Source organism: Trematomus bernacchii, unplaced genomic scaffold, assembly GCF_902827165.1.
Source record: "Trematomus bernacchii unplaced genomic scaffold, fTreBer1.1, whole genome shotgun sequence".
NCBI classification, from domain to species: Eukaryota; Metazoa; Chordata; class Actinopteri; order Perciformes; family Nototheniidae; genus Trematomus; species Trematomus bernacchii.
This window is the reverse complement of record NW_022987477.1, coordinates 2,281,170-2,348,607: the sequence shown is the minus strand read 5'-3', so window position 1 is coordinate 2,348,607 and position 67,438 is coordinate 2,281,170. Positions and strand designations below refer to the sequence as shown.

General features: G+C 41.4%; 6 protein-coding genes across 14 annotated transcripts in view; 3 read left to right on the top strand and 3 right to left on the bottom strand.

The window, feature by feature from the left end:
• vipr1b (vasoactive intestinal peptide receptor 1b) overlaps window positions 1-5,548 on the top strand; it is a 37,463-nt gene extending 31,915 nt beyond the window's left edge. Inside the window, 4 exon segments of the mRNA XM_034148232.1 lie at window positions 628-719; window positions 1,257-1,386; window positions 2,595-2,636; window positions 5,159-5,548. Of these exon segments, the coding sequence (XP_034004123.1) occupies window positions 628-719; window positions 1,257-1,386; window positions 2,595-2,636; window positions 5,159-5,350 (456 nt within the window). The 3' untranslated portion in view covers window positions 5,351-5,548.
• A 9,912-nt stretch (window positions 5,549-15,460) lies between these two features.
• sec22c (SEC22 homolog C, vesicle trafficking protein) lies at window positions 15,461-21,470 on the bottom strand. Its single transcript, XM_034149956.1, has 7 exons — window positions 21,238-21,470; window positions 20,416-20,627; window positions 19,645-19,808; window positions 18,988-19,167; window positions 18,779-18,897; window positions 18,255-18,320; window positions 15,461-17,747 (listed from the first exon to the last, which is right to left on the bottom strand). Exons 2-7 carry the CDS (start codon window positions 20,595-20,597, stop codon window positions 17,547-17,549), a joined length of 912 nt encoding a protein of 303 aa, XP_034005847.1. The 5' UTR covers window positions 20,598-20,627; window positions 21,238-21,470; the 3' UTR covers window positions 15,461-17,546.
• Window positions 21,471-21,684: 214 nt separating this feature from the next.
• nktr (natural killer cell triggering receptor) lies at window positions 21,685-35,867 on the top strand. 8 transcript variants are annotated; one of them, XM_034146522.1, is made up of 17 exons: window positions 21,685-21,787; window positions 23,244-23,316; window positions 23,812-23,886; window positions 25,915-26,022; window positions 26,287-26,331; window positions 27,693-27,780; window positions 28,402-28,431; window positions 29,432-29,577; window positions 30,077-30,290; window positions 30,392-30,562; window positions 30,658-30,745; window positions 31,150-31,298; window positions 31,379-33,688; window positions 34,342-34,419; window positions 34,515-34,574; window positions 35,048-35,149; window positions 35,258-35,867. In XM_034146522.1, the coding sequence occupies exons 2-17, from the start codon at window positions 23,259-23,261 to the stop codon at window positions 35,304-35,306; spliced, it is 3,771 nt and encodes a 1,256-aa protein (XP_034002413.1). In that variant the 5' UTR covers window positions 21,685-21,787; window positions 23,244-23,258; the 3' UTR covers window positions 35,307-35,867. The 8 variants fall into 8 exon arrangements, with proteins under 8 accessions (XP_034002413.1, XP_034002427.1, XP_034002405.1 ...); XM_034146536.1 differs by having other exon boundaries at window positions 21,708-21,787; window positions 23,119-23,316; window positions 31,403-33,688; XM_034146514.1 differs by having other exon boundaries at window positions 21,709-21,787; window positions 23,119-23,316.
• Window positions 35,868-52,448: 16,581 nt separating this feature from the next.
• zbtb47b (zinc finger and BTB domain containing 47b) lies at window positions 52,449-61,136 on the top strand. The gene is given in 9 exon segments (XM_034148852.1): window positions 52,449-52,590; window positions 52,592-52,621; window positions 52,623-52,835; window positions 52,838-53,710; window positions 54,590-54,737; window positions 55,594-55,709; window positions 56,021-56,165; window positions 56,580-56,759; window positions 56,762-61,136. Coding segments are annotated over 9 exon segments (1,989 nt in total). The 5' UTR covers window positions 52,449-52,524; the 3' UTR covers window positions 56,980-61,136.
• A 262-nt stretch (window positions 61,137-61,398) lies between these two features.
• On the bottom strand, window positions 61,399-65,481 carry klhl40b (kelch-like family member 40b). The gene is made up of 6 exons (XM_034148863.1): window positions 64,248-65,481; window positions 63,367-63,527; window positions 63,182-63,289; window positions 62,914-63,099; window positions 62,445-62,594; window positions 61,399-62,259 (listed from the first exon to the last, which is right to left on the bottom strand). The coding sequence occupies exons 1-6, from the start codon at window positions 65,364-65,366 to the stop codon at window positions 62,148-62,150; spliced, it is 1,836 nt and encodes a 611-aa protein (XP_034004754.1). The 5' UTR covers window positions 65,367-65,481; the 3' UTR covers window positions 61,399-62,147.
• A 981-nt stretch (window positions 65,482-66,462) lies between these two features.
• Window positions 66,463-67,438, bottom strand: part of hhatlb (hedgehog acyltransferase like, b) — an 8,520-nt gene continuing 7,544 nt past the window's right edge. For both annotated transcript variants that reach the window (XM_034148723.1, XM_034148732.1), the window contains exons 11-12: window positions 67,188-67,329; window positions 66,463-66,934 (exon numbers count right to left, since the gene is read on the bottom strand). In XM_034148723.1, coding sequence (XP_034004614.1) covers window positions 66,705-66,934; window positions 67,188-67,329 — 372 coding nt within the window. In that variant the 3' untranslated portion in view covers window positions 66,463-66,704. The remainder of the gene's footprint in view (window positions 66,935-67,187; window positions 67,330-67,438) is intronic.

Sequence of the window (67,438 nt, the reverse complement as noted above, 5' to 3'; positions counted from 1 at the left end):
TCTGACTTTTCTACATCCAACTCACAGGTTTATCATTACTTTGAGAACAAAGATTATTAATGTACCCCTTTTTAGAAGTGAAGATATGGTCATTTATTCTGGGCATGTCATTTTCGAGCCTGAGGCCTGAAAAACAGGCTCAGGGCTTAAAGGTGGGGTAGGTAAGTTTGAGAAACCGGCTCGAGATACACTTTTTGTTATATTCCATGGAATGCTCTTAACATCCCGATAGCAATGAATATCTTAAGTGCTTTGACAAAAAATCCATAAAAAAACGTCGTCTGTGGAAGCCGTAGTACTGTAAAAAGCACGGCCCGGCTAAAATGATTGGATGGCCTACCTGCCTGTCAGCCTTCCATCTGTGCACAAACTTATCTCGTGCCCTCATTGGTCATGTGCGCGTTCGTGTGTGTTGGAGGAGGGGCTCTGTAAGGAAGTGGCAGATTTTTTCCGGCTGTGTATTTTCAAATTCTAGCGCACTCGAGCTGGTTTCTCCGAAATTACCTACCCTACCTTTAACTGGTTAATTTGACCATGAGTAAATGTTCTCATTATCTCATATTGATGATTGATATTTTCAGCACTAAACACATTGTAAAATACTCCCTTGTCCTAATATCTCCACAGATGAACTTTATTCTATTCATCTGCATCATACGAATACTTCGCCAGAAAATCAACTGTCCTGATATTGGAAGAAACGAGTCCAACCAGTACTCGTGAGTATCATTTATCATCTTTTTAAATGCTGGTAATGTGTATTATTCATTAGCTCGGATAAAAGGAAATTTTCCTAACCCCTAGGAGAGTTTTGTGGAAAATCTACCCACAGGTTTCAGAGGTCAGTTTGGAAAGTTAGCAGCATTTAATCCTTTAATAAAAAAACTTGTTTACGCCCAGAGCAATGCAGGGATGACCAATCCTTTTTGACATCAGAAAGGAAATTCACCGCCAGCCTTAGCATGCGGTATTCAGCATGATATCCCCCCCCCCCCCTGCAGCTGCTTTGCACAGAGATATAGAGCCGTGTGTTTAAATGTTTTATCCTGTGATGGAGAGCATGTCAAAAGCCGGCCATAATGCATGAGCTATTTTCCCACTGAGACTTTTAATGGTGTTTTTCCCCAGCTCAGGTCCTCAGAGCTGAATGTACAATGAAAAGTACTCGGGAGTTGAATTTCATTATTGGCATATTGGGATTGGAAATTGGCTCCACCAGAGGGAGAAATGTATAATTTGTTGCTTTGTCATTTCAGGAGGCTGGCGAAATCTACGCTGCTCCTGATTCCTCTGTTTGGGATCAACTTCATCGTGTTTGCATTCATCCCTGAGCAAGTGAAGACCGAGTTGAGGCTGGTTTTCGACTTGATTCTGGGGTCATTTCAGGTATATCGACTATTTTAGGAAGAATAAATGATAAAAAAAAATCTCATTATATATTGAGACATTTGTATTTGAAGCTTTCTTGAAGGTCATCCAACAGTGAAACACATTTGTCTTGAATTTCTAAAAGTAAAGTAATGAATTGGCTCGCTGGCAACCGAGACCTGCAAATGTTTTGATTAAAAAAAAAAACAAAAAAAAAACGTGGCAGGTCTCCAGGCTTCAGTGGCTGCGTTACCGTATTACACCCCCGATGTTATTTCAGTTCATCACTTAATGAGGAATGATGGAGAAGCAGCCAGACAGCTCCGAAACCAAGGACACATTTCCAGAACTTCCTCCCATCCCTCTAACTCATTAAACAAACCACTCTTCAATATGCATTTGTGTCTATTTATAGGACTAATACAGGCTGCAAGTAGGAAATAGATAGATAGATAGATAGATAGATAGATAGATAGATAGATAGATAGATAGATAGATAGATATATAGGTAGATAGATAGATAGATAGGTAGATAGATAGATAGATAGGTAGGTAGGTAGGTAGGTAGGTAGATAGATAGATAGGTAGATAGATAGGTAGGTAGGTAGATAGATAGATAGATAGATAGATAGATAGATAGATAGATAGATAGGTAGATAGGTAGATAGACGGATAGATAGGTAGATAGATAGATAGATAGATAGATAGATAGATAGATAGATAGGTAGATAGGTAGATAGACGGATAGATAGGTAGATAGATAGATAGATAGATAGATAGATAGATAGATAGATAGGTAGATAGGTAGATAGACGGATAGATAGGTAGATAGATAGATAGATAGATAGATAGATAGATAGATAGATAGGTAGATAGATAGATAGATAGATAGGTAGGTAGATAGATAGATAGGTAGATAGATAGGTAGGTAGATAGATAGATAGATAGATAGGTAGATAGGTAGATAGACGGATAGATAGATAGATAGATAGATAGATAGATAGATAGATAGATAGATAGATAGGTAGATAGATAGATAGATAGATAGATAGACGGATAGACAGGTAGATAGACATACAGACAGACAGACAGACAGACAGACAGATACCGCATTGCCAAAGCTTTGTACAATTACGACATCTATACATAAACATGCAAGCAAGTATACCATGTTTTTCTGCACAAGGAAAAGGCACTCTCTTATCTGTGTGTTTCTGTCCATCTAGGGCTTTGTGGTGGCTGTTCTTTACTGCTTCCTGAACGGAGAGGTCAGTACCCCCCCCCCCCTTGAAGCGATGTAAACACTGTTTTTATAAACACACTTCCATGCAGAGATAGCCCACAGTGTTGATTCTCAGAAAAGGTAGTTCATCTTTGGCTCTATCTGCAGCTCAGCATTCACACACAGCCTGAGAGAGTCTGAGTCACCGGACCGCTCGCAGCATATTTTCTGCACTCTGCAGGGTAGAAGGCACAGCGTTTTTGTTGGCAGGGAGCGACTCTGCGATGTCCTCTGAGTTAGTTATGTCCCCACGGCGGGGCCAGATTGGAAGGCTTGACTCTATGCCGTCTGAATTTTAATTTTTCAATTCACAGGTGTCCTTTGTTAACTGTGAAGCCTTGGCGATGTGCAAATTACTGCAGCATTCTGCGTTGTATACAGTTGTGGTGTTATTGCTCCTTAGTTGTACCGTATTGAGTCACAACAAGAAATGTGCGTTCGATAAAGACGGAAATTACAGTCGTTTTTTCTAGCAAGAACATTAAAATAAGACTGTGGAAAAATCACATAAAGCCCAAGAAGCGTATATATTCGTCAAAGGTACACTCAGTTTCTCTTCTATTAGGTACACCTGACCCCATTGCCCCCCGTGTGTTTGTGAGAGATATCTTGAAAGCGCAGTAATTGTCATTTAGACCCAAAGTTTCTGTCCTTACTAGCAAATAAAGGGAAGACGTTTTGGGACATATACCCTGACATGAGCACGGATCTTGTGAATGCTATTTCGTTATTACCTGAAAACTGCCAAGTCATGGACAACTACTTCGCTGGTTATCAGGTGTGAGCAGGCAGCAGTTACCTAAAGAGTCTCTGAACATCTTGAAGGGCCGGCTGCAGAAAGCGTCCGGTGCTTAAGAGTCTGTAATCCATTTTACACCGCTGCCAATTTAAATCCCTGGAGACTGGGAGCAAAGACCGCAAGCTCCATATGGGAAGTGAGCAAACTGCCGACTGTCCGCACTAAGGCTAGACAAGCTGTTGAGTGCAGATCAACTTAAAGGAGGAATAGAAGTGGTTGACGTAAACTGCACGCTTATGAATTTGCTTCATCTTCATGAGAGTAGGATGCAAACTCAAGCCACAAAAGACAGGTTTTCCCTCAGCGATGGTTAAGAGCAGTCGGCTTCAGCTGCATGTCTGCCACTTTAGAGAATACTCCTGCAAAATGACAGCCTTAGAAAAGCTTCCATGTCCTTTGAGCTTGAAGCTTGAGTTTTGATGCGAGTAGCAGAGACCGATTGTTCTTGTGTGTGTTGATCGCAAAGACATCTACAGTATATCAAAAAGACTATTCCAATCCTGCAAAACACTAAGGCCAAAGAGGATGTCAACAGGGCAGAATAGAAAAGATTAAAAAAAACTTGACTCAACGTACGTGCCGCAAAATGGAATGAGAAATGTATTTAGTTTTAGCATCCTTAGCCAGGGCTTCCTCTACAAAGGGCAATGGGATTTCCCTGTTGGATTTATGTAAATTGCAGGACATAAGCTTTGTTGAGCCGGCCAGCTAACCAATCAGAGCAGACTGGGCTCTGGTTTCAGTCAGAGGGTGAAAAGAGGTGCTGCAGTACAGGCAGTTTGAGAAAAATAAAAAGCTTTTTGAACATTAAAGCATGGAGACATGTCCCAGTAGAGACACTACATACTGATATACACCTGAACATCAGCAGGAGAGGACTCTTTAAAGTAGAGACACTACATACTGATATACACCTGAACATCAGCAGGAGAGGACTCTTTAAAGTAGAGACACTACATACTGATATACACCTGAACATCAGCAGGAGAGGACTCTTTAAAGTAGAGACACTACATACTGATATACACTTGAACATCAGCAGGAGAGGACTCTTTAAAGTAGAGACACTACATACTGATATACACCTGAACATCAGCAGGAGAGGACTCTTTAAAGTAGAGACACTACATACTGATATACACCTGAACATCAGCAGGAGAGGACTCTTTAAAGTAGAGACACTACATACTGATATACACCTGAACATCAGCAGGAGGACTCTTTAAAGTAGAGACACTACATACTGATATACACCTGAACATCAGCAGGAGAGGACTCTTTAAAGTAGAGACACTACATACTGATATACACCTGAACATCAGCAGGAGAGGACTCTTTAAAGTAGAGACACTACATACTGATATACACCTGAACATCAGCAGGAGAGGACTCTTTAAAGTAGAGACACTACATACTGATATACACCTGAACATCAGCAGGAGAGGACTCTTTAAAGTAGAGACACTACATACTGATATACACCTGAACATCAGCAGGAGAGGACTCTTTAAAGTAGAGACACTACATACTGATATACACCTGAACATGAGCAGGAGAGGACTCTTTAAAGTAGAGACACTACATACTGATATACACCTGAACATCAGCAGGAGAGGACTCTTTAAAGTAGAGACACTACATACTGATATCAACCTGACAATGAGCAGAATATGTCCCCTTTAAAGTAATATTGTTCATATCCACTGTAGGTGCAAGCTGAGATCAAGAGGAAGTGGCGGAGGTGGCACCTGCAGAGATACATGGGCTCCGACACCAAATACCAACATCCGTCCATCGGCAGCAGCAACAACTTCAGCACCCAGATCACCATGATGACCCGCTGCAGCCCCAAAACACGGAGGACTTCTTCCTCCTGCAACGACGACCTGTCTTGCATATGACTCGCACAAAAAGTGAGAGAGACATTCATGCTGTACAACAAACTCTCGTGCCAAATATAGGACAGAAAAGGACGCAACCAAACACCCTAGTTAGCACATCTGCTAACGTGTTGCTTGAGTGTGACTTGGACAAAGTAAAGTGATAAGAAAACAGTGAGACAGCTTTTAATCTCCATGCTTCTTAAAAAAAAAGTGACACTTGGATGAGAACCATTCACGATTCATTGCACATGTACTGTACAGGGGAGTTAGTGAGTCATATCATTATGGATCATGGGTCAATCATTATCAAGTTCCCTGTGTGATGTGTCACATTTTAACGGGGTTAGGTTAGGGAATCCTAATGTGAACTGCACCAGCAGCCCTGCAATCTGATGTAATTAACACTGATTAAAAATCACTTAGCGGATTCCTGCGGCTCCAAATGAACAAGGCTGGAGCGAAGACACAGACGTTCAAAGAAAAGGAGCGAAGGTATTTCTTTCAACAGCAAATCTAATTATTTCTATTGTGGAGTGACATCAAAGGCAAAGAATAGCACCAGAAATGCATTATGAAGATGTGTTTGAATGTGAAAGGACTTGGATAAATAAATGCTGAACTGACTTCAGACCAGTGTGCTGCTGATTCCCAGCGATGGGTCTGGAGTATAAATGCCCTTCTCTGCACTATCACTCTCATGAGAGACTGATTTCCTTTCCATCAGTACAGCCCACCCTCTTATTTTGTGTGATTCTGATTCTGCCGATCGCTGACGAGTGCCTGGTTTCATTGTTTCTGAAGTGACACTTTCAATCCAATCTTCACCGGCTGTGAGCTGCTCCTGAGAGGAAACGCCTTGAAGCAAATAATCCTTTCAATGTTTACAGTTATAAATAGCATTGTACACACACATCTACAGTGTAAAGAATAACTCCACATCGTCGTGCCACACCGTTTGCATTGTTGCTACAATAAGTTGTTGTTTGATAAAGTCCACAGGAATTATCTTGCTTGTGTATGCAGCAGTCTGTGGCTAAATGCTTAGTATAACAGCTAAATAATTGCACCGCATTACACTTAAAAACAGACTTGTACAGAGAAGTGTCTGAGCAGTGCTTCGGTGATTTTGAATTCTCTTTTGACCCGTCTGGTTCTCCGAGGAGGAGTGTGTCCGACATGTCAGCAGAGTTTTGTTCAAAGCAAAGCAAGGTGACAGGGATGACTGGTGCTGTCACCTCGAGGCCATCATTGTGCTTTTCAGACCACAAGATCAGACGTGATGTGTTGTTTGCTGGTTACAAAAGATAAGAGTAATACTGCATGTTTGGAAATCTTCATAGTCCTCTGAGAGAGTGATATTTACCAAAATGGTTTAGTGCTTGTTGTCAGTCAATGTAATTGTGTGCCGACGTACCTCTCATATGGTGAATGTAGATATATGTACAAACAAAAGAAACAAGCCAAGTGATTTTAAATCAGTCAGGTGTTGCTAGATATTATCTTTTTAGTGTTTGGGTGACTTTGCATGGTTGTTTTGTATCAGTGAGATAATAATACAAAGTGGTTTTGAAATAACAACCATTTAAATGTTCACTTAAAGTAATAATGCAGTGTTGAATTATGTGTTACATAGACGTGTTAATATGCAAGGTTGGATAATGTGTATATTTAGTATTTGATTGGTTATGTGTTGCGTGTAACGGTGGTGCAATGCATACCAATGTGAAGAATGTGAACTCTTTCTTAGTTAAAAATAATTGTTTAAATATTATTAATTGTTTTTGTTGTACAGTGTATGTCAAGATTGCTGTCTTGGCAGAAAAATAAACTTGCCATAAAATATTGACATTGTTCCACTCAAACTGTGTGAAATAATTACTTTTTTATTGAGATCATTTCAAATTCCACGCTGTATTTTACTGTCAAAATGAAATCCCATCTAGTCAATTCTTTCTGCTGCATGAACATCCGTAATGTCCTTATTGACTGCTACATGTGACATATTGTTGCTTAAATGAAGTGTGCTACTTGACAAGGGCATCATTTAAAGTTTTATCTACAGAGATGCTTACTTAAAGAGACCCTATTATGTTTCGTAATTGCATTTTGAGCCTCTACTATGACATGTCTCCATGCTTTAAAGGGCCCATGTCATGCTTTTCTGGTTATTACCATTCCCCTTGTGTGTGATGAAGCTTTTTCTGCATGTAAACGGTCTGCAGAGTCACAAACCCTCAAAGTACACCCTGTAGCGAGTAAAACTCTAACACAGAAAAGACCTGTCTATGCTGCCCCAGAACGCCTCGTTGGGGATTTCTCTTTTTCCATTGTTTGCTTCTTGGGTATAGTGACGTATTTCGGGTATAGTGACGTAACGTAATGGCTCCAAATGGACCAATCTGCGGAGCCGTTACGTTACGTCCGCGGAGCCGTTACGTTTGGACCAATCCGCGGACTTCCTCACACACACACACTCGGCGGGACGTTGCGAGGCTCGCTGCTGCGAGGAGCGGGACACTGTGAGCCGGCTCACTGGTGTGGGGTCGGCGAGACAGCGAGACACCGCGGAACTCAGCCTGGGCACACACACAAACTCCCAGCCAGGCTGCGGGTGTGTGTGTGTGTGTATCGGGCTGGGTTTCGCTGTGTCTCGCTGTCTCGCAGACTGCCACTGGGCTCACAGGGAGAGGGGGGGGCAGGAGCTCCAACAAGCCGTTTAGGACAGAGAGTGAATACACATACTATACAGAGATGCTGTTTGAGAAACCAATGTGAGTTTGGAAAATTGCACAATATACATTTATTTTAGTAGACCTCAACAATGGAATAATGATCAGTAGAAATGGCCATGACATGGGACCTTTAATGTTCTAAAAAGGTCTTTGTTTTCTCATCCTGCCTGTGCTGTAGCACATCTTTACAGGCACAAAAACCTATATAGCACACTACATGAAAGGGATAACCCAAAAAAAGCATAATAGTGCCTCTTTAAGCTTCAGACATAACACCTGTAATTGAAAAAAATATCTTCCCGGTCTTTTACATTAGCAATATTCACATTTTACAGCTTGAATATAATCAGGTAGCAACACATGTCATTAATTAGGAAGAAAATGTGTTATTAAGAGAAGGTATGAAACACTATCTCCAGCTTGTAGAGAGAGGAACAGGTAACAGTGCCTTTAAAACAAAATAATTACAAAAGCCACCTCTAAATGTACAAACCAGGCATTACTCCAGTCCTTTCAATCAAATCTCAGTATTTCTTCCAATGGGATCTGAAGTCAGAAATCAAAACACCTCTCACTCCAGTTCTCGCCATTGTTAGTTCAGTTACAATATTTGACGGGTATAACTGGCCCCGCTGAGTTTGCTTTGGCGTAATGAAACCGCAGCTATGTGAGTTAATCCGTGTGTTGTCCCTCAGGTTTATTGGTTCTCTCGATGCCTGTGAGGCCTCTCGCTGTGCTCAGCAGCTCGGCGAAGAAGAGCGAATTCAACCAAGGAAAAAGGCTGTGTGCCGTAAAAAGATTAACAAACACACCGAGCCATGCCTGCTTTAACACATCAGCCGCTCTCGGGCCTGATGTTTCATTAGCTCTGACCATGAAGTGGAAATGAGCATGCATATAATACGATTAACTATTAATAGGAACTGTAATTGTTGTGAATAGAGGGGTTATTAGGGTTGTTGCATTGAAAACATCAACCCTGAGGCCCCTGGGTGTCATATGCTCGTCACATAGATGTGCTTATTTTTGTTAACGCTTAATATATACGTGTTATAGTGTCTTGCTCTCATTAAACAGGCAGTGGGCTGCAGACGAAAGAGAAGATGGATGATGTTATTTTCAGATTCCCAGTGACACTTAAAATGTGCGACAGGTGTCCTTGCCTTTAAGCGTCTTTTAATATTCATGACACCGGTTAAATATTCATGTTGCAAATAAAGCAAAGTTTGGAGAGGCGAGTGTCCAAACGGCTAAGAGGCTGCTTTCCGTGACTCTGATTTAAAGGGAAGCCGTCTGATCCGATCAGAAGCCAGGAGTCATGCTATTGAACATCAGAGGAAAAGCTGGAGGATAAGCCTCGCTGTTTATCAATGATTTCATGAAAGAATGAGTGCAAAGGCTCTTCTCTTCCATGCTAAAGCTTGAAGAGAGATGCAGCTTTGTTGGATAATAGCAGAATTGAAAGTTTAGGAAAATATCCCGCTTTAGCAACGAATGCCAGCTGGTATGAGACCCAGAAAGAAAAAGGTTTCAAATTTCCTTTTTTTTTTTTGATCACACAAGTCTTTAGGGTGGTATAAACATAATGACTAACACTAATATATTTGTATTTTTGTTTTATGTGTGTCCTTTGTAGAGGACATCGGGTGTTAGTTATGCGAAGCACAGTATACAAACAACATTAACATACAAGCACATTTAGACAACATTAGAGCACAACAACTCAATGCAACAAATACTGAGCCCTCTTTGGTAGTACTCCATCCTTTTTTGAAATGCAGAGATACATCTGACACTTGATGTGTGTTTTCCCACTGCATCCGTCTGCCATGAACCCTACAGAAACCTACGTGTTAGTTTTGGCCCATAGTGGACTCCATTTGTGTCGTGTAAAAAGGGGGAAATAAAAAGTTAGCAAATCCCCATGTCCTCCTCAGAGGACATTCACAAAAACATTTAGTTTTAGGTCAAATAAGTATTACACTGCTCTGAAAACTCACTGCACTAACTCCTAAGATGTTCCCTTACTATAATTAATTAAAATATTGAACTCACAACACTGGTAATTACAAAATTACAAACTTACCATTTCTCTTTCTATAAATAGTGCTTGTGTTGATGGACGCCATTTTGAAATACAATGAAATTATCTTTTTCAAAGCCACACCCCCACATATGTCACATGTTTGAAAAGCCCAGGATGTCCTCTGTGGAGTACAATTGGACTTAATGCTGTGGCATGTATAACCTCAAAGTAGGACCAAAACCCAATGTGCTCCACAGAGGACAAAGATGAATGGGTGGGTCACAATATGGACAGCTCTAGATCTAATGGTGCCTCATTGAATACGGCACAATGTGGTAAAACTGCAAACTGGTTATAGTTAAAGTTTTCAGTTTAACCATCTCTTCTGAACCACAAAAACTCAACAAGTCGGGGATGGTTAAAATGCTTTAGTATAAGAAAAATAAAGCACTGTTTGAACACTAAATCATGGAATCATATCACAGTAGAGGCACGAAATACAAATATGCAAGATATGTCTTCTTTAAGTAGTTATACCACCAAAAACATAGCTAAAAGAGTGCAAATATTGGACGTATATTCATCAGGAGGACACTAACACAACTCAGAGTGAAAGCTAACGCTGCTAATAAGCCACTGTTTGCAAACACTTTCAACATAACAAATCTATAAAGTCGTGTTTTCCATTTGTTGTCGCTTGATCTGCTGCCGCCATCTGAACAAAGAACACAAACTAATCATTAATGAATACAACAGAAGTTATTTTCCCCTTCACTTCTGTCACTGCCAACACAATGTAGTAGAAACCTTTTAGAAATGGGCTCCTTGATTCATGTTTATCCGAGGTGTCAAGAAGCTTGGGAAGTTGTTTCACACATTTAAACAATGACAGGATGCTTCATATCACTTTTGACATAATTAATGTAGTATTTAAAGCATGCCGTCATTTCTGGGTGAAGTAATGTTATTGTGAAGGCCTGGGGTTTGACGGTAGGGAGGGTTTCCACTTGTACATACAGTCTATAGTTATCGCTTTGTATTATACACACATGGGATACTCTGTGAATATCCTTCAGATACTTAACAAATAAGAAATGATAAGTACGTTTTGAATGATAACAGATTTTAAGCATTGACTTACTGAAGCAAAACAAATCCTTTATTTTCTAGAACCACAGATCTATCAAGTTAACTGAGTCTCTTTGGATCAATTAATGAAGTGGCAGAAAATCCACTTCAAGGCAGACAATAACTTTGTACTGGTGAGAATGGAGTAAAGTTTATGATTGGATTTGTCTCCGCTTTGTGATTACAGTAATTGTTGAGTCGAGCCAGTGAGCATGGAACATCAAAGACTGTGGGTGTATGAACTGTTGAGCATCCTAATACGCATAAGGGACATGCTGTGTGTATAGCCTTTAAGTCCTGAGTAACAGACCGGGAATTAACACATGACAGATGGAACATAGTGTGAATGTTAAAGCTTAGCCATTGTTTCCGCATCGGCTACGAAAGCACACTATGGGAATCCAAGAAATGCAAAAAGGTAGATATTTTTGCATTAATAAACCATTCAGTAAAAGGGTTCAAAATATACCCACTGCTGTTGAAGACAGAGAACTATAATGGGCATACTTCGTATATCTCTGATATTGGAGACTTCCACAGAGAGACTACTACAGTCATGGCCCTGAGAAATTAATAATATGTTTGAAATTGATGGAAAAAGCTTGAGTGGCCGCCAGCATGTGGCATGAGCACTGGACCTGGGACAAAGATTAAATAGCCTTGATAAAAACATGGTGGTTGCCAGAGTGACTCGCCTTCTTCCACGGCACAAGGTAATTTCATACAGTCTTGGAGCTTCCAAAATACTTCCTGCCACTGTTAAAATATCCAACACAGTCTCACGGCATTTCGTGTTATAGTCACAAAATTAATCTATTGATTCGTGTTCACCAACACGATTTCGCCATTTTTTTGTGTCACACAGAGCGATTTTAAAAGCAATGTAAATAATAACAAATTAGAAGGAAAAAAAGATGACAAAAAATACAGATTTCAGTATTCTGACACAGAACGATTTTGGATTCGTGCCTGCACCAAATAATAACAAATTAGAAGGAAAAAAATATGTCAGTATTCTGAGGCTCTGAGCCATTTCTTTTCCTCGCGGACGGCAAAAAAACTCCGACATTATACCATTTAAAATAAAAGGGCTTAGGGTAAGATATTGAGTAAGAAAATGTTTTTATGAACCACACAGCTTCTGGTATTCTAAGACCCGACCGGACAAAAAGACGTGTTGCAGGCACGAAACATACTACCAATAGAAATGCATTGCTTTTAAAATCGTTCTGTGTGACATGAAAACAATTTGAAAATCGTGTTGGTGAACACGAATCAATAGATTAAATTAATTTCGTGACTATAACTTTGAGCGAGAGAAATGTCAGCCATACACATTTCAGCTGGACCACCCATAACTATTTTTGTTAAAGGAAAGATGGCAGCTTCTCAACACAAGGAGCTTCTGCCAATTAGGATACCATAGGTTCATCCCAGCAGATGAAGACTGGACTGATCATTTAATACAGATGAATTGCAGGAGTGATGTCTCTGTGGATATATAATGGCTCTAAGAGCTCTAGGCCGACATGTTCAATTAGTTTCTAGGTTGTAACCTCACATATCCTTGTTTAATATTCATGAAAATGCCCTCTGCATGCTTTACAGCTAATGACACCGCTAAGTCAAAGTCTGTAAAATAAAAACGCCAATAGAGACAATGACTCAGATATTTATGGGAGGGTTTTATGGGCCTCTCTAGAAATTGAACAGAAGCTTATTTGTGATGTTATGGGCAACCCCCATGAGGGATACAGTAGTTTAAGGTCAAAGGTTGTGATGGTAAATGGGTATCTCTGTGTAAAGTAAGACCTATCCTATTGATTAGAGGGGGTCATCTCTGTCTTTACCCTAAAAAGGCACTAGAAATACACTTTCTCTTTTCTATTTGAGAAAGTTTGCAATCAATTATCCAAAGACTTCTCTAACAGTGTTTGCAGGCAGCATAAACTGTTTATCTGATGAAAAAACTAGCAGTATTTTTAAAGTAAACCTAAGTGCAACTCGATCTGTCATTGAGTAAAAACTCTAATCAAATGAGGACACAGATATTTGTCTGGACTTTAATCCTTAGTTGATTCAGTTGAAACATTTCGTACTTGATTTGACTTTTCCAGCTGTTTAAATTTGACCAAAAGTACATAGGTCAGGTACCAAATCAGGGTCACCAGATCTTAAAAGAACAGAACGATTATTTCCACAAATGCTTAAATGCGTCATCTACGAAAAGATCTTCCAAGCATTATATATTCCCATGTTTTTTAACTTTACTGTAAACTGGATTCTTTCTCAAATGCAAATAATGACAACTGAGCTACTACAGTTCAGAACACTTTATACCAAAAGATGTGTTTGGTTTTTACACTAATATACATTTCTATTACTATAGGATAAGGCTTTAGGAAAAAGTATAGATAAATGCAGAGGTGGGAAGTAGTGGAGTACAAATACTTTGTTAAGTACATTTTCTGGTATCAGTACTTTACTCCACTACTTATTTTTCTGACGACTTTTTACTTTTACTTCTTACATTTGAACACAAACACCTGTACTTTCTACTTCTTACATTTTGAACTCAAATACCTGAACTTTCTACTTCTTACATTTTGAACCCAAATACCTGAACTTTCTACTTCTTACATTTTGAACACAAATACCTGTACTTTCTACTTCTTACATGTTGAACACAAATACCTGTACTTTCTACTTCTTACATTTTGAACCCAAATACCTGTACTTTCTACTTCTTACATTTTGAACTCAAATACCTGAACTTTCTACTTCTTACATGTTGAACACAAATACCTGTACTTTCTACTTCTTACATGTTGAACCCAAATACCTGTACTTTCTACTTCTTACATGTTGAACACAAATACCTGTACTTTCTACTTCTTACATGTTGAACACAAATACCTGTACTTTCTACTTCTTACATGTTGAACTCAAATACCTGTACTTTCTACTTCTTACATGTTGAACCCAAATACCTGTACTTTCTACTTCTTACATGTTGAACACAAATACCTGTACTTTCTACTTCTTACATGTTGAACACTAATACCTGTACTTTCTACTTCTTACATGTTGAACCCAAATACCTGTACTTTCTACTTCTTACATGTTGAACCCAAATACCTGTACTTTCTACTTCTTACATTTTGAACCCAAATACCTGTACTTTCTACTTCTTACATTTTGAACCCAAATACCTGAACTTTCTACTTCTTACATTTTGAACCCAAATACCTGTACTTTCTACTTCTTACATTTTGAACCCAAATACCTGTACTTTCTACTTCTTACATGTTGAACACAAATACCTGTACTTTCTACTTCTTACATGTTGAACACAAATACCTGTACTTTCTACTTCTTACATGTTGAACACAAATACCTGTACTTTCTACTTCTTACATGTTGAACACAAATACCTGTACTTTCTACTTCTTACATGTTGAACCCAAATACCTGTACTTTCTACTTCTTACATGTTGAACACAAATACCTGTACTTTCTACTTCTTACATGTTGAACTCAAATACCTGTACTTTCTACTTCTCACATTTCCCAAACAGGCTGGTTCCTTTAGTTTGAATGTGTGTTTGGTGGCGTGATCATTATTATTTAGAGTCATTGCGTGCCTATTGATTTGAACACGATCCGTGTATCCATCATTTCCTGGTCTTCTCTAAAGAAGAGGGACCAATGAAAACGTTGTCATGTTGCCGTTGTTCAGCATGGAAACATTCATTAGCTAACAATGACATTATTGTTCTATTAATATAAAGGGAGCTCAGGTACTCTTTAAAACAGCTGCTAGTTATGGGTACTTTTTACTGAAGTACATTTCAAAGCCTCTTTACTTTTACTTGAGTAAAGAAGTTTAGTCAGTACTTCTACTTTTACCAGAGTATTTTTAAACACGAGTATCTGTACTTCTACTTGAGTAAAGGATGTGTGTACTTTTCACATCTCTGGATAAATGTCATCTACTAATACAATATAACTGACCATATGAAAATCTCTGCTGACTCAATTGGGGATTAAACTGTGAAAGGGCTCCATCTAGTGACATATTGGAGAAAACACATGTACTGTACATCGTTTGCTCCAAGTTTGACTGTGAATTAACAGCTTTTCTTATCTGGATGTAGCATATACTCGTACTTTTAAAGGTAAAATGAGCCTCATAATGAATAATCATTTTCTCATCATTGGAAACACAAATCAAAGACCAACGAATGGGAAAAAAGACACTGTTTATTAATGAAATGTCAGTTTTACCACAGCAGGAAAAAATAAAGCCCCGTCATCACCAGTGTATTTGGCAGTTACATTTAATTACATTACTTCCCATTATTCCCAACAGGTTGCAGCCACAAAATAAACAATATCAACGTCATTAGAGTCTAATTAGATACAAAGCATTCAGCTGACTGCTTTGTAATTGAACAAGATTAAGAAAATATCCCGTTAAACATACCTCATTCAATAATTTAAAACCGTTTCCTGTATTCTGATCACGCTTAAGACTTTTAGAACAAAATATTAAGAGAAGGCTTCCACATGTTTCTGTTGTACAGTGCATTTCTACTGTATGTTATTTACCTTCATAATCTACTAAATTATCCTTCATTTCCATTTCAAATGTTCAAATATCTCCCACATTATTTTACAATTTACGTTAAATAACTTGTTTTCAACAGTACAAATGGTGGTTCAGTAAAACCCTCTTTTTTTATGAAAGATATTACAGATAGACTAATTATCTGCACAGAAAATATTTAAAAAATGGTACTTTTTATCCGAAATTGAGCCAGTAAAAGACCATTTAGAGACAACAGTTTACTCCTCAAAGCCAGTGTAATTCTCACAAATTAGCCAAACATTTTTTTAGGAACAAATTTAGTTTTGTATTAAAAGGCTCAACTGTTTCCTCACGCTTTGTACTAACTAACAGTGACTTTATCTAAACTAAAATTCCCTACTTTCTTTGTAAAATACTTACACAATGCCACAACGGTACTCGTTTGTCAAACACTATAAACCGAGAAATTAATTCCCACGCTTAACAGACATTAGTGCAACTGTTAAGCTATAAATAAATGAATATCTACGAAGCTAAATACCCAAAACATTAAAAATAATTAAGTAAAATTAGACATTTCCTATAAGTTTAGCAGCTCTACTGTTTTATATTCAAACATTGATCATAACATGTGATTTGATATGTTTATAGGAATCTGAGAACTACATACAGGGACAAGTGTAAGTAAACATAAATCAGGATATAAAAAGCTGAACCCGATATGCAGCACATTCAAGAATAATCGCCGTAACCAACGCAAAACAAATCTTAGCCTAATAGTGCAGTCCAAATAAATAAACTCCAACTAATTTCAAAACAATTTTACCCATGAAATCAGTGCCTTCATATTTATACCCGCAGTTTTTACAATTTAAAAATGGCGAGATCAGTAGAAAAAAGAATCTGCTTTGATCGTACAAAAATGTAGTTGATGTGATAAATGTCTCTTAATATCACAAACTGTGTTAAATAGCAATGCCTTAAACATAATGAATATAACACTTATATTCCCTCAGTATTGAATGTAGTCATTAAATAACGGAGCCCTTACATTTGATCCTTTGCAATGACTAGCTGAGCACTTGCCGGTGTATAAGACAACACAATCAAACAAAAATAAAATAATATTTTTCATACAATAAGGCGCGAAACAACCCCCAGATTAATAATTACACCTCTGCATTAGGGTTTTACTGAAGCCTATTGATTAAATAATGCAAAATACATTTTAAAAAAGCTGCATTGTCCGCGTTACCCGACTGTTTCTGACTTCAAATCAAACCCACCATTACCAATGCAGATGCACTATATCACTACTAACTAGCATATGTTACAATCACCAACTGTCACTCAGCGTTGTGATTACACAAAGCCTGTAAAGCAGATATAATACTGAGCAGTACGAGCGCTGGAATGCTTAAAAATAGGAGGACTGGATTGTATCTTCATGAAAAACTTTGGTCAGCAATTCTGACATTTTTGGAACAGGATGGCACAAACATTTTGTTTCTAAAACCTCGACGCTTTTGCAGATCATTTTAAAGTTCCAGAAATAGTCACTTTCATTCTCTTGAAAACAAATGTACACAAAGTGCAAGTACATACTGTATACAAGAACATATCAACTTGTAGTTATAATTGTCCGTTACGACACAAAATGAATGATTTTATGATAAAAACCCATCTTCATACCTCAAGCTGTGCGCGCTGCAACGTAGTAAAAATGTCCTCTCATCCTCAGACTCCACAGTCATTGCTTCTGTCTATGAGTTTGCGGCGGAGGATGAGGAGGGTGGAGATGCAGGCCACTGAGATGTGGAAGAGCAGCTGCCACGGGTTCCTCAGGCCGAGCAGGTAGAGGTTGCATAGGACGATCACACTCAGCAGAGCGAAGGACTTGTGTTTCTTCAGAGAGGAGTGGAACAGGTAGAGGTGGCACTGCGAACACAGAGAGGTCACATGGTGTCTGTTAGAAAAATATCACTCGTCACCGGCTTGAGCTTCAATCTCAGGATCCATGTATCTGTGATCCTCTCAAGAATGGAAGTAGTCATCACATACAGAGCATCAACTAGTTCCTGAACAGTGTCCTTCACATGCTGATATCCAAGAGAGGGAGTTACACAGTCACAAGATGGAGGAATAGAAAGCAGTATTCAATGTTTACTTCAGATTAGCTCCACGTCAGAAATGATCCTGCTTGTCATATGTCTATCTCCATAGAGGCTGAATCATCATGTTAATCACATAGCTATCATATGCCTCAAACAGTCCTGATGCTCTTCTAGGTAATCATACATCCTGTCATGTACACAGCTACAGTTGGGATACCTTTGTTATCATGTGGACTCTGATATTGGAAGAGAACATTCACTATTTTCAGATACAGAAAGAGACGACACAGGTGAGTTTCTACGTGACCATATCAAACTGAACTATATTTACCTGACACACACAACAGACAAACGCCATCAGAAACGCCACAACGTTCCAGACGCCTTCATAATCATCCTGTGTGTGGAGAGGGCATACAATGACACAAACTGATGATTTGACATCATTTGAAGTAAAGCACATTTATTTCAGATTAGGGCTTATTCACACAAGAGTGACAAGTTTGCAGTTTTACACAGACCTCATTATTGTCAAACTAATGCTTTCACAGCAGTACTGGCTGCTGTGTATTAGCATTTTGCTGTGAAAGCATTAGTTTGATAATAATGAGGTCTGTGTAAAACTGCAAACTTGTCACTCTTGGAATTAATGTAGGCTTATTCAAGAACTTTTTTTAAATAAAGTCCCCAGCTAAACATGGGTTTGTTACAGTAAGTGAGTGAGAAAGACACCGTGCAGCATTGTTTCTCTTAAACAATACTTTGAAAATGCATAATTCAAACACATAAAATATAATGTATGAAGCACAAGCATGCTAGACTCTTCTATGGACATATTTGAAGTTTTTACAATACCTGAAATGTGTACTCTATGAGGTGAACACCACGGATTATGTTCAACGATGCACACACGATATTAAGAACCAGAGAGAGGATGCCTGGCGCCGTCACTGGTTCCAGTCTAACATTCTGACCTGGTAAACAAAGAAACGTCCCCATAAATACTGTTAAAATGATAAAACAACATGGAATAATAAATGCTATGTTGTATAAGTCAGTCTTACCTGATGCAGGGCCTTGCTCCATGTGTCCATTAGCAGTGCCGTTGGTGAGATCCACTTCCTCCAGGTTAATTTCTTGCGGTGGATGGATGATCAGATCCCCCTGGACCTCTGCCAACGTCACCTCCAGCGCCGGACCCCCACTCTGGTTGTACTGCTGCTTCAGCTTCTGAATGGTGCTGTCTGTAACATATTAGTTTTTATATAATAGTTTAAAATATCTCTTGTTTATTTGGTTTTTCCCACACATAACACAATAACAGGAGAAAATACAGGTGCTATATAAAAAGATGACAAAACAATAATGATAATAACATAAAAAGACCATTACAGTAATAGCAATGAAAACAATAAACCAAAAAACACATTGACATGATAAGACAGAAACAGAAAACCCCTCAGACCAGTCCCTCCCACCTCTACCAGTAATCGTCAAAAAAGGAGAAAGAAAGATTGAACTACTTGCCTCAGCAAATGCAAGTGTATTTGTCATAGCACTTCTTCAGCCTACAATAGGTTGTTGGATGTTTTCTATAAGCCAGACCAGTACTTATCAAAGAGATGTGGCTTTCTAAAACATCTCAACACAGGAGCTTTGTTTGTGATTCCCCAAATCCTTTGATCCGCCCAAATGATCAACAGATTTCTCCTCATACTCACCAAATTCCAAAAATGGATATGGCCTGTCTGCCAGGGAAACAGCAGTGCTATTGAAGCATGTTGTGAACTCCCAGCGCAGGTCTTCCAGGAAGCAGAAGGCCTTAGCCACAGGGAGGCTGCAGTGACACACCGTCATGTAGGACACTCCCTCTGAAGAGATGAAGCTGAACAGGTGAGAGCAGAAAGGTGTTTAGTAAACAAACAGCCTGACACAGCGGGACACTGATACCCCTGTGATCAGACATTCTCTCCGTTTTTAGCATCACAACATCAGATACACCCTGAACCTCTACAGCAGGGGTGTCCAAACGACGGCCAATTCAAAAAGTATAATGGAGTACGGCCCACAAATTAAACTTGTGCTCGGCTTATATTGTACTTCTTAAATATGAATGTAAACATATATTACACAGTAGTATTCGTGTGTTAATAACACCACTTTTCAAATACATTTTGAACATTTTCACATCTTAGTTGATAAGATAAAAGCCCAATTACTTAACAACAGCTTGAAATACAACCTTCCTATTTCTCGTTATTATAATCAATCTGGGGCTTCTGTTTTAAGCGATGAGCTGCCAACACTCACAAGCATCATGTACCTACATCTGATTGATTTTGCTAACTTATAACTGAACTTATGAGGCAATAAACCTCTAGTGAGTGGCCCAGCCCTTCGTATATTTTTCTGTATGTGGCCCTCGGTGAAAAAGGTTTAGACCCCCCTGATCTACAGACAGTCTGCTGCCGCTTTGTTTCCTGAATCCTTACAATATGTTGAGCTCCTGGCCCTTGACGGTCCCTCTCTCAGGGAATCGGGCCAGGGTCTTGCTGATGGTCCTGAGCTGCTGCTTCCTCTCCTGGAGCTCTCGGAAGTGTTCAAAGTCTGTGGAGGCCGACAGGGGGAGTCCATCCCTGAGCCGAACCACGAAGGCAAACAGGATCAGAGGCATGATCCACTAGGTCCATGGAGAACACACTGCCTGCATGGGGTGAAGATCAAACCATCAGTGATGCTATGTTAGGGCTGCACGTTAATTTTCTTGAACAAATCCATTCATTTTTGGTCTAAAAAATTTAAATAGTTAAAAGATACTCATCATATGTCTCTAAAGGCACTTCTGACAACTCTAAATGTCTTATTTTGTATTTTATTTACAACTGAAGATTATTTTTTTGGTTTGAACATTTAAACATGATCAAAATAGTTGCACATTGATTTCCTGTGTATATCAGTTAATCAACCAATCATGTCAGCTCTACAGTACATCATTATAAAATACACCACGTTCCCTGTTTATTAGACACAGTTAGCCAAAAGCTACATCAAATAAAGTTGTATAAGCTACTACTCTTGGAATAGTTCTGGCAAAAGATAAACATGAAAGAATAATTTAATAGTCCTGTTTTCTTTGCATATCATACACTAGTTTCAGCAGGTGCACACATGGACTGACCACTGGTTGTTTATTACTAGTTAACTACGTATGTTGTTAAATTGTGCAATATTGGTACAAATGCCCCTGCTTTTAAAACAGTAAAAAATATCAGTTTATGGTTATTCTATAGGTGTAGAAACACATAACACCTTACCTCAGTATCATGGGTTTCATGCTGCACTTTGTGACTTAGCTCCTGGAGGCTAGCTTGCTATAGCATCATATAAAGCAGCAGTAAGCCAGCAAAAAGCTCCACATACAAGTTACAATTGCGTACTTTCTAAATACAGAGATTTAAACATACAACATGTGTTATAACATATGCGGAAGAAGTTATATTTCAATTAGCAGACGAGCTAGCTTCACATATTCTTCCGGATACAAAAGAACCACAACAAATGCACTACGGAAACAAGGGAGGGACCAAACATTCAAAATCAGTCGGGTTTTTTTATGTATCTTTTTTTTAATTATTATTTCTGCCTCTGATGAGAAGATTATAATATACAAAATATATTATATTTATATGTCCTTGAATAAAAAAATTAAGAAAAGCTGCAAAAAATAAACAAATCCACTACGGAAACAACAGAGGTCTACCACCACCAGTCGTAGTTATAATGCAGCGCAGCAACCCTTTCACTTAAAAGCGAACTTAGCACCGTCAGTGACTAGCTGATTACTTGGCTAGCTACTGTGCAAAGGTGAGTAACGCTTTGTGTTTAATATCACATTAATATCAAGTTGTTCTTTTTTAACATCACGTAACATGTGAATATTAAGTGCGAACTGTGAGATATTGGACGGAAGAGAGCTAGCTGCTAGCTGTTAGCACAACCATTTTGGAAGCTTCAACGTTTTTGTTGACAATATTTAACATTTAAATATTTGTTTTCTGTCACTGGGAATAAACATGTCGTATTTTAAGATTGTTTGCAGTATTGACTGATAGCTGTTGTTTACAAATAGTGCATGTTGACATTAGTGGGTTAATAGTTTCATGTGAACTGTGTTTTGATCAGCTGTTCCTTGTTTTTGATTGACACCATTTGTGATGGATTACATTTTGACTGCTTTTAAATCATGTATTAGTCACTGCGGTCTTCATGCCCTGGAGGAGATCTAGTTTAGGCCACTTGCTGTTTATTATAAGTTAACTAGGTTGGTTTCAAAATATTGCAATATTGTTAAATGTTGCTCTGCTTCAAAAACAGTAGCATTGCAGATTATGGTCAATTATATAGGTGTGCAACTAAATAACTGATAATACTTTGCACGGATCAGACTTCTCCTTGAGTTGTTGTGATTATTGCTTATTATTACAATCCGACAATACCCAGCACATCAACACATTCAATGTAACACGATAAGAATCTGGCTATTAATACACTGCATTCCCGTCAATATATTTTTATAAGTGTGAAATGTGAATGCAGTAAAACTCAGCTGCACTGTTAGCTGTGAATGTACATACAGCAAACACCAGTGATAATCATAATCAAATACTGCATGCTCTCTTATCTCTTTGTCCCAGCACTACACCCAAAACACACAAGTCATTTCATAATTACAACATGTCAGCACTGTGACAAAGCATTTCCTGAACAATACGCACCCTGTGTATTTCAAATTGTGAGAAGATTAAGCTTTTAATAAATCCAGACGTTGCTGACAGATTATTGCACACTCTGCTGTTTTGCCAGCAATACACTGTCCAGCAGAGAGGATGTATCGGTGTGTGCATGCTGCTGACACACCACATATTAGTGTGAAGATATAACAAGCCTATTGTCTTTATTACAACAGGAGATAAAAACAAGTTGAGGCAGGGTGGGTGTTGTGAATTTCAGAATTTCAGTAAATCTAGTATCAGCATGTTAGTGACATTTCACACATTGATATCCAAGTAGAGAGTGGAAACGAGGAAGCTATGCCATGCTCTACTTGTGATATGCAAAGCCAATACATCTCACTTCTCTCACCCCCTCCCCTCTTTCTTTCTCCTCCCCTTTCTGTTTCACTCTGTCTTTCACAGTCTCTCTACATGTGTTTGCCGGCACACTTCCTTTAAATATTCTGTACAGCTGACTGCTTCTTAAAGAGAAGTTCATTCTTATCATGTTTCCTGCTTAGCTTTTTTGGTTTTATTCTTCATTTCAGGTAACTTAGGTGACAATGGGGGTGAAAGACCGCCCTCAGTGTTACTTTGATGTGGAGCTCAACCGGGAGCCAGGTAAGAGAATTTTTGAAAAGTATAATATGTAAACAGCCGATAACTATAAAGTGACATCATTAAAAAATATGTTTTTACTGTATGTATGTTGGTTTTGTGGTAATAACAGTCTGTTACTTTTCATGCCAGAGCTTTGTGCAACTGATGTGAATTTAAAGACCAGTTTAAAGGCCTCAGGTAAAATAAACGGTCATATTTGGCCATGCTCCAATCAGGATGTAAGGGTAGTTTTACATTTGCTCCTGGCTATAGAAAAGTGTACAAAGTCTGAGCTTCACCGCAGGATTCTTCTCACAATTGGAGGCCAATTAAAAGTGTGCAGGGTAGTAAACATGGTGCTACTTGCAACTCTTAATTGTCTCCTAAGGCTATTCTTTTGCCATCCCTCACATTTTTTGTAGCACCACGTTTACATTGACAAAGCCTCATATCATTAAACATGAAAAAGATGATGGTGTGCGTTAATATTTTTGCTCTTTTGTGTGTGTTTTACAGTTGGACGCATTGTCTTTCAACTGTTTTCGGACGTTTGTCCCAAGACAAGCAAAAACTTTCTGTGTTTGTGCACTGGTGAGTAGAAGCAGTTACATGACGGGCATTGCATAACCGAGTATTTGTGTTAAAATAACAAAACAAAAACAAGATAAACCTGTAAGAGAACATGGAAGGAACAGTATGTCTTTGCATGGCTCAAAAGTACACATGACAATGAACCCTGGCATTGAAGTACTCATTCAATCCCTCCAATTAAATCAGAGATATTCGGTTTCACGGGCAAGTTCTCCATCATGTTCTGGATTTTAATCATGTCTGTTCCTTGTCACATTTGACCTATTTCTGTCAGAGAAATAACGAGTAAACAGACAAATTGTCCTGTACTTCATATAATGTGCTGAAAGTGCCATGTCTGCAAAAAAACAAATACAAATATTTTGAACGAGTTGGAAAAACCACAGCCACAGTTAGGCAATCAGAGATATTTGGGATTTAAAGGCAACTGTATGTCTGTTCCTTATTACATTTCACATATGTTTTCTTTCTGTCTCTACCAGAAACATAATAAGTCGGCAGATATACAGGAAAATGAACTATAGACGGAAAGTAAGAGCCACAACATCATGTAGACACACCCCTCGTTGGTGTTGAGGAAAGGATGTGTGTGTGTGTGTGTAGTGTAACAGTGACAGATGGAGTCACAGGAAGCCGCTGTGTCTCCCGACTTTAGATATTTCATCCCGCCGAGCAGGACACGCTGTACTGTAGTCGCCGCGCTCTGCCTAGAGAGAGAGCCATAAATCTGCAAAACCGGCTGCAGATCCGTCCTCGCTCTCATTTTTCACCCCACCTGGCCGCGGGAATGCAACGCTGACAAGGGCAGACACGGCTCGTTAGTCTGTTGCTTTTCCTGGACGGACGGACACACACACACACACACACACACACACACACACACAAAACCCAGGTCTCTAATGTGCCCTTTTAGCAGGGGATGGGCTCATAGGAAACCAAACCCTTGGAACAACATTTCGGGAAGCTTAGCAACCTAATCTGCCCATTCTAACAGCGAGCCCTCTGTACTCCAAACACACCCTGAAACACATCTAATGAAATCTCTGCAGACATGTCTCTTTTCACCCCAGGGAAGGGGAGATCCCGGGGGTTTTAGATCTGGGACGATGTAATCTGTTTTCACTCCAGAGGAAGGTTTTTAATGAGCAGCAGGAGGCCAATCAAAGGCATCCACTTTATTGAAATCGACCACATATTTGCATTTATTCCCTTCTTTAATTGATGTGGCAGCATGTATTAACACCGAAAAGCACCGGGTATAAATCATTTTAATAATAAGGCTTTATTTGCATAGCACTTTTCATACACAGCGTGCAGCTCAAAGTGCTTGAACAATAAGACACTAAAGACAAGATCAACAGAAACAATTAATTAAATTCAGGTCAAAATAAATACTGAAGATATATTTTACAAGGAGGTAAAATAGGCAAAAAAAAACGATAATAATAATAATAATCCAAAAATTCAGAACAGATAACCCACACAGTAAACGTAAGAAGGACTTAAGTCAAAAAATAATAAATATTAAAAATGATATTTAAAATAATTGGATCAAATTGAATACAAATATATCATTTATTTATAGTAACAATATTAATAATGATAATAATAACATTTAAAATACCTATGAAAGGGGGATGTCGCTGATTAAAAGCGAAATAAAAGAATATAATATATGTTTTCAGTTGTTTAAAAATGGCGACTGAGTTTTCCTCTCTGACATTTCCTGGCAGTGGCCGTTTCTCAATGTGGAGTATACCTGCTGCAGAGCCACTATTTCAAGTATACTACGTCACCGAGTGGCGCCGAAGGACTGTTTAAATGCCCAGCATTCGGCGCCACTCGATGACGTAGTATACTTGAAATAGTGGCTCTGCAGCAGGTGTACTCCACATTGAGAAACGGCCAGAGTGTTCCAGAGTTTGTAGTGGATGTGAACGACACAGTATGCAAAGGAGCCTCATCGAGTAGCCGCTCTGTCCTGCTTTGTGTTGGACGAGAGCTCAGTTAACATGCGTGTGATTTCAGGTGAAAAGGGAACTGGTAAACTCACCGGGAAAAAGCTGTGCTTCAAAGGCTCCACCTTTCACAGAGTGGTAAAGAACTTTATGGTCCAGGGAGGCGACTTCACCGAAGGTAATAATCTGTTTCATATACTCTGAAAGTGTGTGTTGTTTTATGGGAAGCAACAAAGCTGTTCCTAGATGTTACTCTGTCTGACTAAGAGGAATTAATACTCAAAATGATTTTCTGATACTTTGCTTAGTTTCACAGCAATTACATTCTGATATAGATATACGCTTCCAAATGTGTTCATATTAGCAGCCGTTATTCACTCACAGCACTTTCATTTTTAATGCTGTGGAATTATCTTCAATATTTTATTATGTTGGTTTCCAGGAAATGGAAGAGGAGGGGAGTCGATATACGGCGGCTACTTTGAAGGTAATGTGAATATTATTTAATACACAGTCTCTCATGAATGTTCATCTAAATACAACCGAGCTAATTCTGCATGACCACAATGCTGCATGATAATGTCATTTCCCTACGTTTGACTCCTTTTGACCTTCACTTGTGTATCGTGCTGTCTTCTATTGAGTAGTGGGCTTTATCAGATGAGCATGGAGAGTAGGTTTTCTCTCTCTCTACGATCTACCTGCCTAAAATGTTCTACATATTCTTTTATTTATAGAGTGGTCTTTTGCAAAATGAGAAGGTAAGAGATGTACACAGCTCAGTAACACCATGTCCACACTGCCCCCCCCCCCACCACCACCACCACCGTCCTCTGTGCAGATGCATTGCACTGCAGGAGGTTTCACTCAGACAGCCTCCTGTTAGACATCATGCCCCCCCCGACGTAGGGTGCTAAAGTTACTCTCTGTTACACACGTGCTATTTAGGCGGCAGGGTTCTCTGCTAGATGAGGAAATATCAGTGGAGATAAGATATTTAGCTCTGCACCGTGGACACATGTAGATACAATTAATACTTGGAACACAAACAAACACTGGAAGCATTTTAAATAACCTTTATATTTGCAATTAGCTTAATGACTTGGAGCTTTTCTCATTATATTTTAGTCCAATAAATCAGAATCTCAAAGCTTTTATTCGTCCCACAGCGGGGAAATGTACAACTTTTATAGCAGCAAGGTAAAAAATAATTCAAACGTACGCACAAAATGGGCATGAAAAAGAGCATAATAGGGCCATTTATAGAATATTAACATGTAAGTACACCATGGTTAAAAATAAAGTAAGGCAAGGCAAGGCAAGTTTATTTATATGCAATTCAAAGTGCTTTACAAAAATGGAAGACATTAAGAAAATGGCATTTAAAATCAGTCATTAAAAATAAAAAATAATAAAATAAACATTAAAAGAAAAAATACATGGATAAAAGTTACAGTGCAGTTTAAGATATGAATAGCTCAATTAAAAGCAGCGAAGTAGCATTGTTTTAAGCGAGTGAACATATAAAAGTAAGATTAAGGTTACAAATTGTATATTAATTGTGAAGAAGGAAGAGTGGAAAGGATAGATAATCCATCTCATACAACTCCAAGCTATTTACCTCCCATTTAACTGAATTGAACCCAGCTTAATATTCTTTAAGCTCAGAACATAAGTTTTATATAATTTAAGCTTCAGAGAAAGCCAAAACAGAGAAAGACAAATCCCTTTCTGGAAGGACTGGTTGGTGAGGTTTGATGGTTTACAGTCCTGTTCTCCCCTGAATATTTCCGCTGTTATTTATTTACACACTGTGAGACGGCGCTGTTTCTTCTCTGCTCCCCACAGATGAGAACTTCCTTCTCAAACACGACAAAGCGTACCTGCTGTCGATGGCCAACCGCGGGAAGGACACCAACGGCTCTCAGTTCTTCATGTGAGTTACACTTTGAAACCCCTCTGCACCTTTTTTTAATACCATTTAACACGTCACTGACATTATCTATTCATCTCTGTCCCTTTTGAGACTGTAAACTAGAATTTGCCATTAAGTGACAAATTCTACTAAGTGCACAGAAACATGGATTCATACATTTTTTTACCTACAAATGTGTTACATTTTTTCTCTTGCCGTTTTTGTGTAAAATTTACAGAATCTCTAGCATCCTGCTCTTCCAAGGTAATGTGTCTCCAAGGCTGTGTTTCTCTCTCTCCTGACTGTATTCATCTTTAAGTATTCTGCAGAGTACTGTGTTTATTATGTTTGGAACAACATTCATAAGTGGCTTGAGGTTATTGTAGACTTCACTAAAACACCCATAAGATAGAAATGAATAAAGCAGGAAATGTCTACAGACTGTCTTCCTCTGTATGATCCATACATGGTCATATTTGCATTATTAAACTAATATAAAGATCTGCACCTATTCTTCAGTAGCACCCACACTTTGTTGAAGTTTCTTGTTTATTCTCATTCCTCTCCTTCTTCTCTCCTACTTCCATGTCCTCGTCCTCGGTTGACCTTCCTCGGCTTCTTTGCTGTATTTCGCACAAACAGCACAACCAAGATGGCGCCTCATCTCGACGGGTAACATTCAGCGTCACTTTGGAACCTATATAAGGCATTACAATGGCCTTAAGAGCCCTTTAAAACGTGTGTTTCTTGATGCTGTTCTGTTATTGTGACATATCAATCAATCAATCAATCAATCAATCAATGTTTATTTATATAGCCCAATATCACGAATGTTACATGTGTCTCAGTGGACTTCACAGTTTGTACAGAATATCAGTATGACAATACGACACCCTCTGTCCTTAGACCCTCTGTCCTTAGACCCTCTGTCCTTAGACTCTCTGTCCTTAGACCCGCTGTCCTTAGACCCTCTGTCCTTAGACCCTCTGTCCTTAGACCCTCACATCGTACAAGGAAACACTTCCAGAGAAAACCCCACAGTTTAAAGGGGAACATGGGAGAAACCTCAGGGAGAGCATCAGAGGAGGGATCCCTCTCCCAGGACGGACAGACGTGCAATAGATGCCGTGTGTAAATCGAAAATATAATACATTTACAACATAGGGAGACCAAATGTTTGGAAACGCATGTGTCTATAATAAGAAGATGAATCCACGAGGATGTCAACAATCCTGTGGGAGCCATCAGGGAAGCAGTATGATGAGAGTCAGGCAGGACCACAGAATCCAGGACTCAGATCAGGACTCAGGACCAGCCACGACTCAGGATCCCAGCGTAGATAGACACCAAAAAGAAATTTGGGGGAAGCTGGGTTATTGGGAACATGAGAGTACACAGGTACAGACAGAGAGAAGGAAGAAGTGAGGTGTCCCCCCGACAGTCTAAGCCTATAGCAGCAAAACTAGGGGCTGAATCTAATCAGCCCTAACTATAAGCTTTATCAAAAAGGAAGGTCTTAAGCGCACTCTTAAAAACGGATAGGGATCAATGGATCAATATATGGATCAATCAAAGATGTTTTGGTGTGTAGAATAGTCTGGTTTTGTATGCTAACTTCATTAAATCACATAATAATCCAGCTGCTGTAACATGCGTTGACGTTGCGTTGCAGAGTCCACGTCGTCTTCGGCTCGATCATCTCTGGTTTTGAGGTGATAAAGAAGGTGGAGGGGCTGAAGACTGATTCTTCCAGCAGACCCTACGCTGACGTGAGAGTGATGGACTGCGGACAGCTCTTCACCAAGTCCGCTAACGACGGTGAGATCACTCAGATTTACTTGAAGCTTTTATGGTTGGCCACGACTGAGAGTGTGGGTGAATTTGAGTCTGTATATCAAGATCTAATTGGGAGATCCTAAATCAGACAGATAGCTTAAATAGATGTTATTAATAACTTTATCATTGATGCATACATGAGCTTAATACCACTTTGTTTGCTGTTGGGATTAAAGTGTGTTGCTTGTATCTGGGTCACACGTCGTTTTGTAAGAGGTTGGCATTTGGATGCTGGCATTTCCCCCCCCCCCACTGGCATTAGTTACAGGGACTGTAACCTGATCTCCTGTTTAATGAGGATCCGCGACGTGATCTCTGTGAAGTTCAGCTGGCATCGTCCCACCTGACTCTGCCAGCTTTCATTTTCCCCCGACATACCCCGCGAGCAATCAAACAAAGCCTCAGTTGTTGTAGCGCTAACACCACCCTGAAAGTGACTCCTGGCTTCTGACCTTTCTTTCTTTCTGTTTCCTCGCTCCAGTTCTCGAAGGAAAGAGGAAGAGAAGCTCCCACTCTGCCGACTCGTCCGTCTCTTCCCACGACTCGTCCTCTCAGTACTCCTCATCTGAAAATGAATCGGATGAAAAGCACAAACATCACAAGCACAAGAGACATGCAAAGAGTAAACGCTCCAAACGGAGAAGAAGGGAATCAAAGCAGAAGGAGAGCGTTGATGTTCTTCCCTCCAATCAAAGGTACTTTACAAATCACCAGAGGAGAAGCAACCCAGGGACACGGTTCACTGCTGGGTCGGTTCTTTGCATAACACATTACTGCTTTGCATGTGTGGTTGTAGCTCTCCCAGTCCTGTGGAGGAAGAGGTGCTGGAGGTGGAGGTAGAGGTGGAGGTGGAGCAGAGCGGGAGGAGAGAGAAGCTCACAGTGCGACCGGAGGAGATCCCCCCTGTGCCGGAGAACCGTTTCCTGCTGCGACGGGATGTGCCGCCTCAGGACGTGAAGGCGGAGATGTAGGTTTTATTGGATATATGTCATCTTATACATCTTAACAGTGACGACGTACATGTTAAGTGTCTGTGTTGACTTTGAAACTTGATATTCGCAGTGTGGAAACAGAAGAAACGTGTCCTTTAACTGACCCGAAACCATCAGTCTCAAAGTCTGGACGGAAGATTAAAGGCAGAGGAACAATGGTAAGCTCACATCTACATATTTTTTCTTTTACGAGTCTGCTTGTCATTTTAACCTGAACCACTAGTTCCAAGGTTCAGTTAGGGTTAGGGTTTGGTTACACAAACAAAAGCGCTACCATTGCTATAAATAATTGACCCACATCTACATCTGCCCTATTGTGCTTTTTGTAGTTTTTGTAGTCCTAAATCTTTAAGTTTTCACTTATTCGTATCAATGCAATAGGAAGTATCACACCAACAGAAATGTAGTAGTCGTTACCAATACCAGTAAAAAAACTAAGCAATGTAGGCCTGCTTTAACTTACACTTCTTTACAAGTACCACCACAGTGTTGGCATCGACTTGTCACCAAACTATGGGTTATTGTGACATCCCACCTATCCGTATATTTTCCTTTTTTGCAGAGATATCACACCCCGACGATGTCTAAGTCTCGCTCTGCGTCAGTGGAGGAACGTGGCAGCAGTGAGACTCCGCCACACTGGAAAGAGGAGATGAAGAGAACCAAAGTGTACCAACCTCCGAGCATCGAGAGGTGGAGCAAAGGAGACAAGTAGGACTCAACCTGTTTACCGTTTACTTCAAACATCAGATTTGTCTTTATTGTCCTTCATGCATCTCTTGACTTAACAGATTGAATGACCATTCCTCAAGCAGATGGGAGAACAAGAGTGACTCTGCGTGGTCCCGGTCCGCAGATCACTCCTCGGACCGCGGCTCGGAGAGATCGAGCCTGCAGCGCCAACCGAAGAAAGTGAAGAAGAAATCCAAACACAAGAAGAAGTCCAAGAAAGGGAAACACGGGAAGAAGAAGAGCTCAAAGAACAAACCTCCAGAGCCTCTCCCTACCGTGAGTGAAACGCCGGTGTCTTCAGAGAGGAAGTCCAAGAGATCCCGGTCGTCTTCAAACCAGCGGGACTCCTCAACTCAGAGGAAGCTACGGTCCTCGCTTTCATTTAGAGACTCAAGATCCTACTCTAGATCGTCCTACAGCCAGTCCAGATCCAGAGGAAGGTCTTACTCGAGATCCAGAAGCCTTTCGAGGTCTTTGTCTAGATCCAGATCTCGTTCCTATTCTCGATCCAGGTCAAGATCCAGGTACAGATCTTCGTCCAGGAAGAATAGTTTATCCCCGAGAAAGAGGAAAGGTAGTAAGCCCAAAGCGGCCGCCATGATGCCCGAGAAGCTTCCAGACAGCAAAGCCCCGCCTCTTCCCAGACTCCCAAGTGTCCCGGCTTCAGAAAGTACCCCCGTGATCCCGATGAGCGACAGCCCCCCGCCGTCACGCTGGAAACCCGGTCAGAAGCCCTGGAAGCCGTCTTACGTCCAGGAGGTTAAAGAAAAAGCAGCTCTCGGCTCTTCGTCTGGACCAACTGTAGCCAGCGTTACAGAAAAAGCTCAGACGGCCGTTACACCGAAGTGTCTGTTGGTTGACTCTGAAGTCCACAAACGCAGCAGGTCTTACAGTCGCTCCAGGAGCAGGAGTTACAGCAGGTCCTCCTCCTACAGCGGATCGGACTCTGAAACCTCCCAGAAAGCGCCAAGCAACAAAAGAAACTCACTGGACAAGGAATGGAAAGAGTATTACAGCTCCCTGAAGAGGGTCAAAAACGTAGATAAGTACATTTCACACGCAAGCAGTCAAGATGCCAAGTCAGGGTCGAATAGTCCGGATGTCTCAAAGAGATCACAGGATCAAGAAGGGAAGCAGTTCAGCTCAATGCCTGCTGAGAGCTTTAACAGTAGGTCTGAATGGGACAGTGACACTGAGAGAGGGGGCAACAGTGGGGCTCGGACAAAAAAGCAGAAACGAGCAGTTCAGTCCAGAGGAGTTCTCGATAAGAAGTCGTCCGCATGGAATTCGGAAAGTGATTCGGATCATGTGACCGCCAGGAATTTGGCTATATCTGAGAAAGAGGAAGGGGAAGCTAGTTCAGAATCAGAGTTTGAGACCTCCAGGAAAGCTTCTGAAGAAGTGTCTGCACCAAAGATCACCAAGGCTGCTGCTGCTAAAGGTCCCGAGGAGGTCGCAGAGAAACACAAGAGCAAGAAGAAATCCAAGCGTAAGCGAAAACACAAGCGGCGGCGCGAGAGCAGAAAGGAAAAAGGAAAGAGATCCAAGAGGAAACACCAGAAGCTCAAAGAGACTTTCCACTGGCAGCCTCCTCTGGAGTTCGGAGAGGAGGAGGACGAGGATGAGTCCAAACGAGAGAAACAAAGTCCTGGGAGAGTTCTCAAAGAAAAGCCTGTTGTGGAAAAAATAACCTCTAACCCTAAAGAGGAAAAGATTAGGGTCCAACAGAGAGCGAAGGAATGTATCAACAAGAACTCAAAACACACGGAGTCTCTTCTTCAGCCGTCCAACAGGAACGGAGCTGATGTACCCATCGTCAAACAGCAGGAGTCTTTGGACGATATGGACATCTGTACGCCAGAGCATGACGCTGAGATTGTACAACCAACAGATCTTTCTAATAATGCACCTGAATTCATCCTAAAACCTACCTCAACAATTTCAGATAACGCTTCACCTCAAAGCAAAGACCCTTCTGTGCCCTCCTCTGCTGGCCTGCAAGATGAAACCCCCGGAAAACCTCCCGTCATTAACTTCAAATGGAGGCCTTTGAAAGGAACGTCAGCCCCACAGAACGTCAACATGGCGCCCGTCAGCGTAGTGAACGTCCAGGAGGTCCAGAACGCCTCGGCGCTGGGAGTGAAGATGGAGATAAAGAGTCAGAGCCGGGTGCGACCGGGGTCTCTGTTCGACGAGGTCCGGAAGACCGCTCGGCTCAACCAGAGGCCGAGGAACGAGGAGAGCTCCAGCGAGGAGAGGTCTCCGTCCGCGGGGACAACGCGATCCCCCAAGAAGTCTCGCTCCAGAGGCTGGTCCCGGTCCTCCAGCCGGTCCAGGAGCCGGTCCCGGAGCTCCAGCTACTCCTCCAGGTACAACAAGGACTTAAAGGTCACCTATTATGCAAAATCCACTTTTTCATACACTTCTTTCATACATCAGCATGTGTCCCCTCTGTGGAAAGAGACTCTGAAAGTGTCAGTAACAAAGATTCTCTCTCTTTTTGTCCTGATCCATTTATATAAAAACCTGTCTGAAAATGAGCTGATCAGATTTTGGCCACTTTATGATCTCATAACGATGTTTTGTCTTGTGTAACCATTAGCCAATCACCAACCAAGGTAACCCCCCCCCCCCCTTATCACCTGAATCTCCTCCTAGAGCACCATTGAGTTCTTTTTAACCAAATCTCTCTCAGAGGGGCGTGGGGAGGGGCTCCTTATTTTTCATCTAAAGTAACAGACAGAGAATCAGCACTTTTGAAACAGGGCTGAAACAGAGGGGATTATGGGTAATGCTGCAATGATCTGTTTGGTGTTTCAGCCAATCAGAGACAGGTTCTGGATATATCTGAGACCTATAATATATTGATGAAAAACAGTATAATAGGAGACCTTTAAATGAATAACACCAGAGGGGCAAAATGGCTCTTTTAATCTAAGAGGTCGTTCACCCTTGGTCTAAAAGCAAAAACCTTTTGTACTAGAGTTCAAATGTAATTTATAACACACGTTTTTTCTTTCAGGAGCCGCAGCAGGAGTCGGAGGAGACGGAGAAGAGGGCGGTCGCGCTCTCGTAGCACCACATATCGAAGGAGTCACAGGTACCCAACCCTCTCTTCATATTTCTCCATTGTGCATCTTATTTGCGATCATTCCTTAAGACTCTTTTTGTGTCTTTTTCTCTTCCCTCTTTCAGTCGTACGTACAGTCGAAGTCGTTCCAGAAGTCGCTCGCGTCATCGCCGTCGGAGATCAAGGTATGTTAGCTTTTTAATGTGCTAACTCAAAAAAAAAAAATCATGTGGGGGGGGTCACTAAGTGATAAACATGCTCATGTATATAAGGTTTTAAATACAAGTTTGAAAAGATTGATCAGACTAGAAAATGAGTTAATATGATAGCATAGAAAGAATGAATGCTGAGTAATACACTTTCAGGATTATTCTGTCATTATTGAATATTATTTGACTATTATTGATTAACTACTCTTCAGAATCAGAAACAGGTTTATTACCAGGTAGGTTGACACGTACGAGGAATTTGACTTGATGTCGTGGTGCAACACAGATAGAGAACTAGAAAAATAGTAAAAAATATATAAAAAATATAGTAAAATATAATATAGTATTTACATAGAAATGGAATGGAATGGAATAAAATATGGAATACAAAATTAAAAATCACTTCTAGCAAAGTGATGATATGAAATGATATCTGTATGTTAACGCAGGTCAGACTCCTACGACAGCTATTCCAGTCGGAGTCGCAGTGCGAGCAGGAGGCGAGGGCGCCGGAGGAGTCGTAGCTCCAGGAGCTCAGAGCGCCGGTCCCGGTGAGAAGCTGCCGAAAGTCTCAGTTCAATCCTTCCTGTATCTGCATTTTAGATTATCACCATAACAAACTAAGCATTTAACAGCATCTCCTTCGTGTTCTTCCGCAGGTCGTCCCGCTCCTCCAGCCGCAGCTCGTCCAGCAGCCGCTACAGCTGAGAGGAAACAAAAAAACCACACAGTCTGGACACAAAAAAAACAATGACTGTAATCCCAGATCAGCAGATACAGCTCAGAGAGGAAGAGTTGTATTCCTTCTTGTTACATGTTTATAATGGGACAGTCTTTGAGGAAATGAATGTAAATAAGTAAACAGGCAGATCTTCTTATGAAGTGACTGTCAAAGCTGAGAATAAGCTATAAAAAATGTTTTTATGAGAAAAATGTCCATATTTTATACTGTATATTTTGTTTATTCCTTTTTAACTTGTTTTTCTTACACTGAAATGGATCATTATTATACTGTAAGTGTCTAATCCGCTCAGTTCTGACGTGTTTGAGGAGTTATAGGGTGAAGTTATGCCTTAAATTCAGATTTTAAAAAGTTATTGCTTTTTGTAGCAGTGTAAAGCTTTATTCAAGCTGTGATTTATGTTCATCTCATTCTTTATTATTGTATCATGAATGTTAAAATCTGTACTCAAAGTATAGTCTCTCTGATTTGCATTGTATTCAAACAGTTATGAATGTTTATGCTGAATAAATACCACAGCATCTTAAGTCTCTCTGTTTGTCCTCACCATGTACAGTAGATATAATGCAGAGGGGTCAGTTAATGGACTACCTTTACAATGGCGCCATCTACCTTTCAATTCAGAACTGCATTGTATTTTTATTTTCATCCTGGCCAATTTAAGTGCATCTGTCAAACATCACAAATGCACTGACCAAATTCTAACTGTACTCTTCTGACGATATAATCTTAGATATTGTGCAAAAAAGAAATGCAATCACAATTTTAATAACGCTTTATAGACATTTAGAAAAAGGGACTCTATTCAATTGCAAATCCTTAATTAAAAATACATTTGCAAATATGTGTGTACATTAAAAACTGATGGTGCTGAGCTCCTGTCTCTCTATACTGAAAAATATACCCCAAAAAGCAGAATAGGGCCCCTTTAATGTTTACATACCTCATGTCCATACTGAGGTCATAATTTGGCAATAGTAGACACACTGCAACAGGATTGGATTAATGTTTCCTTCACAAAAAAGCTCCTATAGTAACCCTTTTATTAACAGCAGGTGTTTTATGTTGCTCCAGATATGATTTGCAGGCTCCTTCCAGAAGGTGGAAGCTTTATTGAGCTCAGGTTTCATGAGGAAAAATCATTATCCTGCTGTCACTTTCTGCTCAAATTGATGGTTCTCTCCTCACACAATTTCTCTCTTTCATTTGTCTTTGTCGGAAATGTTGATATGAAATATATATAGTTTGTTTTTGCTGTTAGGAGAAGCCAAACTACACTATTACACATCCACATAATGTAGATCAAATGAAATACCTCTGTAAGACTTTGTTTTTTTAGTGGTCAGCCTCCCTGCTTCCACCCTGACGCTGAGGCTCAGAGTGATGAATGGGACCTGCTCCAGGTGCAGATCGATATTTTTCCCAGCTTGTTATGAGCGTATTGACTTCTGCTTCATACGGTCTGCTCAGGAGTGAGCGATGGGGTCCAGGGATCCTCCAGGGGGGGGGGGGACAAGGCTGCATTACTAACTGGGCAAAGTGGGAAACTGCCCCGGGCCCTCAGAAGATATAGGCCCCAAAATGTGTTAAGAAATGTAACATCAAACTTTTTTTTACACCTGATTGTTCAAGCACATTTGCACAGATGCTATATATCATGGTAAACAGAGTATTATTAAAGGGGCCCTATGTTTTGGGGGGTTTTGCCTTCACTGTAGTATATAGGTTTCTGTGCATGTAAATGGTCTGCAAAGGCTAAAATCCCATCACTATTGGCTATTGTAGTGGAAAACTTTATAACAGTGTATACTTATAAACTTTATATGTAATGGCAAACTCTATATGTAGTGTAAACTTTATATGATGTGCAAACTAACTTTATGTGTTACCTAATATGGTAAAATGCTATGCAGTTGTCCCATGAGGAGGTATTTTAATCCATGCCCTCTGTTCAACATATAACTAGCCTTAAGGATGTCTGGGGGTGAGACAGGGTCGTAAGCAAAAGTGAAGAAGTGTCTCAAACAAGTTCCTGTGTTTGTTCCTTGTCTTACAAGGAGTTCCTACTTTCTTGGTTATATCTGTTTTGACCTCTCTATGACTTCCTGCTGTCCTCACTTGCACCTGGCATATAACCCACAATGTGTTAAACTTTCAACACTTCCATCTGTCTTAAACCAGTTCCTGTTTTAGCTAAGTTCCTGATTTACTACATTGCCAATGTATGGTTTATGTTCCTCTGGAATGCGGGGCTTAGCTTATCTGCCCATCCAGCCCTCCCAGAGGGACAGGTCACGAGTTGTTGTTGAACTGTGAACTGTCAAAGATCCTATAAAGACTATACGCACTCCTCTCTCAGGGCGCACTCTTCCAGAGTACTCTGTACTCCGTAAGACCTGTGCCTTATTTGAAGCTTCAAATAAAGATCCAGAAAGACAACTCTGTTTCCACCATTTTATTGATTGATCATTCTGATTGTATATCTCCTGAGTATTGACTAGGTCTAAGATTTCCAAAACACTATCGCTCCAACATATTGTAGGCCAAGGGGCTGGACATATCTAAGCAGTTGACCAATCACAACAGAGCAGGCCAGCTAAACATTTGAAGACTTAATTTTGGTCTCTTAAAATGTGATGGATATTGATAAAATAATGGAAAAATTGCCCTTGTTGCATTTAGGTTGTAGTGATGTGGTTTATAATTATTTACACACCATCAAAACACACAATTATTACTATTATAAACATTCAAGAAATGATAGGCGCCTTAGGAGACACACTCATTGTTATGTTGTTGTTATTTTCAGTTTAGATTATATATTTTTTAAAGAAAATTGCTAAATCAAATCACCAAAGACCCTAATATAGTCTCAATAATTGAAATGTTCTCACATGTTGGTTATATTTAACTGTGCAAATTGTGATATTAAGACATTATATTATGCTTATGTCACAACACATGTATATATATATTGTACTATGACTTTTGCACTTTGACAAAATGCATGAACTTCCGGGCCTCCGCATCTGTCTGGCCCCGTGACGTCACACAGTTGCAGGAGCGCACTGACAGGAAGCGCACCCAGGTTTTTGCGCCATATGGAGCTGCATGTCCTTCCCAATTTCCCTGCTTACGCCAGCAAATAAATAAATAAATAAAGTAGAGTATCCTACAAAGAGAAATGCGCCTCTCTGCTAAACTCCACGTGAAACAGTGCGGTGTCCCTTTAACAGCGTCTGACAAAAAGCCCATATGATCCCCGAGCTCCAATCACCAATTCCTCCTGCAAAAGCAGCCTCTGCATTTTTGTCTGTCTGAATGCTACAGCAGCACGGGGGGAAACAGGATTGAGGATAAGAGCAAAAACTGAAGAAATGTGACAATTGCACGGTCCTTTTCATGGCGGAGGGGAAACTGCTGCGGAAGGAGTTATTCTGGGACTCCTTTGAGCCTCGAAACGCTGGATCAAAATGGTAGGCTTCACAGGAGAGCGCTGCATTTTTGTTTATTTTTCTGTGTCCCGCTTTGATCTCTTGCACATTTCAGCTACTTAGCAGGCCGATGAAAACTTGCCACACTTTGTGCCTCCTTGTGTGTTTGCAGCAGACACACCGTGTATCTCTGTGTAAAGTTTGTAACTTGCAGACATGGCACAAGTTGGAAATTGAAGCTGCTTGGAAGAATGCAATGGCTACAATAGCCACATTGATGCAGAGAAGGAGTTAAATTCTTTCATATCAGGGCGCTCCTGCACACAAAAAAAGGGCTCAGGTCGTGACTGGTGCAAATGTAGACAGGATGAGAGAAAGTCCTTTAGAGCAGGACAAGTTTGACATGCATGCATACATTACAGATCCATCTAATGGAGGAGGAGATGTCACTCTTCATGTCGTAATAACTTCATTTGTTGCAGGTGACCCTCAGGTAGAGGTGCTATCAGCTTGTTTGAAGTGTCCTAGTACAATGAAATGCAGATTCCACAGTCTGATAGTCAAAGCAGAACTGTTTTACTGGATTAATCAGAATCAGGAATGCCAACATTTGTCCAACATCAGGGAAAAGTACAGTATTACAACATCAAGAGTGGAGAGTGTACATATTATACAAACAAAGTATGCACACTTTATTCATAAAAAAACAACACAATAAGTAAAAACCGATAAGTACACCATGGTAAAATAGTGGCAAAATATCTTTAAAAAAGTGACCATGTAAAAATATTGAAGTAGGTGGTAACGTTTACAGATTTAAAGAAAAATACAGTGTATATTGCACAAAGTTTGATATTATTCACGAGCAGTTTTATGCACAAAAGGGATATGTTTGCATCCTCTTGTACAGAGCATTTCCCCCATGTTTTTATTCCCCTTCCTTACATGATACGAAGATAGCCGAGCACAGACAGACTTATGGGAACGGAGAGGCAGACAGTGCGCTCTGTCTCCAGGGTCATATTAGGATGCCTCATTAGGAAAGCATGTGGAGCCTGATGCAGTGGTGGAGTAATCCCAGTGCGCGTTCACATCTGGAGGCTTGGGTTAATATCTGGGTCAGGGTCAGCGGGGTCAGATCTGGTGCTAGCTGGGTGGCTTCTGGTGCTGCAAAGAGAGAGAAAGAGAGAGGTTTTTTTAGTCTATTGGAGAGTAATCTGCAAAGTGTAATGTGCCGGTGATCTGAGATACTGTATCTTTTGAGTGTTTGTGCCCCTGATAATTTCTGTTTGTTGACATGAAAAGCTGATTAGTGTGTGCTAATTTTGTTTTTATCATTAGCCTCACATAACCTCCCTTATTTATGGATGGATTACTGAACAAGCAAAGGGGTTTAGGGGCCCCAAGCCTGGACCAGAGCCTCTGTATAAAGAGACTGTTCACATTTACTGTAGGAAAGTGAATAAAAAACACTAAGAGACACAAAAACTTCCAGGTAGAGACACTAAACAAGTTAAAATAGACGCAAATGTCAAAAACATTACAGTGCATGACTAGTTTGAAAATGACTAAAAAGAGACATGAAATAGCTGTGGTCTAGATTGCCTTTAACATGCTAAAAGATCCATTGAATCATAATCCGCCTACCCTTTATTCGAATGATTGTGTTTCTCCAAATACGATGGATTTGCACAAATATAAACCAGTTTCTCTGCCAACTTTTAAATGTTTGAAGCGCTTTTTTCTGTGGGCCACCTGACTGAGTTTAATCTCAGCGTTGTCAGGTCCTGAGTAGCTCCTTCTCTCTCCTCGCAGGGTGCTGTGAGTTTTACGTAACTGCCTATTCAGAGCATTCCTGCCCACCCTTGACTTCGAGGCGTCACTGTCTCTGGGTGCTGAGCGAGGAAACGGTCTTTAGTCCTTGTGACAAGTGCAGCCATTCCCGAGCCCTGGCAACAAACTCCAGCTCTCCGTGGAAACTCGGAGCATACTGTAGGTGCTGCTTATTTATGCCCCTGAGATTAAGAACAGTGGACAAGGCTGCAGAGAGCAAGGTCAAACTCACATGGCTTATGTAAGGTGGCTTTTGTTCTTGTTGGTTAAATTGGCACAAGTTTGTCCGACGGGATGGATTTTACTCTTGGTATAAATTCACATTTTTATTGTTTTTCTCAGCAGTGCCAGCCTGGGAAAAACAGTTACTTTAATCTATCCCGTATGGCACTTCACTTCAAAGTGACAAACAGGCTTTCTTTTTGTATGTACACCTTAAATGAGGATTTCTATTAGCTTTTCATTGACAGACATTTATAAAAGTGTTCTCAAAGCTATTGGCTGAATCTAGAAAGAGAGACTAAGGAAGACGGGAGTGAGTTGCCATGCTGTTGTTGTAGAGATAACTCAAATAACTTATTTATTGAAATACTATTTAATCTGTAGTGTTTTAAAAATACACTTATTTGGTTTCTTTGCAGACAGTTTGATAAGAAGATTGATCTCTTTGTAGACTTAATATGAAGCTACAGCTAGCGGTTGGTTAGCTTAGCGTGAGGCCTAGGGAAACAGCTAGCCTAGCATAGTTTGAGGCTGACAAAATATGCCCAGCATCAATGTCTCTAAAGCTTACTAATAAAGCACTTTATGGTTGTTCAATATATGAAACAAACTATTTGCTGTTTTACTGGTATAGTGTGTCCGACAATTTATTGGCTGGTTAGCTTAGCATAAAGCCAGGGCAAACGGCTAGCTTAGCTTAATTCGAAGGCAACCAAATATGCCCTCCAGTGTCACTATAAAGCATAGTATAAAGCAAGTTCCCATACATAAACTATTAACTATTTTACAGGTGTTATTTGTCTGACAATATATCAAGGAAGTGACTGCTCCTACATTACATTACATGTTGTTAGACGCTTTTATCCAAAGCGACTTACATACTCAATACTGTGGGCAATCCCCACAGGAGTAATTTGGGGTGAAGTGTCTCAGGGACACAACGACATGCTGACTGCAGTGGGGTTTGAACCTGTGACCATCTGATCCGAACACCAACGCACTAGTCCACTGCTCCTAGCCAAGAAATGTCCAACACATGACCTCGTAATGTTTTGCTAAAAGGCTATGCTTAGCTAACCAGTTGTTGTACATTCAATGTTTGTTTGTGTCCAACTGTTTACCAGGAAGCCAATGAACACACTCTCCAAAATGTGAAACTATTCTTTTAAGCTCATATTCACAATTTCTCTGTCCTGCATTGATTGGCTGTGGTTAAAGAAAGGCGATGCTCCTCCTCTACCTCTTCCTCTTTGTCCTCTCTGACCTTCTATCAAACATATCAACTACCCACACACACACACACACACACACACACACACACACACACACACACACACACACACACACACACACACACACACACACACACACACACACACACACACACACACAGGGAAAGATTCCTCTGATAAGGAGCTCTTTAGAGTCTTGTGTTAGCGTCTCCTGTGTGTGTGTCCTGCTATGAAAGGGATAATAAAGATATCTCAATTTCATCGTGTAATGGCCCTCGGGTATGTCTGCACCTGCTCGCCGCTTCACATCAGAGTGATCTGTTGTCTCTAATGGATCACTTCAAAGGTGCATCGTTCACTCTTTGTGCCTTAAATTCGGACAAATCACATTTTGACACTCCAGTGACTTTTTTATGATATATGACAATGGGAAATATCTCCCTCTGTCTTTATTGCGCCACAGGTATTTGGTTTCACATATCTGTGATGACTGATGAATTTGAATGCACATGCGTGTGCGGTGCTGGCTTGGGAACAGTGTGTGATGACTCCAGCGGAGCGGTGGTGTGTGAAGCGTTGTAACGTGTGTGTGTGAGGAGGAGATGCCAGCAGCACCACGGGCCTCTCTCTTGGCCGGGCTTCCTGACTCAGCGCTTCCTCTCCCAGCTCCGAGCTGGCAGAGCTTCAGTGCGGACGCTCTAACCTCATCACTACACACACACGTATACACACACACACACACACACACACACACACACACACACGACCGCCCCCGAGCAGCCTCTTTGATTTACCAACTGCCCGTCATCTCAACCAGCCAGTTGATGTCTTCTTTCAACATCACTTCTGATTGGGCAACACACACACACACACACACACACACACACACACACACACACACACACACACACACACACACAGACACAGACACTCTGTCAGCTTTACCCAAACTGATAACACACACTGTTGTCCGGCATGTTTAAAACAGAAATGGACTTCATGCAGCTGAAGCAATCCTGCTCACGCTGTCAAATTTGTACCATACGTCGCTAAGATGCCGCTCATGCTGTTCTCATCCTTATTTTTTGTTTGTGCATCCCAATTTCATGCTCGGCTAAACGCGTATCAGTCGTAGATTGACTTGTCACCTGTGGTTGCATTAACATATAGATGGAAATGTATTTCAATCTAAAGGTGAAAGCAGCCGGAGAGCTCCACCAGGGCGAGGTCCAAGCTGCTAGATTAGGGAAGCCTTCAATGTGCAGTGGAGATTGGATGTGTGGGATTAGAGCCGCAGAAACGCTGATAATATTGTCTTTATTAATTGCAGTCGGCAGTGAACGCTGTGGTAAAGAAAGTTAACTGTTTTACTAAACTGAGGGGAATGAAATAATTAGCCAAAGTGGTGGAAAGAGAATAACCATCAGCTCATTTTTAAGTTATTCAGGATTTGCCATGCTGAACATTTTGCCTGTAATCTCAAGTGTTGGGCAGTTATTGTGACTTTTTCTCCTTTTTTTTTTGAACACATCATCTCTATTGGCTAGCGCTCCAACACATTGTACGTGATAGGCTAAGGGGAGGGACATCTCTAAGCGGTTGACCAATCACAACAGAGCCGGCCAGCTAACCAATCAAATTAGACTGGGCTCTGGTTTCAGACAGAGGGTGAAAAGAGGTTCTGCAGCACAGGCAGTATGAGAAAAATAGAGCTTTTTGAAAATTAAAGCATGGAGACATGTCACAGGAGAGACACTAAATACTGATATACACCTGAGAATTAGCATAATATGTCCCCTTTTAAATGTCAAGGTGTAACCATACATACTATTGGGTATTAAACTCGACTTTTTAATGTGTCTGTGCATTTGACCCTGGTGTGTGTGACCTCAGCACTCGCCACCCGCTGCCATGGCTCCCGCCTTCAGTCATTGATTTTTATTAGCATTTTTTATCATAGTGCTGTAATGATCACCACAGGGCTTGTTAAAAGTGAGACCTGAGTGCAACATGTCTGATGACGGGGTACCGTGAACATTTAGATCCTCCCTCTGCGTGCATCAGCAGTGTCATCACACGCCATGTTTCTGTTTACTGACGTGGGCACAAACACATGATTGTGATGCAGGTGAGCGTGCGGGGGGGGGGTTCAGGGTTGCAGATGTAAGGGTGGGAGAGCTTGTGCCTCAGATACTGTATGTGCTTCCTCTACCTCAAGGTCAGTGCTGGGTCTCTGTGCTGATTGGATTTGGAGAGGAGGGAGTGCAGACTGCAGACAGAGGAGAAATCTTCCACTCGACGGATTATGAGAGAATGGCAAAAGGCCCCCCACCCTGTTATATGTCTAAAACACTGGTGGCTTTGTGTCTATGTGGTCACGTGTGTGTTCTTCAGCTTTTAGTCATTTTGTGATTTTGTTTTGGCTGTATTTCTATTGATTTTGCCTTTCCTTTGGTTGTTTGGCATCAGTTTCCTGTCTTCGTGGGTTTCTTTTGCATCTTCATTGAGCCTGTTTTTTGTTGTTTTTTTGTTTCTGCAGTCGTGTTTCCAAACCTTTCAGTCATTTTTGCATCTTCTTGTAATCGTCCTGCCTGTCTTTGTAAGTCAGTTTACCTTTTTTTTTACTCTTAAATTGGTTATTATGCATCTTTTTTCGGGTGGTTTAGCTTTCCTCTGTAGTACTTTCGCATCTAGTTTGTATTGAGTCTCCCAAGTAGTAGTATTGCTTCTCTTTTTGGTCCTTTTTTGTCAGGGTTGCCTCCTTTTCTGTGGTTTTGCCTGTCTTAGTAGTCATTTAGCCTTTCCCTTTGGTCGTTTGGCATCACATTCTAGTCATTTTGTGATCGATTGTAGTAGTTTTGTGTCGTTGTCGGTTCTTTTGCTTCTCTGTCATCTAGATTTTTCTCTCCAACAACAATGTTGACAATCACTCAACAGTAAATGGAGTCCCTTACCCGGGGGACCTGTGAGACCTTGGGCTTCCTTTCCTGTATCATAATTGACCACATATTCTCAGGGAATCAGGACTTACTCCTCTGGCTCAGCTTCTCTGAGACCTCACCTGTGTTTCTTCTGGTGTCAGCAGCAGGAAGGCCTGCTATGCTCAGAGGACACAGTGTCAGTCATTACCCTGATGACTTTTTAATGGCTGTCTGATTTGACGATGTGCCCTTGTGCCGTTCTTTTTAGTTTGTGCTTACACGTGATCCTATCCATATCCCACCACGTAAAAGCCCTCTGATGTTACTCTGAGGCCAAACTGCATGATCTCTGTGTGTAGCTTGTATTCAGGCCTGTCATGCTTTGCTCTCGTCTGGTGATGACTCGGGGATCTGTGTGTGTGTGTGTGTGTGTGTGTGTGTGTGTGTCTGCTCTCCTCCCATCTCCATGCCAGTGAGTGAGATGAGGCCTGACGCGGTGCCCACTCTCCTTCCTCCGGGTGTCAGTCACGTCTGGCCCCTCAGCAGGAGCCCCTCTCTGCTGAGTGTGCTCTTTACTGTAGGTTGAAGGGCTCCATGGGGTGGAAGGGGCAGAGCCAAAATACCTCAACTTCCCGCTGAGTGACAAGAGGGGACGAGGCATCATGGGATTGCTGTCTTAAAGGGGCCTTATTATGCTTTTTGGGGGGTTTTCCCTTTCCTGTAGTTAGGTTTTTGTGCATGTAAATGGTCTGCAAAGGCTAACATTCCTTTGTTCCCTCCAGGGGGAGTTTCTGGGTTCTGGTTTCAGACAGAGGGTGAAAAGAGGTGCTGCAGCAAAGACAGTATGAGAAAAATAAAGACCTTTTTGAACAATAATGCTTGGAGACATGTCACAGGCACTAACTACTAATATGATGCTGAAAATGATTAGAATAGGGCCCCTTTAATCCTATTTGATTTCACCAGATATATCGATATTTGAGATTCAGTGCACGATAGTGGTGTTGATTGTTCCCATATCTCCCACAGACGTGCGTTTAGAAAGATAAAGAAGGTGAAGTGAGAGGACACTGAGTTCAGTCTGAGACTGTTGGCAGGCGGCACAGATAGATTTAACCCCCGCAGTGTTTCCCCCCCGGGACTCTGTGCTGCCTGAATACAACCTGCCCTCCCTCGCACTATTTGTGTGTGTGTGTGTGTGTGTGTGTGTGTGTGTGTGTGTGTGTGTGTGTGTGTGTGTGTGTGTGTGTGTGTGTGTGTGTGTGTGTGTGTGTGTGTGTGTGTGTGTGTGTGTGTGTGTGTGTGTGTGTGTGTGTGTGTGTGTGTGTGTGTGTGTGTGTGTGTGTGTGTGTGTGTGTGTGTGTGTGTGTGTGTGTGTGTGTGTGTGTGTGTGGGTGTGTGTGTGCTGTGTGTCGTGTGTTTGTGGGGGGTGTTGTGTGTGTAGTGTGGTGTGTGGGTGTGGTCGTGTGTGTGTGTGATGTGGTGTGTGTGTGTGTTGTTGTGTGTGTGTGTGTGTGTGTGTGTTCGTGTGCTGTTGGTGTGTGTGTGGTGTGTAGGTGGTCGGTGTGTTTCGTGCGCAGCATCCAGTATAGCTTGTGTTCATTGGCTCCTGCTAATGGCTCTGCCTGGTCACCACAGCAAGCAAACAACACACTCATGGTAGATGTTTTCTGGTTCCCTGCTCATACATCTGCTTTTACCTATGTGAAAAAATATTTGCAGGATCACATTGTAAGGAAATTAAGCTTATTTGAACCAAAAAGCATTGATTTACATGTGCCAGTATGGAAATTAGGTAATTGACTCATACTATATACTGTATTTCCATTTAATGCATAACAAGCAAGCACTTTCACTTGTAATTGTGACATGGCGTCACACTACCATCTCAGTGAGGCGAGACAAGAGAACTTTTTTAATGGCAGCTGTGTGGAGGTCACACCACATCCCCAGTGACGGAGACTTTACAGAGCAGTAAATCCACACGGGCCGTCCTGTGCAAAGGTGCTGGAGGGAAAAGGGCATTCTCACCAGTGAAAGTCAAATTAGAAAAGATCTGTCTGGCTCGGGTCCAGGAGACAAGCTTCTGCCAACAAGTGCATACCAGCGACATGGCTGAAGACTCACCACTTACTGTTATATCACAAGCTTTGATTGACGCATTCATGATAACTCTATGGGCTCAGAACAGTCTCATAATGCACACATGCACACAGAAGGATTCACACTTGTATTTCCAGATCCACACTTGTATTTTTCAATGCACACACAAATGTGTTCCGTTTCATATACATGTAAATAAAATCCAAATACAGAAAAAAGTTTTACATATGTATTTTTGATCCTCACATATTTGTTTTCCGTTTAAAACCGCTGCACCTACAAACACAAACCGCTTTCTGTGCATGGATCGCTCTGCATTCGTGTGTGGGTTTTTTGAGACTCCCCTGACGGTGACCCGATTCGTACTTGTAATTTTTTCTATCTATAGCCAATCACATGAGCGCGCCCCCACGAGGGTAGATTTCTTGCGTTCATGACGTAGCGCTTCATGTACGCATTTTGCGCTGTCCGGAGCTGACAGGTCCATGGAGCCTGCCTGCAGGCTCCATGGACACTTCCACTCTCAGTACATTGCCACTTTCCGAGCAGGAAATGCACGCAAATACAAGCCTTTATATTATTAAGGTACAGCGCCACTTTCCGAACCATTAATTAATGCTTGTGTACATAAAAACGGCAGGCAAAACCGTTTTAAATGTGTGTTTCCTGTATGGCGAATACAGCTGCTTTATTTATGTCTGTATGAAGTTGTGAGTGTGGAGGGAGCAGCTACAGGTTAGCTTAGCCTAATCGATCAGTGCACTACGAAGCCAGTGCTAGACAGTGAACTGTCAACGGGGGGGGAGCCCCGCCGGTCATTATCGGCCGATATTCACTCTTAATAGTTTGATCGGTGCTCTCTATAAAGGCCGATCAGGAGAGCTGGATCTGATCGATATGGACATAAACGCGAGTGAAGTTTTAGCGAGCTGCATGAGAAACTGACGGGCTGTCAGGAGAGAGGGAGGGAGAGAGGAAAAGAGATGATCCTTACGGACCGTCCACACAGCAGCATTAAAAAATCTTGAAACGCTTCTGCCCATTCACTTTGAATGGGGTGACCTCACTTTGCCTCACTTTTCGCCGAACTGCATTGTGGGCAGGCGAGCGGAGATTTTCAGGATTTTCAGGATTCAAAGTTGAACAATGTTCAACTTTTGAGGCTGAGGTGGAAGCGTCAGCCAATCAAATCCCGTGTACGCAAATCTGACAGTTCAAGCTCTAGCCAATCAAACGGCGTGTATGCTGGGAGAGACATACCGCAGGTAATTTCCTCATATTCCAAAAAATGGAGGAGAAATTAGCGGTAGGGAATCACCCGGTGCTTTATGACCAGTCCCTATTTACCTACCGGGATATAAACCGGAGGAGCCAGGCATGGAGGGAGGTGGCAGAGACAGTGGTATGTTTTCGCCTGTTTGGGGAGTTTATATCCAGTTTACTTCAAACTTTTTTGCTTCGTATGTCGGGGGCGGGAGATTCATGTGATTGGTTGTTGGTGCCTTGCTCGCAAAAAATCCCCAAGCTTCAGATACGCCCACCTCCAAGATTTTTTTAACGCTGCTGTGTGGACGGTCCGTTACTCCCGTGTTATTAGCCATATCCGGTCATAGTCCGGTAATTACCTGCTATCGGAAACTCTGCTACACAATTCTTCTTCTTATTATTATTATTATTATTGAAACATGACCGGTAAGTTTCAAATTTGTCCGGTAAAATTCAATTCTGTCCGCGGAAACCCTGCTCCGGACAGCGCAAAATGCGTATATGAAGTGTCATGAACGCAATAAATCATACCCTCGTGGGGACGCGCTCATGTGATTGGCTTAGAATTGAGGAGACATCTGATTGGCTATAGATAGAAAAAATTACAAGTACGAATCGGGTGACCGTCAGGGGAGTCTCAAAAAACCCACACACGAATGCACAGCGATCCATGCACAGAAAGCGGTTTGTGTTTGCAGGTTCAGAGGTTTTAAACGGAAAACAAATATGTGAGGATCAAAAATACATATGTAAAACTTTTTTCTGTATTTGGATTTTATTTACATGTATATGAAACGGAACACATTTGTGTGTGCATTGAAAAACACAAGTGTGAATCCTTTTGCGGATCATGAAATACAAGTGTGAATCCTTCTGTGTGCATGTGTGAATTATGAGACTGTTCTGAGCCCATATAACTCAAGCTAACGGCTATTCAACAGAGGTAATTAGCAAAACTAATGAAGTAGCTTACTTTTGGTCCGAGCAATAATCCTGTGCATCATCCATCAAAACTGGATTACTGCTAAACTAGTTTCAAAGTTTGAAACCTTGAATTTTAATGAAGGCATTGCCATCAGACATGTTTTTTTGTGTCATTATCTTCCCAAAATGCATCTGCCCTCCAAAGTTGTTCAAATATGATGTCTGACACTCTTGAGTGACCACCAGTTAATCAATGTTTTACAGGGCCAAGTAGAATAATTTAGATTAGATTCACTTTATATATCCCAATTTTAGACACTTTTCCCGTCACAGCAGCATGTAAACAATATAAATTAAATTAAATGTAAAATAAACAAACTAATAGAGTAAATATATACATGAAAACTGTAGAATATAGTAGGTAAACTTATTGACAGTTAAATATATATATCTACAGAGTATCTCTATCCAACATACAATGGAGGATTTTCTTAATAGACGATTGCCTTCTTCTAAATTCTACAACAATCCAACATATAAGATTATAAACCAGTTTCAGTGTGCAACAGGTCCTCTGAGTCCTCCACATTAGAAGAGGATCGCCTCACATGTTGTGTTTGGCAGATTAAATGCTGTGTGGATAGAGAGCTTTGATTGAAGCCTGTTTAAATGACACCTCTTGCCAGTAATCCCCCCGCTGCGTGTTTGTCACGGGTCAGGCCAAATATGAATAATGTATTGGGAGACATGAGTGGGTGACTGAGAGGCTGGTTAAAGGTGGCGCTCCGTCTAATGACAGCAAACAAGCTCTCTCTGCCTGACATTTGGGAGGAGAGGGGGGGGGTAGGGGTAGGTGACGGAATGACAGACAAAGATGGAGCCAGTTGGATGCAGAGTTTAATTGCAAAGTAGGCTACTTGTTTGGCTGCAGTACTGAATGTGATGAAATGTGACTGGGTGGCTTGAGCTTTATTGCATATTGTGACAGATGAGGCATGGAAACTGCAACCATTTCATTAAGTAGTTTAAAGCATGACAATAAAGCAGTGATTGACTGATTGAAACCCCTTATTTACCAGTAGTAGGTTTGACTATAAAATATGTTCAGCTTATTGTTTAAAACGCATGTGATTGAAGATTTTGCCCACATAAAAGCACTGGTGTAATGTCATTTACTCAAGAACTGTACTTAAGTAAATCATTTAGGTACTTGTACTTTGCTTTAAATAAAACAGCGCAGCTATTTTGTTTTTTAGCTTGCTAGCTTCCGACAGATAAACAGCTATGCTAGGCTAAGCTACTTGGCTAACATCATAATCAACAGTTAGCCCTGCTCCTAGCTACAGTTTGTTTCTGTTTTTTTTCCGTTTACAATCATAACTGTGGCAGATTTAATTATCACTCAACATTTGTAGTATTTTTTTGAAGTTAGACTTCACGAAATTAAACAAAACAGGCTTCTAGTTTCTAGATGAAACAAATGTCGTTAGCCAAACTGTAGCTAACGTTAGCTCGAAAATTCTGTCTGGCTCGCTTTTAATGTATCCACCTGACAAATATGAACTTAATCTACAATTTAAAGTCATTTTGTCTAAATAAATGCAACAAATCACATAGCTATTGATGTTTGAGTATGTTAATGCTATTCATTTTATAGAATTTAAGCTTTTGACAGCGTTGTCTTATTTATATCTCCAGAAGCAGATGTCGATTGTTATCGCAAAAGCTGCATAACGTCCGGTTTGCAACTTTCTCTTGATCTGATTAAGGCTGCAGTGTTTTGCCCTTGGGCGACGTCTGTAGCACGAGGAGAGATAACCTGATCTCTTCCTGCTCACAGTCCAATTTATCAGCTCAAAACTATGAATAAATCTAACACCTACATAATTGAATTCTTCAAACAGGCCAGATGTTCAAGGTTAGGCCAAGACATGAATCCATTTCCTAGCTGTAACAATGCATTTTCATTGATTTGGGAATTGGGCAGCAGGGAAAGAGAGAAGTACTAACACTCTTTGTTGTGCCATAATCGTCCTAAAATGAATTAATATCTTGCCTTTTTATTGTACGTGTCTTGTCCCTCCCATCTTACTGTAAACACTGACAAATAAGTTATGTAGAGAATGTAATCATGGCTCACAGCTTCATCCTCTCCAGCCAAAACAAGGTTTATATTAGCACTCGTCCTGTGTTGCCTCCAGGAGACGCCTCGAATTATAAACTCCATTAATTGTTTTCAGGGTTAGTTAGTATTTATTCAGCATCGTTTTCCTAATTATTTCTTCGGATGTGTTTTGTCTTGTGCATAATTCCCAGCTCCTCGGGGACAGTGTAGTTAGTGGGTGTGTGGAGGGAGCCAGCTAATGGGTGGGGGGGACGGCAATGAATACCAATGCTCAGACAAGTCAGTCCTGGCACAGACCAGACACTGTGTTTGTGTTTGTTGTGTGTGCATGTGTGTATTTGTGTTGCTCGTGCATGAGGGCACATTACGTATGCGTGTGTGTGTGTGTGTGTGTGTGTGTGTGTGTGTGTGTGTGTGCTCTGTCCCCACTCACATCCCGTCTGGATCGAAACCCTGCCCTTCCTGTGCTAAATTAAACCCACCTTGGGAAGTTGAGGACCTTGCACAGTGCTGAGTGTTACACCTTTTGATTTTTCTTGTATCGTGCGGCCTGCATGTGACTTTGTGCAGTGCACTTAACATACTGAAAATCAAATGATAACGGCTTTAGGATGTATTTATTTAGAATTGATATCAGTGATATTCAGGTCTCTACTTTGAGGTCAAATCAACACAGGTTGCAGAGCCTCTTCAAGCAATGATGGATCCTTTTCTCGTTTGAACATTGGTAGTCTTTTGTCATAACCAAATAACAACTTATCATATCAAGTTTGTTTAGACAACTTTTATTAATTACAACTTGCAAAATTATATGCTTAACATTAAAAGAACATAATAATGCAAATGCAAGTGCAGAAAATATCTAGTTGTATCAAACTGTATTATTCCACTAGGGGTATTTGGGTTGCAGCCAGGTTTTGTGAAAGGAGACAATGAAGTGATATGATAAAAGGAAATGTTTCTTGTACTAATGGCTTCCTATCTGAAACTTTAACTGATCATATTTCTAAATGTCTCTGTCTTTCTCCCTCCGTCATCTGCAGCTCATAGTGGAGAAAACCACAGACTTCCCCTCTGCTGAGTTCTCCCTGGTGGAGGATGTGGCTCTGCACTTCACCTGTTTGATGGACAGGCTGAACGAGCAGCGCCTCTTCCAGCCCGACCTGTGTGACGTCGACATCGTTCTGGTTCGTCCAGCACAGCACCTTCCCGGCCCATAAGGGGGGTCCTGGCGGCCTACAGCCCTTTCTTCCACTCCCTGTTTGGCGCAGAGCAAGCAGCGCGGCGGGTGGACCTGTCTCTGGACGCCCTGACCTCCCAGGGCCTGCAGCAGATCCTGAACTTCATCTACACCTCCAAGCTGCTGGTGAGCAGCCGCACTGTCCGCGACGTGCTCAACGCCGCCGCCCTGCTGCAGATGAGCGACATCGCGGCCCTCCTGTCGCGAACCTCATCAGCAGCCACTCGCTGAGAACCACCTGCGCAGACATGGCCAATCAGGAAGGAGCTGGTGTAGCGACGCCCTCCAACCTGCTGTACACGGATATCAAACAGGAGGCAGGGCTGGGGTATAAGAGGGAGGGCAGCTTCTCTGTGAGGGTGGAAGAGGCGGGCAAGACGAAGGTGGAGAGCAATGGAGAGGAGTCGAAGAGCCCAGACAGCCATGCCTCCTTCAACAGAGACCAGATCATTGTTGAAGTCAACCTCAACAACCAGACCCTCAACGTGTCAAAGGGCCCCGAGAGCAAATCAGCAAACATCATTGAGGCCGGCGCCATGTTTAGTTGCTGCCACGACGAGAGAGATTCAGAAGAGGAGAGTGAGGCGGAGAACGACGACACAGTTGGAGAAGAGGAAGATGATGACCTGAGGAGGGGGGAGATGATGGGGCAGAGCAGCGAGGAGGAAGACGAGGAGGAGGATGAGGAAGAGGAGGAGAATACTCTAAACATTCCAGGTTTGGAGCCGCCGGCCCTGATGGATCGACCTCGCCGGGGAACCAGAGCCTTCGCCATGGCCTGCACAACCACCTCCATGAGGCAGACTCTCACTGAGGCAACGCTGGCCAATCAGAGGCCAGGGAAGAGGATGCTGGATTCAGACGGGCCGGGCCAGAAGGTGAGGCTGGAGGAGAAGCAACACTTCCCCTGTAAGAAATGTCCTCGCGTCTTCAACAACCGCTGGTACCTGGAGAAACACATGAACGTCACTCACAACCGCATGCAGATCTGCAACAACTGCGGGAAACGCTTCCTGCTGGAGAGCGAGCTGCTGCTGCACCAACAGACCGACTGTGAGAAGAGCATCCAGGTAGGACTCAGCAGTACATTTGTTGAAGGACATCTCACTTTTTCCTAGTTTACAGAATTCACAGCCAAATCAATGAATAGGTGGATTTGCTCATGGGGGCCATCTAAACCCATTAACATGTTGTCATGTTGAATTACATTTTGGATAGTTTGACACTTTTGATGTAGTCAGATAAATATTGGATGCTATTGTAGCGTATTAGCTTAGTTGCACCATCAAATTGTTTGCAGACAGTGTCCTTATCCATTATTTCTACTATCCTGTGTGAACTTTTTTTTACCCATTTAGCTTATTTACTTACATTTGTATCCCTTATTTAGTAAAAATCTGCTGTGTTTAATGATACGATCAATATTATGGATCAAAATGCAAATCCAACATCATCTACTCTCGAGAGTAAAGTCTATATTAGTAAAACCAACATGATTTTCAGTATGTTACTGCGTAAAATATACAGAAATTAACACAGCTTGTCTAATTATGTTGCTTTCGTTATTATGGAAGGCACTGTGCCCAATTATGCATTGTTGTTCCACACTTCAGACAGAACCCTATGCCCTTTGTTATAATAGCAGTCACAGCTTCAAAGTGTTATTCAGCTCTTAATAAGTACATGCACAGCTGCAATCATGCAAGTGTATTAACACCGATCAGAGTCAGTAGCTCTGTCAACTGGCAGTCAGTAATAATAAATTATAATGTGTCGAGTACCTCCACTCTACACTCCTGCTGAGGTTTTAGAGATCATTTGCCGCTTTAATCTACTGACTCTAATTACGTTTTTCGGCACAGTGCACGCTCAAGTGTCTTTGCACCTGCACTAGATCCTCAAAAAAGCTCCAATAATAACTTGATTTTGCCTCTTTTTATTCCCCATAGTGTGTAACATGTGGCAAGGCCTTCAAGAAGCTGTGGTCGTTACACGAGCACAACAAGATCGTGCACGGTTACGCCGAGAAGAAGTTCTCCTGTGAGATCTGCGAGAAGAAGTTCTACACCATGGCTCACGTCAGGAAGCACATGGTCGGTGAGTGGCAGCCGTCCTGATTGGTCACTTTGTTCCTGTTTGTTCCTCCAGGCTTCCTCTTCCACTGATTGTTGTGCAGAGATTTGTTTTGGGTGTTGCTTTCCTCTTCCACTTTTTTGGGAGATAGGCATCTTATTTTCGTACAATATCGGCTTCCGTAATGTAGTAGAGTAGAAGTAGTATTTTGAAGTACAGTATAAGTACGTCAAAATAGTACTTTGCTACTTTCCACCACTGCGTCATTGTATCTCTATTTTGTTTGTATAAATGTATATACGTCCTGTTTATCCTCCCTACTGACCGAGTGACTTGATCAAAGGAAATCAAAGGCAATAGATTTTTTTTACCAGACGAGACACATCCAATACCCTTGGTGTAATTAGCCAATGAAAAAGCCCCAGTGTTGTTCTTTAAGTGCTATTTTAGGGTTTGCTTATTTGTCCTATTGAGTGGCTCACTATTGAATACCATTAACTGTGTGTGTGTGTGTGTGTGTGTGTGTGTGTGTGTGTGTGTGTGTGTGTGTGTGTGTGTGTGTGTGTGTGTGTGTGTGTGTGTGTGTGTGTGTGTGTGTGTGTGTGTGTGTGTGTGTGTGTGTGTGTGTGTGTGTGTGTGTGTGTGTGTGTGTGTGTGTGTGTGTGTGTGTGTGTGTGTGTGTGTGTGTGTGTGTGTGTGTGTGTGTGTGTGTGTGTGTGTGTGTGTGTGTGTGTGTGTGTGTGTGTGTGTGTGTGTGTGTGTGTGTGTGTGTGTGTGTGTGTGTGTGTGTGTGTGTGTGTGTGTGTGTGTGTGTGTGTGTGTGTGTGTGTGTGTGTGTGTGTGTGTGTGTGTGTGTGTGTGTGTGTGTGTGTGTTTTCAGCCCATACGAAGGACATGCCATTCACCTGTGAGACGTGCGGGAAGTCGTTCAAGCGCAGCATGTCCCTGAAGGTTCACTCTCTGCAGCACTCAGGAGAGAAACCCTTCAAGTGTGAGGTTTGAGCTCCTTTAATATCCACTCCACTTAACTCACATGAAGAGTTTCCCTCCGACCGAGACGTCCACCAGTGTAAAATTCCTGAAATGATTGGTGTCTGGGATGTAAATGAAATGAGGCTCTTTATGGCCGTCTCTTGTGAAATACTAAGGTCAAGGAATCTGGGAGTGGTAGGGAACCCGGATGAAATGTTTAATAAATGTGCTTTACAAAAATACATCTCACAGCTAGGATTTGAATTCAATATGATTACCATTAATGGGACCATTTCTGACTTTCTGTAAAAAGTGTTAATTGGGTTTGATTTCAGAACTGCAGTGAGCGCTTCCAGTACAAATACCAGCTGCGCTCCCACATGAGCATCCACATCGGACACAAGCAGTTCATGTGCCAGTGGTGCGGAAAGGACTTCAACATGAAGCAGTACTTCGACGAACACATGAAGACACACACTGGTGAGTCACTTCCTGCACTACTTCTAAACAATCTTCAAAGTCACAGTGCAAACAAAACGCAAAGTCTTACACTCTGCTCCATGTCGAGTAGATAAATACTTGTTGTTATGGTGCAAACAGTTAACTATTTCAGCGTCCAGCAGACACACAGTAACTTTATTTGGAGATGTGTTGCAAATGGAAGTCTCACCCTCTATTAGCTCTGTTTTGGTCTCATCCAACTCCTGAGGGAAATATCTTGCTTAATATCTGCTTAATACTCCATTACATTCACCCTCTAGTTGCTAGATCTGTCTAGATGTGGGCAGGTAGTGTTGACACTGACTGCTGTGGCTGAATACAATGCTATTAATTAAAGCCTTAAAGAGTTTCTCTCCCACACACCCCCCTCCCCACTTGACCCTCTGTGTGCAGGAGAGAAGCCGTACATCTGTGAGATCTGCGGGAAGAGCTTCACCAGCCGGCCCAACATGAAGCGCCACCGCCGCACACACACCGGGGAGAAGCCGTACCCCTGCGAGGTGTGTGGTCAACGCTTCCGCTTCTCTAACATGCTCAAGGCCCACCGAGAGAAATGCTTCCGCGTCAGCAACCCATGGTGAGCGACGGCACCGACCCCCTCGGCCTCCACCAGCCTCTGGCCTCGCCCGACGTGGACTCTTCCGGCTCTGCAACCACACCCTCCGCTGCCTCTAACCCCCTCCATGGCTCCCAGCTCCCCCTGCTGCACTCCATGGGGGGGCTGCCTCCCACCCAGCATTTACCCCCACCGCCTCCCCTGTTTTCAGCCGGTAGGATAAACTCCAACAACTAACAAATCTCTGTAGCATCGAAAGCACTTTTAGTTTTTCTCAGTGCTCTTACAAGGACTCCTGCAGCGGGACAGTGCTGCTCCTCCGTGAAAAACTGGCTACATGGAAACCTCACCTACACCTACAACAATAAGAAATTGCTTTTTTAAATACAATAGATAACCTCAGAGTCCAGTAGGACGTGTCATCACCGTGCTTCTCCTCTTGAGTTTCTCACCTCTGTTCTAGTTTTATTTTGGATTTTCCACCACACATCTCTCCAGAGCCTTGCACAATGCATTGATTGTAGCATCTTTTACAGAGTGGGTGGAGACAGTACCTAAATCCTCCCTAATGTGTGGGGAGATTTTTTTTTTTGTATCGTTCTCTGCCAAGATGTAGCGAGTGGTTCTGGTCTGACCCGGCAATAACCAAATGCTGATTTGTCTCTGAGCGTATACATGTACGGCATTGCCAATAACCAAATCCTGTAAGCTCACCTGCTATAGTTAGATAATGTTATACAGCATTTATAATCAATCCTGCACCTTACATTTAACTCTAGTGATATTTAAAATGTACTCCTAATTGTCTCCCTTTTTATAATTGTGATTGTGTGTAAATCGTGGCACGTTACGTCAATTTGTAAGGAAGCGAGAGAAGTAGATGCGATGCGTGGAGAGTCCGCAATGGAGTGTGTGGTGTTTGTAAAGGTGTGTGTGAGGAAGACTCGTAAGATGAGGGTATATCTACATTAAGCTAATCAACGCTTAAGCTTCTACAAGTCGGAGTAATTTGTTGAATCTTTTGCTTACATTAAGCAAGCGCTCCTCTCCTGTAGATCTCACTCTGAGACGATATAGCACTTTTCTGTGAGTAAAACCTAATGTAATCAAACCTACAGTATATTTGTAGGTTCAAATGTTCAAAAAATGCTAACTTACTTTTTCCAACTAAACCCAATGTGTAATACGTTTGCAGAAAAACGAAAAAGAGTGTAGGTATATTCACAAAACCTGATAGCTCATTAAGTGTGTACATTTCATCATTATGTATATTGTGAAATGATAAACCCTATATTACAATGCCTACATCTTTCTAAGAGCACTGACATCCAGTACTTTTGGCACAACAGAAAAGGGCTCCTTATAATTACATCTCTATCATAAACAAGTCAATTTTGTATCTGAAGAAGTTGATCAAATTTAGGGACATGTGGTATGTAATAGCCCTCAATCATTTGTGGCTCAGTGTGCACTTTTGACAATTGTTTGTCCTAAACCTACTGGAGTAGAACAGAAAGGAATCCCTGTCAGTAAAAATGTCCTTCTCTGTAAGTAAAAGTTTGATATTTTGAGGAATACACACATTTGCTTTCTTGCCAAGAGTTAGATGAGAAGATTGATATGCAGCTACAGCTAGCTGCTAGTTAGCTTAGCCTAGCACAGAGACTGGAAGCTAGCTTGGTTCTGTATGAAGCCTAAAAAAGAAAGAAATCCACCTAAATAGCACCCAAAGCTAACTACTTAGCACGTCAAATCTGGTTTTGTTTTCAATACCAGAAAATCAATAATTTGTGTATCGTTAAAAGTCATTGTGTTTTTAAGCTAGCTCCCTGTGAAATCACAAATTGTAATTTTAACACTTTGTTAGCTTTCTTCCTGTTTCCTGTCTTTAAGCTAAGCGATGCTAGGCTAGTCTATGCTAAAATAACCAGCAGCTGGCTGTAGCTTCATATTTAGCATACAGATATGAGAGTGGTATCTTTGTGCTCTGCTAACTAGCAAGAAAGCAACACGCATACTTCTCAAAATGTCAAAATATTCCTTTTAAATCTGACATTTCAATCAATTAATGATCCAAAAAGAGTCTCTGTGCACTATTGATGCACTCCCGCTCACTTTCTGTATAGATAGCCTACTTGTAGTGTAGCCTATAGCGTTAACCTGTAAATATTGTGTGTTTCTCCCCCTGTGATTAATTCCTCATGTTTACATTTGGAGAGTCATTTCAATGTGCCCCCACGTGTCTTGGCTGGTACTACGGAAAGTTGGATTTTGTGGATAAGCTTTTTGTAAATGTTTGAAGCTATTCGTTGTTTTATTTAAGAAGAAAATAACGCACCTTTTTGTAGTCTTGGTTCACCCCAGTTACATGTATTTCTTAAACTACCATGGTTAAATGGTAATGGCCACATTGAAAAAGGTACTTTTTTATTTTGTTTCTTCATGTGTCTAACACATGTTTTGTACTTTAATTTTGCTGCTTTTGTACAGGGTCCAGTTTGAAACTGCCCTTTAAATGAAAAGTCTAGAGCTGTTAAATTGTTGAATATATTCTAATCTAATTTAGCCTTACTAGACCAAGAGCTCCAGGGTCACAAATGGGCTACAATTTAGACGTTTTAAAGCAGTTTGTCGCCAACATTTTATACCAATCCAAGGATTCATCTTGTCTCTGGTAGATTGACAGAGAAGGCAATGTCACATAAACATTATCTGTTGCTCTCTTGTGGTATTTTAGTGAACTGCACTCTGTTAGCTCCACTTAGGAAAGAGAAAAGGTGAAACATGTACCAAGTATTTCCCTCTTCACTGCTTTGAAAGGCACCAAGAGACAATACTGAGATACTGTGGTTATAGTGTGTGTATTCGCCTTATACTTGGAGGGATTGAATGTTTTTTTGTGTGTTATAGATTATGATAGTAGCTGATGGTAAAGGAGGAGGGATAGTAGTTAGTACTACTGATTAATGCACTTTGAATTTGATTGCTACGCTAGCCCATTATGGGAACATGTTTGCAGATACAAGGTGAACAACAGATACCGGAGCAGAGATGTGTAGTGAAAATATATCTTCCACACAGCAGGCTTAATCCAAAGGCAGACATTTTACATTTATCGTTTTTGGAAATTTATGTTTTTGAATAATTTGAAAAAGCTCAAATTCTTTGTATTTTTCTTCAAATATTGATCAGATTGTGGATTGGGTGCAGAAGTGGCAGGGGCCTGTTTGACATCATTGGCTGTTTCTGATTGGCTTGTTCCCCGATTACTACATTTATAAAGAAGTTCTGACCAATGTGCGTCTATTTAATGGGCTTTAATATAGGAGTCATATTTCTTTCTATGTGAAATTGTAAAGGAAGTTGTCAGTTGCCAAAATTGATAAATGAGAGTTATTAATTATTATGAGCACTTTAAACTCCAGTTCCGCTAGTATGTTATTAAGGCTGATGCAGTAGCAGTTATATGACTGGAAATCTGCTGATGGCACTTGTGTTTTTTATATTTCCATGACATAAGGATTATAGGAAATTACAAAAATGCAGTCTCTGCCAGAAACGTGTCCTTGGCCAGTGATAAATCCTGTGAACCAACATTTCATTCAGACCGAGGGGACTTCAGAAGTGTTTGTTCAGACCCTAAAAACCTGTTTGAAGTTAGATGGAAATATAATAACAGCAGCATAAGTGATGGGCTTCCAAACTAGTGAAGTATTAATGAATGGATTCTTAATTAGTGAAACAAATTGGGTCATATTTATAATTTTGGAGGTGATTCTTTTGTTTTTAAACCCTATAAAACATTTGCATTTAATGACACAGCATTTTGAGGAAGTGCAAAAATCTGAATCCACCCTCGGAAGCAGAATTTATTTGTAGATCCTTTGTCTTGGATTATTTAGCCTTTCCTAAATCCAGACGCAAACGAGACAAAAACATTTAATCGAGCTCTGGATTAAAATCTCCCCCAAATCCTAAAAAGAGTGTAAGTATTTGTTATTTAAAAGTGAAATGGCAGTGAAGCTGAGATATAAGAAACTGAGAAGGGAAACGTTTGCACAGGCAAGGCTTTATATTTGAAGATTAGCCAAATTGTCCTTTGCTAAGGCTAGCAGCCAAAGGCTTGTATTAGATCAGGCAGAAGTGGACCTGCCCTTCTCCTTAAAATAGGGTCTAACGGTGATTAAGTGGATGCCTAGACATCACAGTGACGTGCATTCTGCATTGCCCTCGAAGCAAATGTTCATCACGTCATGAAGCATTGAACATGGCAGTCGGTGCAAAGCAGAATGCTAATGACACGGACAAATTGGGTCGCCATTAAAACTTGTGTTTTCGCTGCTAGAGCTGAAGTTTGTATCCAGAACGATTTGTATCCGTGGCCTTCCTGGGATTCATTTTAGTGGCTTCTAAGGTATTGACGAGAGTGGAGAGAAAGCATTATGTGTGTGTTAGAATTTAAAGAAATGTGTTAATGTTTTGACGATGAAAAAAGGTTATTTTTTTAAGAATGATGGGGCAGTTTTTTTGTCTTTATTTACCCGTGTTTTGGGGCAATTTGATGGAGCCCCAACACCGACCACACTTCTACATCTGGTCGGTTTTTGGGCTCCATAAAGACTTGAAAACAAGTTTGTGTTACTTTGCATTTGAAAGTTTGGTTGGCTGTTTTAATAAGTTTGTTCGAAGATGTGATAAGAACCACAATGTCAGTCAGTTCAAAGACGTATTCTCCACATACCCTCTACATTTTCCATACTTACTCATACTGCAGCTGTGTTAAATCATAATGTGTACTGTTATTTCTCTACTTTATAATGTAAACACTATGTCTTAGTTAACTGGTGTACAAAGACCATGTGTAGGCAGTAGTTCAGCTATATTAAAATACTAAAACCCGTTCGAGGACAGTAGTGTCTAGAGGTGCTAATAACATTAGACTGTATTTTCTGTCTTTTATTGTATTATTGACTAATGTTTACTGTCTGTAACACAGCAGAGCGTTATGACATCATTTAAATATTAAACAATATAGATATATTATTGCAAATGGAGACGTGTGCTGTGTTTTTGTTCATGTTTGTTCCTCTTAGATTATGACTTTGCTTCCATCTGTTGTGAAATGTACAGCTTGTTGCAAACACATTTTCCATGATTGTAATGACTAAACTTACATTTTATTTCATTACAGTGCAAAAAAGGCCAACAGGATACAGTTTGTTTACAGTTTTAAACCACAGAAACACACATATATAAAAACGTATTCAATCAAAACTGAAAATTGTGCATGATTTTAAACCAGAACCACATAAAACTGCTATTGCATTGTGTAATATCAAACCGATGAGTCTCAAAGTCTCTGTTGATGTAACAGATTTGTTAACAAGCAGGAACTGGAGTGGGTTTTACATCTTTGTCAGACGCAGGGTGTTGAGGCGGACCCCCAGAACCGTGGCCCCTGCAGCGTACTGGATCTCTCTGAGGACCCCCGTCCACTTCCTCTCCGTCTCATCAAACCTGAGAAGGACAGAAGACTTAAAGTAAAACTCAAACACACCCTGAAAAACCCTTAAACAGTGCCATTGGTATGGTATTGTCTGACTTCCTGTTATTTCTTCTGTCAACCTTATCCAACGTGACGGTGAGGAACACTGTGGATAAGTTAATAAATGTATGAATGAACGTATGATGTTGTGACCCACCTCCAGATGTCGTTCATCTCTTTGGGAAGGATCTCCTCGCTGTCCTCCAGAGGCATCATGGCGAAACCTCCGACAGCGTACAGCTGGCCGACCAGAGACACCAGCATCAGAGAGCTGCGCTCCTGAGGGAACGCTACGAAGTCTGACCACCTGAACAATGTAAACACACACACACACATAAGGGAGCAGTTCAATATGGTGCACTGGGAAAATTACGATAATATTTCCTCTTTAAAGCTAAATTTAAAGGTTTCTCCCTGGGGAAAAGAACTGATTTAAAATGAAATAGTGTTGTGAAAATGTAACTGCAGTTTAATTAACTAAAAGAAATGTGAACAATATCTCTTCATTCCCTCTTTCTTCAAAGTCTTGCCTTGGGGCCAGAAAACTGAATGTCGCTGCATCATTGACTGATTGATTGATTGATTCATTGATTATCTGCCTAATTCTCTGATATCTGTGCACTCACGTGTTGGTAGCGATGTCATACACCTCCAAAGTGTCCGTCAGCCCTTCGTCGGTGACTCCTGTCCCCACATATATTTTATCCTTATGAACTGTGGCTCCGAATAAAGAGCGTGCAACCTTCATGGGTGCAAGCTCCTTCCATTCAAATCTCCTGGCGTCGTACGCACACATCTTCTTCAGACAGGTCCTTTTCACAAGAGACAAAGAACATCATGAAGAGTAAAGTATTTGCACTAGCTACAGATGTTTTGATTGCACTTAATACTCACTTGCTGTCTCCCTTTCCTCCAATCACATAAACAACATCTTTGCGGGATACAGTCGCATGTCCATACACCGGCCAGGGAAGTGACTCCGATTCCCCCCATTTAAAAGATCTGTAGAATTATAAATAAATTAGGATTCAGTCCAGAGAAAAGCAGATTTATTTACAGTTACTTGAACTCATACTCACTCTCTGTCGTAGACCAGCACTGAGTCCAGCGTGCACTCCGTCTCCTTCAGCTCCCTCCCTCCCAAAACAAAGATGAAATTCTCGGCCTCGGCCAGACCAAATAGGAAGCGAGGCGACGGGAGGGGGGGCATCCCCAGCCAATCAGCACTGACCGGGTCATACTGAGGTCACAGGAGGTCAAACAATTGTGAATGGGGTTGTGTAGCAGGACAGGGAAAAAGTAAACACACACCTACAGATTCCCTGAGAAAAAGGGGAGTGGCTAATCAAGCCATAAACTTCAGTAGCTAGGTCACCGGGCTATCCCTCTGTTTCTGCGTGTTTAAGCATATCATTTTTTTGACAGCTGGCTATATTAAATATTCCTCTGTCTGGCGCCCAAGTTTAATTTATTAATTCAGGGATAAGACCTACGCTACAGTTGTATTTACGCCACATGTAGACAAACACAAACACTGCAGGTATGTGTACTCAGGTTAAAACCCCTGATACATAGTTGGTCCCTTTTTATTTCTGTAGCTACATGTAAAAGGCTGGAAAATACATATTATTCAACCTTTTTCAAGTTACATAGAGTGAGATATTTAACCTAACAATGCCAAAAAAATATATATTTTTGTTGTCTTGTGAATATAGAAACTTTGGGAGTTTTGCCTTTGCAGACCATTTACATGCACAACAATCTATATAACAACCCCCAAAAAGTATAATAGTTTCTCTACATATAAACGCCTCTAGGACATTGCTTCTAAAAGGTTTACCATACAAATATTTCAATTTTTTCAGCGGTACAGATGTTATATTATATAGTAAAGAACAAAAACCCCACAAATGTTTAGTACTATCTCTTATCTCAAATCCTTATTTAGAGCCTTCCCTACCTGTAGGAAAAAGGAGCACAGTGGATCTTCTTTGTTCTCCTCGTCGACGAATAACCCTCCCGCCACAAAGATCTGGTTCTCCTTGGTCACCAGGCTGATGTGGTTCTTGGGCACCTGTGTGGACAGAGAAGCCAGGAAGCAGTCGTTCCCTGTGGGGTCGTACGCCACGGCCCCGGGTTCGTTCACCATGAGGATCAAGTTCCTGACAAACATCCCGAATCTCAGCGTGTCGTTCAGGATTCCCGGGAGAAGACCTTCCTCCTCCTCTTGTTCCTCATCCTCTCCTTCTGCTCCTCCGTTCTCCGTGCTTTTGATTTTTTTAACTTCTGGCATTATCCCAGCGAGAGCATCCTTAACCACCTGGATCTTCTGCTGGAGCTCTGAGTTATTGGAGATCAGTTCGTTCTTCTCCACCTTCTCCTTCAGGTAATCCTGGCTGACCAGACGCAGGCGAATGCAGTCCAGCAGACCCGGCAGCTCTTTCTCTCTGCTCCCCGTGTCCCGGCTCACCCAGTTCATCAGCGCCTCGAACACGGCCTCTTCGGTCTCTACGTTCAGATTATCGTTTGCTAGGATGGCGGCCAACTCGCTGGGGAGCAGCTGGAAGAACTCGTCGTCTCTGGAGATCAGCTGGAAGCGCTCGCAGGCGTAGTTTCGGGCAGAAAGCGCCAACCTGGGGCAGTCCAGCATCAGGCCGAGTCTGAACACAGCCAGGCAGTTGCTCAGGCTCAGGCGCTTCTGTAGGAAAGACACACAAACTGTGAAAATGGAAGGGATCTGGTACACGTTAGCCACGGCGAAGATGTCCTGGACGTTCTGCTCCGTCACGTTGATTTTGCAGGTGTACAGGTACTTGAGGACCAGCCCCATGACGCCCGGCTCCACGTCCTCCAACACGATCTCCTTCTTCTTGCTCTCCTCCAGGTCGGACAGGAAGATGGAGCGGAAGAAGGAGCTGCAGGCGCACAGCACCAGGCGGTGGCAGGGGAACTCTTTGTCTTTGATCTTCAGCACGCAGTCCACCAGCTTGTCGTTCTCCAACAGTTCGAACAGGCCGTCCTGCAGCAGCGTCTGCTGGTACATCCTGGGTTCATCCATGGGGTCTATGGGCAGAGCCATGGTTCCTGGCAGAAGAGCCTTTCAGGGGCTTCAAATCAAACAAAAGTGGGTCTTCTCTACAGCAGAGTTATAGTTGCTAGCCTGGATTCAGAGACACTGCGATCACCCTCACCAGCTGAACCCCCGACACTCCCACCCAGCTGTCCTGACCCTTCAACTGAGCTCCATCTGGGAGCCTATTTATAGCCCGGGGCCTCAGTCTGGAGCTTCATTCTGGAGCATGAAATGCAATACCACCACTTCAGTCCTCTTCCCTTCCTCTAAACTCCACCCTACCCACTCCCCAGGAACATCCACCCACTCTGACAGCTGACATGGTGCTTCATGGGAAATATGTCCATCCTGAGTCATGGGTGTATCTGCAGTAAGTGGGTTAACAGGCGGCCCCCTGCAGACTCTGAGTCATTAAAGTCTATGACACAATTTTTTATTTATGTGACTTCACATTGTGATATGGATCTCAAGCTACAGTTTGTCCGAGCCATCTTTGCTATGGTGGTGAAAATAACACCAATATACACCGTTCTATTTGTGTATTAATTTGCGGATTCAAAAAGTCCCTTACAGAAGGAGAATGTACTTTACAGGAGCAGAGCCGTTCTGTTTTATTGGGCGTTTCTTCAAGAATACAATTTATATTCATTGCAATGTCTTTTTTAAGATTTACTTTGACAGTAAATGATTATATACAACCCCTCTAAAGTGGCCCTATTCGGCTTTTTGTGGATTTTCCCTTTCCAGTAGTGTGTTATATAAGTTTGTGTGCATGTAAATGGTCTGCAAAGGCTAAAATTAGCATAGTATGTCCTCTTTAAGACGTAGTCAGGCTATTTTGTTACAAAAATGGGAAATTAGCCCATTAAATATCAGTTTCTCTTTTATCACATGTTTATCCAGTGATTCATCACAGGTGTGAGCAAAGTGTGGAGGCATCAGTAAAGCTGCCAGCTGCTGAGGTAACGCTCCAGAAATACTTTACAAACATAATACAAGACTTGCCACTGACTCACGTGCTGCAAAAAGACTGTTCTCTCATCATATTCAGAAAAAGAATAGCCACAAACATTTGTACAAACTTTATTTTTTTGCAGTAATGACAAAGGTTTTGGAAAAGTAAAATGTGATTATTGCATCTTTGGTGTTTTTACACTTATTTAAATATATTAGACTGTATATTACATCATATGTGTGTGAATGCCTTTACATTTTTCTCTCTTTTAAGTATTAACACATGAACTGATATAGCAGAAACTGAGGATTCATTCACAATTCAGGGTTTGAAATCTGCACTGGCGATCACACTCTTTACTCATCATAATACTATCAACATCTAAATATCTACTCTGCTTTCTCCTTGCTAGGATCTACGACAGGTTGAGCAGCGGGGGGTGCAGCTGCAGCGCTGGTGGAGGAAGAGGAGGAGGAGGTTGTGGAGGTGTTAGTTGGAGGTACAGCAGGAGGAGGAGGATCTGGATCATCGATGAGAGCCTGCCTCCTCTCCCTCTCCTTTATCACTTGAACCAGGCAGTACGTGACAAACATGACGATGATGGTGGTGAAAGGGAAGCCTGGGAATTCAAGGAAGAAGCTTTAAGATCTCAAACCTGCTTCAAATCCCATAATATTCACTCTTCTGACAACATATTAGAAGCACAATTAGTAAGCGTAGACGTACAAATAAGTGCCCCTTAAGGGACCAAAACTCCAGCTGCCTCGTCCATAGACACCCATGGTAAATGTTCTGAATGTGACCATTGTTGCTGGGCAGATTAGGGGTAGACACAGACTTGTAATCAAACTGAAATGAAATAAATAAATCACCTTTTAAAAGCAGCCTCTTGGCGACCAGCTTGGCAAAGTCCAAACTGTTTAAAGCCAGGATGTTGTACAGCACGATGCTCCAGAAGTTGAACGTGTTGAAGACGGCTCTGATGCGGCGGGACGTTGCTTCTGACATTCCAATCTGTAAGTAAACGTCATTCGTTTTAAAAGTGTCAGAATTAAAATACTAAATTGGTAAGGATTATTATGTTGGCTTTCAGTAGAAGTAAATATTCTTGTGTAAATGTGTT

What these genes read in the sequence shown, in the direction of transcription:
- sec22c (XM_034149956.1), bottom strand. Translation starts at nt 20,597, where the DNA reads ATGCCTCTGATCCTGTTTGCCTTCGTGGTTCGGCTCAGGGATGGACTC. An exon ending in GGAGCAAGGCCCTGCATCAG is followed by an intron (nt 18,898 to 18,987) that starts GTAAGACTGACT and finishes TTTGTTTACCAG; the next exon opens with GTCAGAATGTTAGACTGGAA. An exon ending in TTGTCTGTTGTGTGTGTCAG is followed by an intron (nt 17,748 to 18,254) that starts GTAAATATAGTT and finishes CTGTGTTCGCAG; the next exon opens with TGCCACCTCTACCTGTTCCA.
- nktr (XM_034146522.1), top strand. Translation starts at nt 23,259, where the DNA reads ATGGGGGTGAAAGACCGCCCTCAGTGTTACTTTGATGTGGAGCTCAAC. An exon ending in CTTTCTGTGTTTGTGCACTG is followed by an intron (nt 23,887 to 25,914) that starts GTGAGTAGAAGC and finishes GTGTGATTTCAG; the next exon opens with GTGAAAAGGGAACTGGTAAA. An exon ending in GGGAGGCGACTTCACCGAAG is followed by an intron (nt 26,023 to 26,286) that starts GTAATAATCTGT and finishes GTTGGTTTCCAG; the next exon opens with GAAATGGAAGAGGAGGGGAG.
- klhl40b (XM_034148863.1), bottom strand. Translation starts at nt 65,366, where the DNA reads ATGGCTCTGCCCATAGACCCCATGGATGAACCCAGGATGTACCAGCAG. An exon ending in GGAGGAAAGGGAGACAGCAA is followed by an intron (nt 63,100 to 63,181) that starts GTGAGTATTAAG and finishes TCTTGTGAAAAG; the next exon opens with GACCTGTCTGAAGAAGATGT. An exon ending in TATGACATCGCTACCAACAC is followed by an intron (nt 62,595 to 62,913) that starts GTGAGTGCACAG and finishes TACATTGTTCAG; the next exon opens with GTGGTCAGACTTCGTAGCGT.